General features: G+C 35.7%; 2 protein-coding genes across 4 annotated transcripts; one reads left to right on the top strand and one right to left on the bottom strand.

Annotated features, from left to right (window-relative positions):
- Positions 1 to 14,980: 14,980 nt before the first annotated feature.
- On the bottom strand, positions 14,981 to 17,638 carry LOC105049107 (two-component response regulator ORR9). The gene is made up of 5 exons (XM_010928667.4): positions 17,150 to 17,638; positions 16,949 to 17,040; positions 16,771 to 16,848; positions 16,542 to 16,612; positions 14,981 to 15,408 (listed from the first exon to the last, which is right to left on the bottom strand). Exons 1-5 carry the CDS (start codon positions 17,250 to 17,252, stop codon positions 15,126 to 15,128), a joined length of 627 nt encoding a protein of 208 aa, XP_010926969.1. The 5' UTR covers positions 17,253 to 17,638; the 3' UTR covers positions 14,981 to 15,125.
- A 34,105-nt stretch (positions 17,639 to 51,743) lies between these two features.
- On the top strand, positions 51,744 to 68,013 carry LOC105049106 (homeobox-DDT domain protein RLT1). 3 transcript variants are annotated; one of them, XM_073260871.1, is made up of 7 exons: positions 51,749 to 51,992; positions 59,476 to 59,571; positions 59,662 to 60,339; positions 62,640 to 62,710; positions 65,592 to 66,062; positions 66,320 to 66,408; positions 67,258 to 68,013. In XM_073260871.1, the coding sequence occupies exons 1-7, from the start codon at positions 51,986 to 51,988 to the stop codon at positions 67,325 to 67,327; spliced, it is 1,482 nt and encodes a 493-aa protein (XP_073116972.1). In that variant the 5' UTR covers positions 51,749 to 51,985; the 3' UTR covers positions 67,328 to 68,013. The 3 variants fall into 3 exon arrangements, with proteins under 3 accessions (XP_073116973.1, XP_073116972.1, XP_010926967.1); XM_010928665.4 differs by having other exon boundaries at positions 51,753 to 51,992; positions 59,662 to 60,318; XM_073260872.1 differs by lacking the exon at positions 65,592 to 66,062 and having other exon boundaries at positions 51,744 to 51,992.
- The last annotated feature ends 4,076 nt before the right edge of the window (positions 68,014 to 72,089 follow it).

The following is a 72,089-nucleotide window of genomic DNA, read 5'->3' as shown; positions in this document are numbered from 1 at the left end:
AAAAATCAAATCAAAGGATAAGTTTGGAGATAAAATCTCCTGGCCAATAAAAATCGAGCCAAAAAGAAAGTACGGAGATAAGATCTTCTGATCGATAAAAATCGGATCAAAAGATAAGTATAGAGATAAGATCTCTTGATCGATGAAAATCAGACCCAAAGATAAGTATGGAGATAAAATCTCCTAACCAAAGAAGATTCAGATCAAAAGGCAAGTATGGAAATAAGATCTCTTAGTCGGTAAAAGCCGAGTCAAAAGGCAAGAATAGAGAGAAGATTTTCTGACCAATAAAATTCGATCTTGATGGCAAAAATCTCGTAAACCGACGAAGATCCAATCTATGGAAGGTAGATGTGAAGATACTTCTACTTTCTAGTTCAATCTGAAAGTTATCACCTCAGACATAGGAAGTGGGGGCAAAGTATCGGTGCACTAAACCAATCCCAAGCCACGTGGCATCATCATGTAAGGTCAAGAAACTATCAATCTTGAAGCACCAAATGCGGTGTGCTAATTTGCTGATAAGCAGACTCAAATTAGTATTTTACCGACCTGAATTAAGATCCCCTAATATTCTATGTATCCGAGATGGCAGGTCTTAACTGATAATAACTGATCTCTATTTTATCTCGATCTTTTATCGAGGTGAACCACAACATTAGTGACAGTAGTCATCCTACAAGAGCCTACCACAATCTCTACAACTAAGTTCAGCTGGCCATGATCTCATGTACGGTTGGTAAATACAATCAGGTATGACCTCACCCCCAGCAAATACTTACGTACTTACAATTATTTTCAGCTCATTTACAGATAGCTCTAACCACCTAACAAACTTCTCTAACGGTCTAACAAACTCTGTAACAGCCTCAACAGTCCCTCTATAAATAAAGGATCAGAGATCCTCCATTGGTAAGTTCACAATTCTAGGATTAGGGGAGATGCTATCGGTGGGAACTCTGCCAATTTTTGAAGAAGAACTCTAAGTTCTCACTCAGTCTGATCTCTCCAGTTCCATTTAAAACTTTTTCTTGTGCTCTTTTACTCTTTCCACCCTTTGTTCTCGAGGCTTGAACCAACTTAGGCATCGGAGGGTTAAGAACCAGAAGATTCTCACTAGATTTTTGACTAATTTTGTAGGATTCCTCGAAGAAGAGTCGGATCAGATCGCTATAGCTACTTCAGTCCATTTTTATCTGATCTTCCTCCATTCTAGATTTTGAGCCTCGCAGCAACGTGACCTATTAAGGTCTGTAATTAAGATCTCAACAGTCAAAAACTAAAAATATAGTAATGAAGAGATTAATGGCACCATAAAAATTTAAATGATAAAATTGAAAGATAAGGTTAAAATGCTTAGAGAAAAATTTTAGAAAAATTTTGAACTTTTCTTTTTGAATTTCCTCCAACAGTTGTATTTGATGATGTCCTAGAACGTGAAAGTATGTTTCTCTGATCTAAATGTGGTAAAAAATAATAATAATAATTATAATACTAAAAATAGAAAAGAAATCTAATTTGGCAGATCATTTTTAGACAAGGTTGACTAATTACATTGTATACCAGGCGAGGACGCATAGAATTGAGAAGGTGCAAATTATTAAAAAAAAATAAGATATGTATCTTCCATATTGCGAAGGTCTCTCCACTAGAACATCTGCTAGCTCCAAGACATGTAGTTGAAGCTCCCTACTAAGTGATTTTAATTTCTTTCTAAAATCTGAATCAAAAATAAATGTTCCACCAAAAAAGCAAAAGTCATAATTCACAAGAACTCAATGTTAGTAGATGAGACATATTATTCCACTAATAGATTTGAATCAAAAATTAATGTTCCACCAAAAACTCGAGTTCAAAGTTAGTATATGAGACATAATATTCCACTAATAAATCTGAAATGTGTCATTCTGACTAAAATAAATAGCAGGATACAAACAAAGAGACAAGGAAAGGTGAAGGTGTTGGTGATATCTCTCATTGGACCACCACATTAAAGACAAAGGCTTCAGAAAGAATGGGAAGGGGAACCAATGGAAATGACTTGAGAAGAAAGTGGCTTAATTAAAGAGATCTTTATGAATCCTTGGTTACAGATCATTCCTATTAAGGAGATCTTAGAGTCTTGAAGTCAAAACAAAATAAAGAAATAAAAAAAAAAAAAAAGAGCATAGAAAAATTAAACCAAAGAATTGCCATATCCACACTAGACGTTCAATAAACAATATTGATGCCACTCTTTTAATAATTCCCCTCACATAATACGTGAAAGGTATGGTAGCGCAAAACCGGCAACAAGTCTTCTATACTCTGCATTGCTTGCATCAAAAAATTACTCTCCACAGTGACAAATATATGCTTTAGCAGAGGCAAAATTTTACACATTCCTTGTAGTAAAAGAGAAGGATGACTTCCACTTTCTTACATTGGTCATTTTATTGAGCCCCCAACCTCCACCCAAGAAAAAGTTGTTCCCAGTTTGTATAGGTCCAAAAATAGTTTTCCATATTTTTTGAATATTGGAAGATTTATCTAGGTTTCAGGCCATGCTTTCCCAAAAGCATATAAACAGTATGGTACAACTCAGGTACTGGAAGGATATAAACAGTATGGTACATTTTGCCTCCACATTGGAACTAGTATGAACTTTTCTGACTCCTCTAAATTACCTTAGAAAGTTCATGAAGAGAAGGTGTCGCCTCCTTAGTTTCCTCTTTATTCAACTCCATCCAAAGGAAAGCACTCCCAACCCTCTCTCCAATCCACTATTCACCTTTACATTGCCTTTAGATGCTATACCATAAAATATAAGGAGCCTATGAGAAAATATGGGCTTCTACTTTTTGTTCTACAACCTTGCCTTGGTGCATCCTTCCAATGGTTCACAGAGACCTATTTGAGTCTCACCTTAGCTTAAATGCCTCGGGACTCATCGGCAAGCTTATATAAAAGTGAGCCTGTGATAACCCAACCATGTAATTAACTGGACCTGGTTCGCTTGAATGGCCAAGCAGTTTGGTTCAAGCCCAGAACAGAATAAAAAAATGAAAGCAAAGAAGATAGACTCTCAATGGAAGTCGTCTTCTGCATTGAGTCCAGCTAAAATCCATCGTTGAGATTCGAGAAGGATTAGAGGGCTAGATTTTAGCTCTATGTAAACCATCATAGCTTCCTTTCAACCCCAATCAACAAAGCCTGGTTTTGGATTGGGTGTTGGTGGCCGGTTTGTTCATCTTCACCAAGTATTGTCACATGCCGATTGAACAACCTCAAAATATCATCGAAAACAATGGTAAAGACCCTGTAACCTCCTAGTTGATCTTACTTTCCATCTTTTCAAGCTCCAAGGACATATTTTCTAGCTAGCAAACATCGGAGTTCTTTTTGAAAATTCAAACCGTATTATTCTCCTATTTTTTTTAGAATTTCGAACCCTTTTCTTTCTTCTTGGGCCACCCTATCACCAACTGCGGTCATTGCCTTGTGGCCTTCTACTATCCACCATAAGAAAGTTGATTTTTAGTAGTGATCGAGATCGCCACTAAAAATTTCAAAAACTGCTACTAAACCTATTAGGTGGTGATCAATAGTGGCCACAACACTGGTCGCTCAAAGTTCCATCACTAAAATAATTAGTAATTCAAAATATAGCCGCCACTAAAAGATCTCTTTAGTGGCGGCCTATCAGAAGGGAACTTTATAGTGGTAGTGATGATGTGGTCATAAAAAGATATTTTTTATAGCTTCTGTAATTGATCGTCACTAAAAGTTGCATTATTAGTGGCAACCAAGTAATGGTCACTAAAGAGTGATATTTTAATGGTGGCTATATTTTGATCACTAAAAGACTATATTTTTTGCAACGATCGCTAGTGGCTGCTATTAAAAAAATTTTTAGTAGCAGCCTGCTGTTGTCACTTAAAGAGCCACATGTTATGACAATTAGTGATGGCCATCACTAATATATCTATAGTGGTGGTTCAATGTGATCTCTAAAAATCATATATTCTATGATAAAGTGACAGTCACTAAAAGTATTCTTAAGTGGCAGGAGTTACGAAATCATATAATAATACATCTAGAATAATAATAATTTATTTTTACATTCAAAGCCTTCAAACTTATCTCAAGCAAAGATAATAAGCATTTTATTCTCACTCCAATAATATTTCAATATCATAAAAATAAAGAACTCAAAAACAACAATAAAATAATCATAAAAAATTATCCATACATCCTACTTAATGATTATTAAAACTCATACTGTACTTGCTAAAACTTCAAGTTTAAAATAGCTCAAACTATGCACAACATCCAAATATACTTGCCAAAATTTCATGACTTCCATCTTTTAAATCTATAGCACTCTATGATCTTATCCTTTATCTAACTACTTTCCTGATTCAAAACTAAATTAGATAATAAACAAATATCATATAACTAGAATAAAAGATAAAAAGTAATATACATGACATACCACACAAAAAAAATAGAAAAAACTAAAATATATTCCATACAATCTTTTAATGATACAAGTAATATTTTGATGTTATTGTTCTATATATATATAAATTTATTTAGCTATATTTTAAAAAAAATAATCAAAGAAGTAAAACTTATCATATTAGAAGTCCTTTGAGATATCCAGCTTCTCCTCATCTCCTCCATAAAAGTGGTGAACTTCAATCTACCCTCTTTAATATTTCTCTTTTCCTCTTCAATCATCTTCTTCAATTGTTCTATTTCATCTTTCATTTCCTCATTATGCTTGTTTAATTCTTTCAATTCACTAATAACTTTTACATGAGTTGGAGCTTTTCTATGCCTTAGGTGTTGGATCTAACCCATATCCACGTACACATCCATGCCTCTCAGATCTCATAAGTTATGAAAAAAATCTCATCTATTGCAATTGAACCAAAAGATTGTTCCACAATTTGGTTTGACAATTTCTCAAAACACTCCTAATTACATGCATACATGCATTTATAAAATCAATAAAAAAAATAAATAATAATTACATAATTATATTTAAAATTTGGCATGCCACATATAGAGAAAGTTCAATATGAATACAATTGAACTTAAAATTTAACTGTTTATCATTATATCTTGTGATGCTGTATTGATCATAGTCCCATCTTTTCACTTATGTGTCAAGCAAAATATCTCTCATTGAGTAGGCTCACAGCTTTCTTCACAATCTACATACATGATCAGTAATTTATTATTTTTGATTTAATATAAAAAATTTTATATATGTCAACAAGAAAAAGAGAAAGAGATATAAAAAAAATAGAATGAAACTAAACATATTCGCCATTATTATTATAAATTTATACCTCCTCGGCTCTTATACGAGCATAATTGTTTATGCCTGTAGTGTGATCTAAATTTTATTTTTATTAATTATACTCATTTAAATTATATTTTATTTATATAAGAAAATGAGTAATTTAGCATCGTTGTCAATATAAATATTATTCTTTTAATAAAATATTAATTTATCTAAAATTTTAGTATGCCTACTCAATGAATAGATTCAATCCATTGATATCATAATATAATGCTCAATCCTCTCCTCATCAGTGCTATATTTATCATAATAGTCCATCTTCAATTTATACTTATAGCTTGAAAATTTTCTCTCCATTTTCTATATAATCCAATCATTTATACGTTGAATTTTCATAAATTTAAATTTATCTTAAAAAATTAAATATAAAATAAAAATATAAATTATAATTATTAATCTAAGACATAAAGGATATAAGAATATTAAGATTATATAATATTTATTTACATTATCAATGCATATTTATATATCTTTTCTCTTTTCACTTGTAAAATTTTATCCCATCGTTTATAAGTGATTGGTGCATCTTCACAATTTCTAATAATCTTTTTAAGATAGTTTGTGAAAGTATTTATATTTATATCTATTATCTATCCAAAATCATTAAATTTCAAAGATAATTTTTCATCAAGTCTCAATTCTATTAACTTAAGATCTCATGTTGTCCCCCAAGTTCTTTTTTTTTATCACTAGATAGACCTATTAAAAAATAAAATTAATTATGTACAAAGAAGTATATAAAATATATTCAAAATATGGGTACAAATCAACTCAACCACTACAACATCTGTAATAATTCATACATTATTCAAAAGCTATATAAAGAAGGAATAATATTGACATTAGACATCTACATCAATATAAATTAAGTATTGGATATAATCTCTTTTTTTAAAAGATAAATAATTTTAAATCTCACCAACACTGTTAAGTTGAGTAGATAGTAAATATGATCATAAAGGTTGTGACCTAGTAAGCTATACAAAAGTATTTTGATTGTTACTTGAACCTATAGCTATAGCTAAATAATACCCTACAAAAATAATTTCTTGTATGTCAATAATAATTTATAATAAATAAAAAAATAAGATGAATTATACATATTATAAAAAATAAGATATCAAATGCTTATCTTAAAAAATAAATGTATAAGAATATTATGATGACTAATTGCAAAATATATAAATGGGACATAAATGAAGGCAAATATACTATGATTAAAAAAAATTATTGAGGGACCAACCTTTAAGTATATGTTCATTGATTAAAAATATAAAAATATACAATCAATCAAGCAAAATTATGATATCATCATCATCATCATTTTTTCTTCCTTTTTCTTTTGTTTGTTGTGATACTTCATTTGGACCCACATGTTAATTATCATAGAATATTAGTTTTATGCCAACTCAATATATCTTCTTTAGACTCTCCAATATGTGCTAAATATCGAGCACCACATGTTTCATTTTATTGATAAGCATCATTATTGAGCACTTCCTCTTCCATATGCATGTTATAAAATTTACAAGATTGAAACTTTTGAATAATATATCAATCAAAATCCACCGTATCTTTTACAGAAAAATTTATTCTGCTTGATATAGAATAAAGGGTTCATTAGTATGCAAAGACTAAGTAAAATTTAAATAAGTAAACCCATGAAGATGAACTTTGATTCCCCTTCCTTAGCTATAAACATCTCTTTAATCACATTTGAATAAATAATCTAACTTTTGTCAAGATAATATAACTCAACAATATCTATCAAAATACCATAATAGTCCACATTGTCAACAATTAGATTGTTGTCTCTTGCACTTGCATAGATATTTGTCTCTCATATTACAAAAATTCTACTACTTTGAGTCTTCTTTTTTTTTTCGATCTTTGGTGTCAAACCTAAAATCATTAATTACACATCCATTATAACACACCACTTGCTGGATAGAACCATGAGCAAGTGATAATAAGTGTTTATACACTTCTTTACTTTTAGAATTATACAATTATGTCACCTATTCAATTCAAAAAAAATAAAAATATATTCAAGTCAATAATCAGTTAATAGAAATAAGAGATAAATACACACATACACACACACATATATGTATGTGTGTGCATATATGTAAATACAAATATTTATAACACTCACTCGACTTTTGAACCAATTTTGAAAATTTCTATCATGAATATTGTCTACCTCCTCCGCATGTGTATTTATCAAACTTTTAGCAACTAATTATTTATATTTTCTACTTCAAAAAAAATCAAGAGGATAAGAAAGAAAATCAGTGACTAACATTATTTAAACTATAAATTAAATTAATGCAAGGATTACACTTACTCGATGAATAGATGAATTTCATCATAATTTTTTAAAACATAAAGATAAGCCTGTAGCCATTCCTCTCTAGTGAGTTCATGTGGGGTCCCCTTTCTTAAAGTATGATCAATTTTTTTAAATACGAACAATCCTTCACTTGATTCCCCAATATAACCATCATCATTTCTTTCTACTTAATTGAATACACTTTCAACCTCTTGTAGATACCTTAAATAAAATGTTAAATATTTTTCTACGAGATATCCTTCCATAATTGAACCCTTTGGATGACTCTTATTTTGAACGTGAGATTTTAATATCTACAAATACCTAAAATACATATAACTTAGATTAAATAGACAAGATAATATATATTTTTTTAAGATATAATGATAAATTTAATTAAATAGTGAGGACATGGGATGCTGATTTTTTTGTATAATAAGAGTCCCAACACTAGTAAGAAATATTGGAGATAAATCTTAACTTCTTTGTATATGAATATCAAAAGATAGCGTGATGGTTTTTTTCTTCTAAAAATAAGTCCAAATAATAAGAGAACTCCTTACTCCACATGAATAATAGGAGAGTGGCTAATTTAGTTAGTCTTTTTAAGTAAATTAAGTCACCTATTTTGAATAATAGGAGAGTGATAAGTGTCCCAACATGAAAAAAATTACAGTAAAAATCCCTATGTGAGGGTGTGAAAATTGCAATGCATGAGGGCACTAGGGCAAGGGGTTTTTATTTGAAAAGAGATAAAAACATGAGCAGAATGAGGGATTCTACACTTGAAAAGGCAAAAAAAAAAAAAAAACATGAATTGACTTATTTTGAGCGATGCTATTTTGAAGGCTTTAGCACTTAATATCTTGACCGTATGTGGTGTCTTGGGGATCAATTAAGCTCTTTAAGGGACTTACAATCGAGTCTAATAATATTTTTCATGATATATATTTATATATGAATTATTGTCTACTATATTCTCACAACTTTAGTTTCTACATACTAGCAAAATAAAGTATACTCAAATTAAGTACATCTTTGATTATAGTGATCTTGTATTCTTAACTCAAATAATGTTAATATTCTATAACCTAAGTCCACTTATCTTATACAACTTGGCATGACAAAATTCTTAATAGTCTAATGCTAGATGGATCAAAAAGAGATGAAGCCCAAACCAACCTTTTTACTCTCATGAGTCGTGTTTAACTTGCAAGGGTATCTATAGGTCGATAAGGCCAAGAATCAAATCCACTGTAAGATTATAAATCTCGTCTAAGTTAAATAAGGCCTAAATATTTGTGCTCAATCTAAAATTACTCAAACTACCCAAGTTTGTCAAGATAATATTCTGAACTAAGTTGGATTCAAGAATGTCTCATTTTAGAATTAATCGAGCTTTATGATTTAGAAGGACAATTAGACTCGATATGGACTACTTTGAACCACTTTTACCACCACATTAGTAGAGTTGGATTGGATCTAGAAGCGAGATCTACCATATAGAAAAATCGAATTGCAGACTAAATTTTAGGAGATCGATCATCCAACATCCAATTGAGATGATCTTATTAAAAAAAAAATCTGATGATTTTTTAAGATCTATGACATAACATCATATTTTTTAGAGAGTGGTGCCTTAGCAATCGAGCCTAAATACCATTTTTTGGACCCAAAATGAACCGGTCAAACTAAAAATTTTCTTTTTTGTAAGACTTTGACCAAACATATTTTCAAATGCGAGAAGAATCAGATGGAGCGATAGAATGCAAAGTTGATATACAAGTTGAGATTTATCTTTTGAAGAATTTTAGCTTTTTCGAATTTATGTTTACTATCATATCTTTTTTAGAAAAGAAATTTCTATTAGAATGGAGTCATGTTGTATCCTTTACACAAAAGAATAATTGATCTTCTTTTATGATCTTAACCGTTAGATTCTACTTTGCACAGCTTTCAAAGCATAATGAACCACTTCCATAATAGCACAGATCATGAAGCTGACGTCATGCTTTGAGAGCTATACAAAGCGTGATCTAATAATTAAGGTTGCAAAAGAAGATCAATCATTCTTTCATGTGAAGGATATATCCTGAACCCTAGTAGAACTACAAAAAAGAATCCAATCCAAATTGTGCAATAGCGGATCTCACTATTATAAATAGAAGCTATATATTTTGGTTCGAAAATCATTAATAAAAGAAAAAGAGATTTAAACCCTATTTTTATAATTTAGGTAGCTTAAAATTTTTCATTGTTTGATGCTCACTTTGTAATAGTCATCACTCAAAAACTATCATTTAGCTATCGTATTTTTTGGCCACTGAGAGTGCTATTATTTTCAACTACTAATTGTGACCACCACTAAAAAGCCAATGTTAATGGCCAACTATTTGTGAACACTACTAAAATTTTTCTTTAGTGGCTACCTTCTTATGGTTGCCACTAAATATTTGACTTTTTATGAGGGCCTATTACAGTCGCCATTAAAAAGGATCATTTAGTAGTCACTATTCTTTGACCGCCACTAATAGTCTATTATTTAGTATCTATCACTTTAAAGTTATCACTAAAAATATCATCTTTTGTGGGGTTCACTAATGACCACTACTAAAGAGAATCGTTAGTGGTGACTATGTTGTGGCCGCTTTTAAATGTTAAAGCTTTTGTAAAGGTTGAAAGTGGCCGCTATCACATGTCAACATTTAGTGATAACTTTCTTTGTGGCCACCACAATAATGACCCTTTTAGTATCCACATATTACTGTTGCCACTAAAATTATAACTTTTTGCATGGGACATAATTGATTGCCACAAAAATATTATATTTAGTGACCACATGGTATGGCCACCATTAAATATAGAAGTTTATGTGACAGTCAATTGTGGTTGCCACACATATCTTTATTTGATGACCAATATTTTTTGACCACCGCTAAAAGGCTTTTTGTGTGGAGAATGCCCCAAGTTGTCTCTAGAAATACTATGTATTGACTAAATTTTTATGGCCACCACTAAAAATGGGTCACTGAAACTCAATTTTATTGCAGTGGTTGGTCTTCTGGCCAAGGCCACCATTGGTTGGGAAGTCTCCCCTACTTCAAGAAAAAGGTGAACATAAAGTCCTCTATTTTGCTAAGGACCAAATCAAGAATACAAAAAAAAGAGAAGAAAAAGAAAGAAAAGGAGAAAAAGGAAAGAAAAAAAAAGAGAGAAAAAAATATAGAGACATAGTTTGTCTTTCTTCCCACAGTCTCTTTCTCCCTCATTTTCTCTCTAATTTCTCTTTCTACAAGTTTCTCTCCTTAGATTGTTTTTCTCTCCACTCTCTTTAGGATCATTTGATCCGATAAAGACCTTCTCTCAATGATTTTAGTTGACCTTAGTGAAGACGATCTAAACCATGACTGTCGGACGGCATATCGATCCTTAGCTGATCAAATCAGGCACCATTAGATTTTACTGTCAATTGCATCCTAGCATTTGAGCATGACTTTTGATTTGTAGTCAATCCATTAGATGCACCCTAAATCAAATCGACCATGATGTCAGACACTATTGCTTGGCCTACTCTGTGAGAATATTGAAATTTAGTAATTTTATTTTAAAAATAATTATGATTCAATTTTAATAAAAATTTAATTTTCATTATTAGATTCTGAAGGTGAATCTTAAGATTAGTTAGATTTGTCTGCTTATTCTTCATGCAAGATAAGTAATAATCTGCCTTTCTCTGAATTTTTTTATTTATATAATAATATTTTTAATATCAAATAAATTATTAATCGATTTGTGTGTGATTTATGAATCTAATGAAATTATGTTTTGAATAAAAAATTGATATGAAATTTGACAATAATATTTCTCAGACTATTACTTTAATTATCTGTCGATTTTATATCATATATACATATTTGGATTGGATTATGGAATATATATTATTTTATAACAAGTACTTTGATATGTATCGGATGTACTCTCAACCTAATTATACTCTAGATCTTACATTGGGGCTATGCATTGACACTCTAACTATTATTAAGCTCACTATTTTTTTGGCCCTGCCATAAGGTATAAATGTGGTATTTTGATCTATGCCACAGGATATAAGTATAATATTCTGACCCACTCCGCAGGATGTAAGTATGATATTCTAGCCCACTCCATCGGTATAAGTGCTATTCTATTTCTAACCTAGCCATAGGGTATAAGTATGGTATAGTTAAAGACTGTTGAGTTAAATATAATTTATTCTGTATTGGATTTATTATTATGTATATAAATATTTCAAAGATATATATTGGTTTTACTGGATTTTTTATTTTGAAATAGAATTGATTATATATTTATTCTGATTCATAGAAATTTATATATGACTATTGTAACTTATGTTATTATATGAATTATCTAATTAAAGCATTCATTACCTATTGGGCCATCGAGCTCATTATCTCTTCCTCCTTTTCATATTCAGATAGTTTTGCATAAGAGTATTGCTTTGGAAGTGATATTAGAAGTAACAGTATCAACACAGTTAAGATTAGATTTATTATTATATTTTATAGAATTATTAAATGACATTAAGTGATGTAAAGTATTTAAAATTATATTTATCAGTTGGGTTTGTTAAATAATTGAATTTTGGATTTTAGTTATTAAAATTATCTCTGATGTGATGCATTTGATATCATATTGGAATGCGTTGGATGCTTGCAGGGGTAGTTTTCCATGAATATATGATGGTTGCCGTGACCCCTAGCTCATGATATCGCGCTGAGAGTATAATAGAGCCCAATTGTCATGTCATGTTGTTGAGCTACATATAGAGCTATACAAACATGAAGAGCATGAAAAACTAAACATTTACATTTAGTCAATCAAAGAACATAATAGCTATTTATTTTTTATATTTTTTGGGGGCTCCAATATTATGTGTTAGGAGATTGTGTTTCATTTGGATATCTGGCTATGGTACATAATGTGTAAACTACAAATTCTAATGTCAAACATTTCATTCCCTTCCCGCTCATCATTTTTTCTTTCAAATTTGAGGGGAACTTTAGGGGCACTCCCTCATCCCATGATATTAATATTTGAGCCCATTAATCAAGAATATAGGTTCATCTCCATATTATATATCCAATCACCTGAATTTTTGAAAAACACCTATCACAAGATGCCCTGTCAACAAAGCTAATGGATCTTTACCAAAAAAAAAAAAAAAAAGCGAGTGGATGACTCTGGCTTACAGAAGTCGATATTAGGTCAAGTGTTGCAGTAAGATCTCAAACTTCATCAGACCCTACTTGATTAAGTTTTTTGGAATTTGGAAATAGCTCCAAAGACATAATACTGCCAGGGTTATAGTGTTTCCTGTAAATCATCTTTATCTTGGTAAATGGTATTGTTTCTTCATGGATGGCTACTAAACCCAAAATGTGGAAAAAAAGGAAAATCTTCATTAGCAAGCATTAGTAAACTAAAAAAACCATGAAGTTTTGGTTTATCTTAGTCAAGTTGAAACCAAATTTCAACCAATTCTTGACCCATGGGCCTCAACTATGGCAATCTATGTTATCTGGTAGCATAAAAATAAAAATATATGTTCAGACCCTCCCAACTGTTGTAGCACAAAGTTGAGCTGCCACAGAGAAAGTGTGGATGTGTGTGGGATTTGATTAGCAGAACAAACCAATGTATGGAGTTTAATAGCATAGATGATAATGATTCATACGAAATGAATGGCTCATGGAATCTAGTTGAAGGGGAGCCAGTCTTACTGTGTAGCATACTAAGGGGCCATTCTTTTGAGGATAAAAGACTTATCCAGAAATTCAAATTTTTCTAAATAAGTATTTTTCAAATAATATTTAAATAAGAAAATAATTTATTCATGCTCTTTTATGTATTATAAAATAGTTCAAGATCTATTACAATTACTAAGATCTACCAATTTTTCCATAATATCCTTTATTATATAAATATTCTTATATCTAATATTATATTATATTATATAATGTATATTCATAAATATAGATAATATATGTTATATATATAATATCGTACATTATATTATATAATTAAATAAAAATATATATTATAATATAGTGTATAATATTCATATATATTAAAATAATACATTATTGCATTATATTTTATTTTATTTATAATAGTAATATAATATATTAATATTAATAAAATACTATTATCTGATAATAATATAATATTATATTATATATAAGATAGTATTTTATATTATTATGTTATTATTATAGGGTTAGGGTATATTAGGGATAAAATAAAAATATTATTTTTTAGTTGATGGAAAAATGACTTATCCATCTCCTAGATAGATAAGACTTTCTCCACATTTCATAGATAAATATTATCTATAAAAAACTAACTTACCCTCCCAGAGAAGTACGAAAATATGAATAAGTTTGTCAACAGAAAAGTTGTCCAATTATTTTATGATATTTATCCACTAAAGAATGGGTCCTAAAGGTGCAAGGGTTGATATACAAAAATATAGAAATTTAATCCACTGGTCAAGTAGCATGGAGTATGAGACAAGTTACCTAGGAAAATAATCTTAAATTAGGTGTATAAATAAATGTCCAAACATATAAAGGGAAGAATTCTTATGGTGTCATCACTTTAGCCATATAGGCTCCTCCTTTTTTTTTTTTTTTTTGGGTGTGGGGGGGTGGGGAAGACCCATGGTCCCATCATAAGAAGCCTTACAAGTCACTGCAAGCCAAGCTGCTATGACTTTATACTAACAGCCATCCTTATTGATGAGTTCAGATTCTCAAATGAGTCAAGCTGCTATGACTTTATACTAACAGCCATCCTTATTGATGCTCCCATTTCTTTCTGCTTTTCCTCTCTACTTTACTCGGGTGTTCCAAAGATTAAAAGGTTAAATCCATCTGAAAACCACTTGCCTTTGGACACGTGTGTTGGTCCAGCAAAAGAAAGGCTGTGGACAAAACAGTGTTGAGCATTCTCCAAAGCCTTGACACAAGAATTAGAGTGAGAATCTTGGTAAGTGTACCAAAATTTTGGGCCAGAGATCCAAGATACCCTTCTTTTCTCTAGAAAGAATTGAGTATAATTTCTAATCAGCAGTCCAGAAGTAATCAGCTTTGATCAAACTAGCTATACAAAACACCAGTATTGAAATCTAGAACTGAAGCACCTAACACCTCAAAATTTCCAGCCTAACCATGCACAACCATCCAACTTGCCTTCTCCATTATTTACATTTGGGTATACTTCTAACCACTGCAAAATTGGAACAGAATAGGTGTTATGTATAAAGACTTCCCAATCCAAAAAAATAAGAAGACAAAAGGGCTACATGATGAAAGAAATAAAAAATTGAGAAATTTGGAGAGTCTATCATTCTAGGTGAAGCAACAATTAGATTTCTTCACATCACACAACTGTCAGGCTGTCACTGGAGAATCTTGGCCTTGTCCTCTCAGGTGAAAGCCCCTCATCCATGGCATCCATGGCCTTCCTTTTGTTGCTTTGGTTGTTGCTGCTGCCGCTGCTGATGCTGCTGCTGTCATTATTGTTATTGTTTTCCTGTTGTTGCTGCTCCGGTTTTTGCTCTTTGCCATTGGATTTTCCTTTAAGTATATGGGGCCTGAGCCTTTTCAAGTCTGAGAGTTGTACTGGTTTGAGAAAGAACTCCTCAGCTCCTCCTTCCAAGCACCTGTTATCAGTACACATCAAGGCATTCCATCTTAGGAGGAGGAATAAGAGAAACCTCTGGGGGCCTTTCCATCCCCTCTTCTGAGATCACATCAAGTCAGTACATCAAACAAAATCTAACAAGAACAAAGAAGAGATTTTGGGATGTTTGACTAGTTTGACAGAAAAAGCTGCTTTTTCCAATGATTCCTTTTCAGATTTGACTAGAGAAAAAGTTGCAACTTTTCACCGCAGAGCTTCATGAAAACAGATCTTGGAGAAATTTTAGATAAATCTACCATGTAGTGTATTAATTGGCAGCAGTGAAGCAGGGTAGGTTTGAATTTAACTGAGAACAATTATTTGCTCTCCTTCTGTTTCCTTCCAGAGAATGATATGAGCTGGTATTAAAAATAAATAAAGGATTCCATCCATTTGTTGTGGTACCCAAAAAGTAGTGAATAGCTTGAAGTTTGGGGAATTTTTGCACCAAGTGGTCCTTTCAGGTCAGAAATATAATTCCTTCATTTATTGGCAGCAAAAAAGGACCCTCTTGGACAGAAATCCATCCACCCATTTTTAATTCATCTCCTTAGCCTCCTATCCTAGCTATACTTGCACAAAACCAACCAGGTTTTTTCAACTCTAGTCTCAACTTTTTTCTTGTTAATGGAACATATCAAAGATCTTTTGAAATTTTGAGATCAATTAAAAATATTTTATTGCAAATATAAAAGAGAAAAATTCCATGCATTTCTTGCAGTACACATCCAGAATTAACTAACTTCTATCAACATTTTGAGAATTTTGTATGGTTCTATCACACAACATTTATGATAACAGACCCCCAAGTTGGCGCAAGGTCCATCTCCACAAAATTCCCAACCAAAAAAATAAAACATTAAAAAATTGGAAAAAGAATCCTGCAACCATCTGTGTTTCTTTTAATCTCATCTGATTCTTCTTTTTTTTTTTTTTTTATCTGCAAATTGTATCATGGTAAATAGAGAATTGCATTTGTATGTCTACAAAAGAATTGCATTATATTGAAAACAAATCTCTATGAAATTATATTTTTTCAAAAAAAAAGAGTCAGTGTTTTTGTCTAGATTAATCAAGCAATGCCATAAAGAGGAGACTTATTAATGGTCTCACCTGCTGATCCTGGAAGGCACATTCTCAGATGACATGATTACAACTGGGATATCTTTAAGAGAAGAAGACCCCTGGTTCAACAATAAAACCACTCCATAATAAATCTCTTGAAGCAAAAATAAAAGAAAGCAACCATCAGCCAAATAATGTCAATAAAATCAACAACAATCGAAACAAAGCACCCAGCAACCAAGAATGTTAAAAAGAAAAATGCAGAAATCAAACTTACCTTAATCTTCTTCAGCAGATCATACCCTGTCATTCCTGGCATACAGTAATCAGTGATAACCAAATTCACCTCAATCTCCTGAAATAAAAACCCATCAAAAATATTAATCATCCAAATTAATATTTCAAAACAAAAGAAACAACGCAGCCATGCAGCAACTTAAGATGAGATAAAATACATGCTGATTTGGCGACACAGAAGGTGTGCTGGACTGGTCCTCCCTGAATCCCAACAATTCCAAAGCCTTGCTCCCAGACTCCACTGTGGTAACTGAGACACCAGAAACATGGGAAAACTACTAAGAAAATAAAAGATGGAGATTTCTTTGTTTTTCTTTTTTTCTTTTTAAATTTTGTCACACCACCTCCAGTGAGAGTACCTTGGTAGGAGGAGGTCTTGAGGAGCCTCTCAATGAGCTTCCTGTCAATGAGGCTGTCATCCACAGCCAGAACATGGAACTGTGCTTCTGCCTCCACTGTCATACCTTCTTCTTCTACTTTTTGTGGGTGTTGTATTTCTTTCCACCACCACAGCAGTAATCAAGAAATGATGATAAGAGAAGGGTGGGAGAGATGGAGAAAGAGTAGAAGAAGAGGTGGTGGAGGTTGGGATGGGTTGGGTTGGTGTTCGTTTGGTTCTCTTTTACTTTCTGATGATTGGATTCTCTGTGGGGGGAGGAAGGATATAAGAGAGGAGATATAAAAGCCAACCCACCAAAAATCTCACCGCATGGAAAGCAAGATCCGACCAGATTTTCGCCCAAATCTTCCCAAGAATTCACCCCATTTTTGAATTGGAGAGCAAGCAATCCACACGCACCCTCCTGCTCCCCTATTCTATTCTCTCCTCTCTCCCGTTGTAGCCATGCGTTGTTTTATTACAGGGCTTTGCCTTAAAGTGCCCCTGTGGACCCAGTTGTAGATTAGATTGGAGTCCCCCCCCCCTCCACTTCCTCCACAAGCCTCAGTTTAACGTTAATGGCCGTTGTAACGGCCGTTGACATAGTTTTTTAGGCCCGTTTTATTACTAATTATCATTCAAAATTAGCAGCATTATCTCATGATAATGCTTGTTATTCAACATAAATTATTATTACATTTTGCTTTATTTGTTCTTGACGTGATGAATTTGTGCTCTCAAATTTTAGTTCTCATATCGATAAAAAAACACTTCTTCAATTTCCAATCACATTCTTTCGAGCAAACAATTTATAATAATGTACATGATGAAATTCTGATATTATAATTTGTTCATGACAAGCAAATAAATTCAATAATTATAGAATTGGGTAAAAAAAAAATCAAAACTAATAGTGACTATTCTCATTATAACAATAATATCAGTTTTTAAATAAATAATATTTCTAGATAATAGATCCTATCGAACATCAATGCCTATCGCTACAATAATAAAAAACATTATATATTTGCAATTCCATTTATGATGAAATAATATTATTAGATCTATTATTATTTACTATAATAATTGAAAATAAATGATAATAACTTAAAACTAACATCATTAATTGCTCAACGAATAAAATAATTATTCTCATCTTATATAAAAAATATTAATTTTATTCTATAAATTATTATCATGAGATAACAGCAAGATGAGAGATCCACTGTAAAAGTATCTTAGTGCATGAGATTTCATCTACCATAAAATATAAAAATAAAAAAAATAATCATATCTATCCGCTCATATATATAAAAAAAATATTTTTATATTATAAATTTATAAATATATAAAAATATATTGTATAAAAAATAATTAAAATTTTAGCTAAAATATAATTTTTTTTAAAAAAAAAAAATACCAAGAGCCGTTGGAGCGAGGGGAGCTGGGGTCCCCCGGAGCGGCAGTGCAGGGGATCTCATTACGTTTTTGTGATGGGTTGAGTTGAAAGCAAAATGGTGGAGGTGGTGGTGGCCCGTCCAATCCCCGCCCGAGATCCGCTGACGTCACCCTTGTCCCCCCCCTTCCTTTTCCAGTTGTGTGAAATCGTGTGGTCTTTTTTTTTTTTTTCTTTTTTCAGGTACAAATGAAATCATGCGGTCTTTACCGTATCTTCCCCACACCCACTCTGGAGGCATTTCCATGTGAATCCCCCCTGATTGCCCCTCTCCCTCTTTCTCTCTCTAAACTCTCTCTTCTTCCATCTCTGCTCTCTCTCTCTCTTGGACCGTGATGGGTCCAATATATAATTCCAAACCAAATCCTAAGCACCACCCTCCATATCTTCCACACCAAATTAATAATGGATTAAATATTTGTGAGACCAAAGGAACACATAGTATCATGAATGATATGAGCATTAGGACACCTCATTAGTTCTCTAAACTAGCCAACAATTAACAATAAGAATGAGAGGGGCTCTGTGGTATGATGGTAAGAAGTCTTTCTTATCTTGGGAGTTAGGTGACATTTGGCCATTAGCATCCTCTAAGGCCAGTGACTTAGAATGGAATCATTAAATTATTTGAAAACTATTTTAAATTGTTTTGTGTACCAGTGTCGTACAAGTCTTCTTCTGTACCGAAAGGTCTTTTTGGAGGTGAAGTTAAAGAGACCTTGATCTCAAGGAAGCAACCCATTGTTCATTTAGTACATGCCAGCTATTTCAAATCTTCCTTGATTGTTTCAAATCTTCCTTGATTTTTATAAAACTCCATTGGCTTCTCTCCAGCACTAATTGTATTAAAATAAAGTTGAAAGTTATATTTAGTATCTCTTATCTTTAGATGACAACTCTGGGTGTAGATTAGATTTTGATTTGAAGGAAGTAATCTCCAGTTATCTCTCATAATCTTTCTTTGACATACCAAATCTCAAACGCCCTTTTTATTCAGATATCTTTGGTGTAATTATTGGTTAATAAAAAAAGTGAAGTATAAACTTTTTGCTTCAATTTTGGAGCTGTAAAGACCACTAAGCATTGTCTTCTAATCATTTCCAAATGGTGCAATTGAATTATATTAAAACTTCTCCAGTCACTTCTTTAATGACCAATTAGAATCTAGTTGAGATATTGAGCTTATCAAAACAATCTTTTGCGCTTATAAAACATGCCACCTCAAACGGTTGTTTTAAATTGCATATTATTTATAAGTCTTCTCTAACATACTAAATTTATGACTCTTCTTATACGAAAAAATATTCATTGCAATGGTGATGTCATATCATATACGTCACAAATCAATAAAAACTTTTATATTTTATGATTCTAATATATTTTATTGATTCTCGTGAATGATACCCATATTATTCTCTTGTATTTCACTGATTTTTGATTTCTCCTTGATTTGTTGTAAATATGGCATGATATCACCGTTGCAACAAATATTTCCTCCTTCCTGTACCCTCTCATTTTAAATTTTAGTTTTAACATTTCATTTTTACTTTATTTTATTGTGCATCAACGTCCTTTTATGACCATAGTTACTGTTTAGTGACCAACATTTTGATACATTGAGAAAAAAATAACTTTTCCTACTAAGCCTCGGTGGTATCTTAAACAGCACAACATCTCTCTCTGTCTCTCTCTCGCTTCCCAAAGTGGCTGAAACTTTTTGACGGTAGGATTAAAGGACAACTTGCTCAAGCCTACAAATCCCAATTTGGTGGGGGATGTTGAAACTGCTGAAAATCCCAATCAATCCGGATAAAAAGTTATTTGCCATGTAAGTTTTCACTCTACCGATGTGTGGTCCATCAGCAATTCAATACTAATATATCTTTTTAGAAGTAGAGAATAAAACTATTCTTCTTTTTCCCCCAGTAAATGGTAAAAAAGTGTCACTTTTAACCATTCCAAAAGTCAGTTGGGCACAGAACACCAACATAAAGCACAGATAACCCTGTTCTAATCTCAATTACATTGACGCAAATTGTTTTGGATGGCTTATTCAAGCGCCCAAGATGGTCATTTGGCATTTCTTCACCAAACCCCTAAAAAAAAAAAAAAAAAAAGAAAGCTGTTTAGCAGAGTTAATCCCTTATTGCAGCCTAATCAACCCTTATATAAGTACCCTGGTGAGACAAAGAGGCTACTTTAATTTGCAACAAGTTTTATCACAAATCCAGATGGGCTAGCTTAACATGCTAGTGAAGTCTCTTAGCTGTTCCATTATACTTGGGTTCAAATACTTTGTGTCAAGAGGTTTAGCAACAGAGATATCGCTTAGCTTTACTTTTCAACCAATCTATATATGTAGTGATTGATTTGTCTACACTAAAGTACTCATATCTAGTTAGATTTAGATTGGATAATGAGGATATCACATCGATGATCCGAACTATTAGATATGATCTAGTATCTTTTAGCTCTTTATACATTAAAAATTATGTGATTTGAGAACCCAAGTCCATGCATCAGATGGTTAAAAAATTGAAGAATTCAAACAATATGAAAGAATACAAATTTTTTTTTGACTATTTCATATATCATGCTGGAGGTTTCCAAACTATATTTTTTAGCATAGGAGCGATTTAGAGATAATAAATTATATCCAATGGTTTAAATTATTGATACGCGGACCTCATTGTCATCTAATCTGAGCCTGATTATATTGTAATAGCGCCATTAGCTTCGAACAAGAGACCTCTCTTTTATAGAAGGTGGCGCCACCTAGCTAACCTAACTCCTATTGGCAAAAATGAATCTAAAATTAAACATCCTTTCTTATTTGGGTGCTGACAAAGTCTCGCAAATACAGCATTTTACCTTGCTATACAAGCTAAAACACATATCAAATGTTTGTGGAGTTTCTAAGCAAGTCTGGTAGAACTTCCATCAATTTTGTCCATAATCAACCCAACAGATGGATTCTTTGCTTGAATTTCTAATCAGATTTAGATGATACTCTCACATCAGTGGAACAACCTAATTCATAAGCAGATATTTGCACTAAATTAGTCTTGGGTAGTCGTGACATGATAAACATATCTTACATCATCTTGGGGTTCTTTGTTTGCAATTCCTCGACTATTAATTTATTTTATGATTTATATGGTTTATACTCGTATGGTGATACGTCCCATACACGATTAGATAATTTGTTAAGTCTCGATATACGTTGTTGACCTATTCTCTAACAACTCAAGTTTTTGCACTCTAATGGTTAATTAAAAGAAGTTGAGCTCCCATCTCAACAATTAAAATCTTGCAAGAAACATTTTAAAAAATATATATATATATCAGTACTAACTGCAAAATTGAGAGAACTAAAAATCTATGTACATAATGAAAAAAATGTGATTTGTTTTTTGAATCAATGAATTCAAATAAGATCTACTCAAGATATGCTCATAGCAGTGGAACCAAAAGATTGCAGGTCGCAATCAAATAGTTATCACGACAATACCAAGAGAATCAAGGCATCTGATTTGGTCCTCACTTGAAAAAGAAAGGCTTTGGTACAAAGACATATCATTTATCATACAAAGGATCCCAAGCCTCCAATTTTTAATTTTCCACCTAACTTGCAGATAAGCTTAGTAAGTCTATTCCTATAACCAAGAACGGTATAGGTTGGATGCTTGCCATTGCTTGAAACAGGAACCATTTTGTTGCCTTTATGGCAACATCTTTTTGAAAGTAGCCTTCATGGCACCATCAAACTTTGATATCATTCCAAGACAAACCCAGATTACGTTTTCCCACAATCTATATTCCATCCTCCACTTCTACCCTTCCCTTATGTAATAATATAAAACATAGTTTAACCATAAGTTAATTATTACAGCCGTCAAAGTTGTTTCATAGGCCCCATTACATCATAAGTATATATTATAGAGATTTGAATAAAGATTATTATTTTGATATTATCTTATTATATATGCTAAATTGGGCAAATGACATCTATCATATAACAGCCATAAACAAGACTATTAATTAATAAGATAACAAGTCATTGAATCCTTGCTAGTGACTTTAGTATGTGGGGATTTACTCAAAAGCCATTACATTGTGTCTAGGAGATGGTGGTTGAGAGCCCCTGGCCACCAAATCACGAGGCAACAGAGAAGCAGGGAGTGATTCATGGGATATGATGGCCTTGGGGTAGAATCTAGCAATAATAGTAGTCTGATTCTCTTTTGTTTAATTGCTCCCGGAAAAAAAAAAGAAAAAAAAACTTTTTTGTTGAGAAAATGAAGTCCTTAGGCAATTTCATTTAACTAATCTCCTTCATGTAATTTAATTATTTGTTCTCTTTATTTTCTTTAAAAAATTAATTTTTCTCCTTAATCTCATGATCTGGTCTAAGATTGGAGGATTCTATGATTGTTAGAGACTACTCCTCTTACCCACAACCTTGAGTCCCAGTGGGTCCTTCTCTTTTTCAGCTCATGCTATGGAATAATAATTTCATGCAGGACCCCATAAGTTTGGGACTGCTCATTTTAAACTGAACCAGAAGCTAGACCAGATTTAATTTTTATTTTTCAATAAAATGAATGGTCAAGGTACTGGTTTTGACCAGATTTTAGCTTTTAACATGTTAACACTTGGGTTTATGATGCTGTATGTAACCCTAAAGCTAGATATAAATCGGATAAATCTGGTCATTGTAGCGATTTGAAGAATAGAAATAGCATCATGATCTAAATAAGGGATTAGAGATAATAATCTAAGACAAGATTATATAAATTGGGTTACTTGGTTACAGGAATAGAATGACTGAATTGCCACTCTTGGTTACTTCTATGATGGGATTTCATGTGTTCTGTTCCGGTGTTCATTTGAAAATTTTGCACAAACTAGCTCAAAATAGCACTATCTATTACTTAATTTCCTTATATTCCACCGGGATAAGGATCATGTTCCCATATCTTATTTACAATTTAAAAATAAAAACAATAATGCTGCTAGAAAGCTAGTCCATGAAATTCTTGATAATGTTTTTTTTAACCATTTTCATTACAATTAATGATGTTAAATAGGTTTGGAAAATCCATAGAAAGAATAAAAGATTATTATGTAATGGATAGGTTCATAGTTCCTATTCCATGGACTCACCATTCAAGCATTATTTGCAGCTGACTCTAAGGCATTCACAGTTTTTCTGTCATATTTATATTAGTTAATAGTTTGTGATATATGTGATCATACTAGTACACCACGTCTCATTAGATCTCCTTATTTAATTTTTTTTGGATAAGAATAGTACTGAGATAGGTAACCCTCTAGAAAGTTCTCATGTTACACTCTAACGATAATGCTGTGGATTCAAATCCTAATGCAACTACTTTATATAAAAATTTGCCATCGATTAGATTTGCCAGAAGTCCACCCTCCGTTAATGGCTTTTTTGAAAACAAGCCTGAGTGCAACGGTAAGATTGATCTATTGTGACCTAAATATTATATGCTCAAAGAAGGAATTAATCTCTCTACTGGAAAGAGCAAGCCTACATATATTTGACTCTCTCAGGACCTACGGAGGCGGAAATATTGTGCATGGAGACACCTAATTTTGTATTAGTTTATATTTATATTTTTTTGTTTATTACTTTGCTAGTTAAAAAATTGACGTTTCAAAATCCCAAGTAGATTCATGACTCTTTAGACCTGACCCAGTCCTAGGTCTATTAGACCCAACTTATCCCATATTTGAAAACTAATAGATGAGGTTGGGGTCAAAAATTGGACCTGATTGAAATTCTAAATTGAGTTTGGGCATTGTTTTTTCGATTCAACCGAACTGATATATCATCCGGGTTTAATTTGGGTGATCAAAATGTACATCCTATCTGACCAGCACTTAATCTAACTGAATTCAAAGATTCGAATCATATAAACTTGCTTCTCCTTCGCTCTAAACTGATCGAAAGAGCTCTTATTTAAACTACTTCATCTTTTTCATCGGAACAATTACATCACATCTCATTTATTTTCTCTTGAGTATATTTAAACACTAATATTTTATTATAGGCTTCTTGTTTATCATGCCTCAAGCAGATCAATGCATCCTTTCAAAAAAAAAAAAAGAAGAAAGAAATCATAGTATTTAAATCCAAGAATAATCAATTAATTAGATGAAATTAAAATTTTTTGAATGAACATTGAAGTTTAAGATGGTATTTTTAGTCTTATTTAATTTTTAATAATTCGATATTTAATTATTGATTATTATATTTTAGCTATAAAATAATAACTACATGCTTGACTCGAGCTACAAACCAGATTCAACCCATACTGATCAACTAATGCACTAGGTTCGATCAAAATTATGACCCAAATATGAAATTGGATTTGGTGAGGATCCTCAAGCATGTGTCAATCCGACCCTACCCATTTGCCGCCCTAGCTCGAAGCTAATGTTTGTTTTTATTTCTACAAAAGACTCCATCGATGAATAGGTCAAATTCTAGCAAGCCACGCATAGTGAGCAGCAAGCCATAGTCAATTTCAAGGGCCTATCGCAAGAAAAACGGTACATAAGCTTAATTGAAGGGCATCCCTCTTCTATCATTTTTTCTAGAACTTGTCAGGCCTGAAATGAACGTCACCAACCCTGATACGAAAGCACTGGCACATAGGTAGTCATGAATTCATAGAAACATATGGCACTAAAATTCATTGATGCAATTAAAACTAGTTGGTGACCAACCAAACTAAAATAATTTCCATCGGTAAATGAGAGCTGTAAGTGCCGTGCACATCCGTTAGACAAAACGACAATGCAATTAGGGAAAGGAGAAAAGCAGGATGCTGCTGCCTGAAGATTTCCCAAACTTAGGTGGTCCAAATTACCACACAGAGAGTTTCCTCTCAAGCATGATTCCATCCATTGAAGACTATCTTTATGATCACTTTCTCCAATTCCATGCGAATCTGGCAATTCTCAAGATAACTTGAGATCCAGTTAATTACCATGGTAATTAATCAGATAGTAGTGTTACAGCAAGGGGTAGTTTGATTAACGGGCCCCATTTTGAAACTTTAGCTCTCTCATTTAGCAAAGGACCCAAGATGTCCCCATTGGAGACCAGCAGATCCCTGAGACATTAGATTCTGTCTTAATATATCTGTTCATATATCTTCCAAATATCTCAGAAAGTCAAGGAGGGGGATATATATCTTCCAGCGGTCCCCTCTTATTTTCCTCTGGGAAACCAATCACGAAACAAGGAGGATATCTATGGAAAATTCCTTCAGAATCTTTTTGTCGTGGCAAAGTTCATGCATGCGCTGTCACGCTTACCTTCCCCGGACGTAAAGGGGGGCCATGCAGCAATGAAAGGGATTCATGTGATCGTGTTCCCACGTCCTTATAAATTTGTCTGAACAAAACAACATATATAATAGAGAATATATATAATAAGGCCACCCCAAAAGAATAGTTTAGCTTTAGGCAATTTGTGTTGTAATTTTACATGGCTTCTTATACTAGCAGCTAGGTTGTTTGGTTGTATATATGATCATTGGTTTTGACTCACCTCTCTATGGTCTTTTATGGTCATTGCCTTTATTATCAAAATTTTTGTTATTTTACATTTGGGAGATTTTGATAGTGATTCCAGCTCATGAAATAAATGATCAAAGTTATTATAAATTCCAATCCTTTCACCATAGAGCTGTTTTCTAACATGCTAGTATGTGCTCTAATTGAGAATGTGCCAGTTTAAAGCAAAATCATAGGAAAGGTATAATTTAGAATAGAATTGAAAATAAGGGATAATTAATGAGGCTGGGAACTCATTCATCCAAAGATGATCATGGAAAAATCTGCTTATCGATTGTGGTCTGTTGTAATTAATCGTTATAGTGGTCTATGATGTCTTGCTTTATCTTTATTTTTATCTTTTTGAGAGGAAAGAAGAGAGACCCACCTACACTATAATTATCTAGGTCAAGATTTTATTATCTATGTTATATACCAAAAAGTATTTGTGAATGATTGATTAGTATCCATCAAAGTTGTTGGTAAGTCAAAAAAAAAATTCATAAACTATAATCATAACCTTTTGTGTTATGCTATTGCTTAATAATTATTCTCACATGTTCTTTTGGTAGTTTCAAAAAGTTTGCAGTGATCTTCAAAGATAATTGTTATAAGCGCTACTTTAATTGAAAATAAAGTATATAGCTGGCAAAGGCATGCTAGATATGCTCTTTTTCTAGTTCAATCCCATCATAAAGACTTCAACGACTGACTATACTTGCATTAAAAGAGGAAAAAAAAAAAAAAAAAAAGATATAGCATGCCCCTACCAGATGGGTATTTTCAATAAAATGGTACTTTGTAACAAAGATTAATTTCCAAGGATTAATGCTGTGAATGTTTCTGAATAATATTCCATCATTAAGCCAAGAAACTTAAATCTGTCATGTTTTTTGAAAAGAATATAAGTGACAATTATTATCAAGAACAATAAGGTTTTTTTTTTTTTTTTCTTTTAATGAACATTTCTCAACTTATAACACAGTTAGTCTTGACCAGTCGATGGACATGCTAGATATACACGTCGGTTAAAGAGAACCCACAAAGATTTTTGTGTACCAGACAGCCCCATCCAACCAAATTATGAAGGTCCTACATCAATTATATATAGTTTGTGTGATATACAATTGGGGATAGTGTGGTGTCCAACATTTGTGCGTGTCAATTATATAAATCTACTCACTCTATCAACAAAGATGTGTTCTTTTTGTAACCAACCTAAAAGATAGAGATTCCAATTTCTTTCATGTACTTTAAAATTTCCATGCATTTCAACCACCTTGTTTCCTGCCTCTTGTGTCTTAATGGCTGTTGTTTTATTTGAACAATTCCGCTGTTAATTAAAGCACACATGATGCAAGAGGTACAAAAATAATTGAAGAAAAAGAATTGAGTACACTTAAATTAATCTTCCATAAAAGGTGGATTGAGACTTGAGTACAACTCAGTTTTACAATCTTTCGGTTGTCATTGATTCTGATTTTTTCAATCCTCATAACGTAGTTCGGCCATTCATGTGATGTTCCATTTTCCTGCAGCTGTGTATAAAATTTATCTTCCCTTGTAATGCAGTTTAGATAACGCTCTCACTAGTAGTATCATTGTGCCTATGAGGACTTCCATTAATCTGTACTTGTTTTTGTAAAATATTTTTTAAAGCTCATAGTTTAACACATCATTCACATCTCAACACCTTGCCACACTTCTCCATCCATTCAACCAGTCAGATTTGAACATAATATAACCTTTGATATCTTTTTTTTGAGAAATAACAATATATTAGATATCTAATATATTGTATATATGCAAATTCTTCTTAAAAGGATTTGTATTTAGACTTGTTATTGGCTCTGATAACGTAAAATTTTGCTCCATGCCAGCAAACAACTAGTAACACAATTGAAAGCTTTTACTGGCTTGTTTCGCAATTTTGTAGTAATGATTGCTACACTAAAAAGAAGTCAAAAAACTTCAAAGCATCAAGTCAATAACTTTTTATCTCTGAGACATTTTATCTTGCATGGTGGAACACTTCTCATTTTGGAACCATATATCATGATAACATACATCATTATGGCTGCTGGGGTATATTTTTATTATTGGAACATCCAACTGGGCATTGAGAATTTATTGTTAAGGATTACGGATCACATTGAATCCTACATTTCAGCTCCATTGAAATCTTCTATATCATTAATCTCTGTCGAGTTGATTTTTATTCTCTCTTTTTCATGCATTGCAAGATCCACATGAAGAGGCAAGCACTCCTTGTAATTGACAATATCAAAAGGCTAGATGGAAACAAAAAAAATAATAATATTGTTCTTTTGTTACTTGACATCAAGTCTTTGTTTCATTGCCATTTTATATCCAATTTCTTGACTGAAAATTTAATTCTTGTCTCTCAATTTCAATGATCATTTTAGTTCAGAAATGGTTGCAAGCGTGTGCAAAACATGATATAACAAACCAAGCATCACTGGTTTGAGTATGTGCAAAAGTTCGATATAAAATGGCTGTCAAACAGAAATCAGGGACCAAATTCTCCTTTTCTTTCCCCCCCCCCCCACTTCTAGCCAGAATTTTCTGTTGCCTATAAATCTCACACAGATAGATATCCTACTGACAGTTCATAGTGGTCCCTCCCCTCATGCTGAAAAATTAATAACATTAAATTTAGCCATAAACAGCCAAGCATAATGGACAAAAACCATAATAAAATCATAATAAAACCTGAAGGATAGGGATGGAAATCCGTCCCATTCTAAACCCAAAAAAATTCATTTAACGAAACCCTATAGCATTTGAGATTTGCCCTTCAGGTATCCACTATCCGAATATATGTTATAAGAGAAGTTAAACTACAAACCTCAACAATATGTAACCTCCATTATTACCATTAAGGTACAAAAGTTATGCATATTTAGTTTATTTGCTAAATTACTTATACATATTTTTACTTGATATCATTTTTTTTTCTTTTTTGTTTTTGTAATTTCGGATTAGGTACCCAACCCGATTCAACTCAAATAAAGATTAATCGGGTATGTTTGGGCATCCGACTGATTCACCATTTTCTAATTGGATAGGTTAAGAATTTTTGGACAAATTTTGAATCGGGTTTGGAATGGATTCGGCTAGTAGGATTTTAAATGGGTTTGGATATGGATAGATCAAATTTTGTGGGTACCCTACCCATTGCCATTCTTATAAAATGGTAGGTGAAGGAAGGAAAGGTGAGATCGGGCATGGTGGAGTGGGCCAAAGATGCCCTGCGACTGTAGTTCTGTGAGGAGACCAAGATGATGGCTGAGATGGGAGGTGCACATGGTCCCAAAATGGCGTTGGCTCGGCCAGATCAAAGCCGTGTTTCTAGGGGGTGCCAAATTTTTGTTGGTTGGGTCCAGTGGACTAACTGCGGCTCATATGGAACAGTTTCTTGCTTGGAATTTTTCATTCATGCAATCTCTTCATTCGAAATAAATGATGGGATCACCGATTTGGCATACCCTAGAGGGCAGATGGAACATGGGATGTCTCCTATCCGTGATCTTATTTTCTCCTTTACAGGCTGCTCACTGTGTTGGTTGGGTCCAGAGGGATGATGCCATGAAGAGAGAAGGGTTGGCCACTTTGGAGACATGACACTGATGACCGAGGGGTATAAAATGAGTGCATGGATCCAATGTCCAGTCTTTTGATGATGTATGATGGCATGTCGAGGGGTCCTAATCTCAAGATGCCCCAGAGACTTGGGCATGCCAGCATGGCCATAAAATGATCGCTTATTTTCTATTTTTTTTCCTTTTTAAGAAAAAAAGAAGAGTTTTATCGATCACCTGCTAGATCATTGCTTAGGTTACCAGGCTTATGTGGTAGTTTAAAGAAGAGTTCCACCAATCATCTATTATAGTCTATTAGATCGATATAGGCATTTAAGATGTAACAACTCAAAACTTCATCAAATAAGACTAGTTAGAAGGTATTACTTTTATTCCTTGATCCGATATAAATATTCAAGATCCATTCTTTGCATAACTAAATTTATATCCTCACACAGTCAAAAAAGTAGATACACGAAAGTTTCTCACATGTTCTCTCTCTATCTAAGTCCCGACAAAGATGCTAGACTAAGGATTTGAATCCCTTTACAATCCAACCGTAATATTATGATCAATGTATATTCAACTTAAATAAGTCATTGACTACGGCTGTTTCAATACCATATACAATAATCAAATAAGATTTCACATAAAAAAAGCTCGCAAGAAGATATTATTTAAATTTCTTAATTTTGTATAAGTACACAATCCAGCGAAAAATAAAAACAAACACTCACTGATTCTTGTGGTACAAAAATAGATCCAATAGTGCCCGTCAGGCTTCATCTATCACTCAACTAATTACTGTCTTTTATATTAGATCGATAGATTAAGTAATAATTTGATGGACGGTCTCTAGCTTTTTTTCCTCCCCAAGATTGAGGACAATTCTTGATCAAAATTACTTAGGTCAAAAATTGGAATAACATTGTGACCAAAATTCAAAACCAAATCGTCCTTACATATGGAACAGAGGTGCAACCACCGAGCTGTAACCTTGTTCTCATGTCAACTTTGGTTTCTAACTAGGTCGTGTGAATTATATCCATTTGGATAATATGGGATGGCTTTCAATGTTGTTTAATTGTATGTTGGGTCCTAATTGATCTATGAGATTGAGACCCTCAAGAAGTCAGCATCAAGTCCAGTCCATCTACCTTGATTCTTTTCTTGGTCAGCTGAGATGGCTCGGAATCCCCATAACCTGAACCACATAAAGCTTAACACCCTAGCAAGGATGAAGATTTTGCCTGTGAAGTAGCAATTAGTATGCAGACTTACTAACAAAATAATAACTAAGGGTTCCGTTAAGAGTGGGGCTATGATTTGGACTCGGTCTTCCTCTTAATCTCAGTGATGTGGCTTTTCTTGGTTGGAGGTTCTATAGTGTGTTCTAGAGTGGAAAGGCTGTAACTTCACCATTTGTAATTAAAAGAAAAAAGAGTTAGGGCTCCATTCCATGAATTCTTTTAGAAAGGCTGGTGGATGGATCTAGGGATGCAAATTGGATGGATTAAACTCGAAATCAGGTAAATTTGTCGAATCCGGTCCACACCGCAAGCCTATCTTTCCCAGCTAAATGTATTCATGCACAAAAAATTTAGCAAAGACTTATTTGGATGCTTTTTTTTGACCTACTTAAATAATCAAGAAAAGAAAAGTAGAAAAATCTAGGAAAGAACTTGCACTCTACCATGCTTCTAAGAAAAAAACAGAGATATACACCGAGTCTTTGGTGCAAATAAGGTGTGTGATGGTACATTACAAAGCAATCCTTGAGTGCTACATGAATCTCAATATCATTGTATTACACTGAAGGATGTCATGTTATTGAAGTCTTCTTAGAACACCAAATGTTAGACATATAACTGGCATCCCTCAGCAGACAAGCTGCCATCTCACAACTATTTAGATTGGATCTGTTTGCACAAAGTGCTCAGTTTCAAGTTTGTGATGATTCAATAAAATCCTTAGCCTTTCTTATGGAATTTTATTCTTGTCCACCCTCTACACAGCCCATGTCATCAAATACCAATACAACTTAATGTAATGCTCTTCTAGCTAGGTTGACTATATAGAGAATATAAATAGGTTCCTTCCAACAACAGGGCCCAAACAAACACAGATTAGCCCATCACCTGGCCCTTATACTTGCGTGCTTAAGAATCAACCCCCATGTGCCAGCCACTTTTAAAGCTTAGCACACAAATGTACACCTAGCCTGGATTCCACTTCATTCTGTCTTGAAAGATCCAAATGCAAAGCTTGGAAAGTTGTCCAAGTGGCCAAGTATACCAAGTTTTGAAGCTCCCTCAGCTAGCTATACAATAAAGTATAAACCAGCAGACTCTGAAGAAATTGGAGCCAGGTTGATGTGAATCATACACTAACTTGAGCTGCAATTATTATTTTTTTCGTTTTACCAAACTTGACTCCTATTAAGAAGCTTTTGAGAGATAAAGAATCCATCCAGCTTCTATTACAATGAGTGACTGTGTCTGAAGCAGCAGCTCCTGTGAGAGGGCCATGTCACAAGAAAAGAGATCCGAACAATTACAATGACAAAGTCTCAAGTCAACAAAGAGATCTCCCAACTAAGGAGTTCGCTGCTAAAAGATATAAGATATTGCGAATCCAAAACGCTGCCACCGTACGCAAGACAAGCGGTCATGGCCATGGATTTCAATAAAGCAGTCCATTCTGAGACTTTCAGGACCAAAGCTGCGCATGGCTAGTCTTGGGCTTGTTCTCCCACGTCCATTACATGATCAATTGGGCCCTGACCACCGGAGCCTGGTTTAATGGCTAATCTTTTACATCCGGTGGATGGCCCATGGCAGTTTGAGGCCCTAAAACATGCCATAAAATTGAGAAATGATGCAGCTCTGCTTGCACCATCTGTGGTGATTGGCTCTCGCATGGGACCGGTGAAAAAAAAAAAAATTATCCTGGACCTCACTGTGGGCTTAGTGTGAATCAAATCTTGAGGCATATTTCCTAACAATCTCCATCTCGACTCGATATTTGACTTCCACCTATCTCTGAGAGCCTGTGATCCATCTCACCCTCACGTCCTGGGGCATGCCTGCTGTCTTATAGATGGGCAAATATGGGAATCAAGCTAGGCCGCTCGATCCCATCTCCGTCATGGGCTGTGTCTGCTCTGACCAAAGACCTACTCGAAAAAGTCTCCTACGACAATAAGAACTTCACTCTGCGACGTCGCCTCTCGTCCTTCCGAGTCTCCCATCTAGTGCCCGATCTACCTTCACCTGGAGCTCCATCTCGCTCTAGGCTCTTCTTAACTCCTGAAGCTCCACCTCACACTAGGTTCCCCGCCAAGTAGTAATGTCCTTCCATCCTCTTCTTTCCCTCCAGAATAATCCTATCGCCGCCCAACACCTTCATGATTCCTCTACCAGCTACCGTCCTGTAGCCTCTCGAATCCAGTCTGCTTAGTGCGATAAGATTTTCTTGAAATCAAGTATGTATCAGACCTCCCACAATCTCCTTATTGCATCATCATGTGTCCTCCAGCTGACCGTCTCGATGCCTTTGATCACACAGCTCGATCCATCCGGTAGATAAACAGTGCCCTCACTATCTTTTAGGGAGTCAAACTGCTCCTCTCTGCAATATATATAATAGGTGCATGCGGAATTTAAAATCCACTGCTGAAAAGAAGTAGATATCTCATCAAATATCTCCAAGACATCATCTTCTGACTCGCTACTGACCGTCGCTAAGTAGCCTTCGTCCGATCCTTGAGTTGCGGGCAATCTCTGGCTAGATGCTCCAACTCTAGATGCCTCAACTCGTCACATTGGTAACATCTGGTCTTGTTCAAGTCTCTCATCTTGGACTTAGACCGCCCTCGTCATGATTTTCTGTCACTCTGTCTGCCACCTACTGCTCCTCTAGAAACCACCAAAACTGAGCTGCTGCCTAAGCTTGAAGCTGGGTTCTCCCTCTTGAGAATCTCGTTTTGGAGAATCACCGCGATGACCTCATCCATCTTGATGGTGCTCTTCCGCACTAAAAGAGCAGTCACCAAAGACTCATGCGAAGGGAGAAGCGATGCTAGCAAGACCAACATCCTAGTCTTCTCCTTAACTTTCTCGCCAATACTGAGGAGGTCGATGAGGATCTTCTGAAAGTGACTGAGATACTTCTGCATACTCTATCCCTCAGTCATCCGCAGCTGGTAGAACTGCCTCCAGAGGAAGAGGATGTTGGTGAGAGCCTTCGCCATGTATAACTCCTCGAGCTTCGACCACAGTACCATCGGAGAAGTCTCATCAAGCACATGAATCACCATCTCATCTGTTAGGTACAAGCGGATCGTACACACCACCTGTATCTGGAGCCGCCTCCAATCCCATATCTCTATGATAATCGGCTTCTCCTCGCACAAGAGAGCATCAATCAATCCCTACTAGATGAGCACGTTCTTCACCCTCGCCTATCACAAGCAGAAATCATTTTTTCCATCAAACCTATTGATCATCATTTTGATTGTGCTTGATCCAAACAAACTGCCATCTCACAACTATTTAGATTGGATCTGTTTGCACAAAGCGCTCAATTTCAAGTTTGTGATGATTCAATAAAATCCTTAGCCTTTCTTATGGAATTTTATTCTTGTCCACCCTCTAAACAGCCCATGTCATCAAATACCAATATAACTTAATGTAATGCTCTTCTAGCTAGGTTGACTATATGGACAATATCAATAGGTTCCTTCCAACAACTGGGCCCAAACAAACACAGCTTAGCCCATCACCTGGCCCTTGTACTTGTGTGCTTAAGAAGCAACCCCCATGTGCCAGCCACTTTTAAAGCTTAGCACACAGATGTACACCTAGCCTGGATTCCACTTCATTGTGTCTTGAAAGATCCAAATGCAAAGCTTGGAAAGTTGTCCAAGCGGCCAAGTACCAAGTTTTGAAGCTCCCTCAGCTAGCTATACAATAAAGTATAAACCAGCAGACTCTGAAGAAATTGGAGCCAGGTTGATGTGAATCATATACTAACTTGAGCTGAAATTATTATTTTTTTCGTTTTACCAAACTTGACTCCTATTAAGAAGCTTTTGAGAGAAAAAGAATCCATCCAGCTTCTATTACAATGAGTGACTGTGTCTGAAGCAGCAGCTCCTGTGAGAGGGCCATGTCACAAGAAAAGAGATCCGAACAATTACAATGACAAAGTCTCAAGTCAACAAAGAGATCTCCCAACTAAGGAGTTCGCTGCTAAAAGATATAAGATATTGCGAATCCAAAACACTGCCACCGTACTGCAAGACAAGCGGTCATGGCCATGGATTTCAATAAAGCAGTCCATTCTGAGACTTTCAGGACCAAAGCTGCGCATGGCTAGTCTTGGGCTTGTTCTCCCACGTCCATTACATGATCAATTGGGCCTGACCACCGGAGCCTGGTTTAATGGCTAATCTTTTACATCCGGTGGATGGCCCATGGCAGTTTGAGGCCCTAAAACATGCCATAAAATTGAGAAACGATGCAGCTCCGCTTGCACTGCCTGTGATGATTGGCTCTCGCATGGGGCCAGCAAAAAAGAAAAAAATTATCCTGGACCTCGCTGTGGGCTTAGTGTGAATCAAATCTTGAGGTATATTTCCTAACAATCTCCATCTCGACTCGATATTTGACTTCCACCTATCTCTGAGAGCCTGTGATCCATCTCACCCTCACGTCTTGGGGCATGCCTGTTATCTTATAGATGGGTAAATATGGGAATCAAGCTAGACCGCTCGATCCCATCTCCGTCATGGGCTGTGTCCGCTCTGACCAAAGACCTACTCGAAAAAGTCTCCTACGACAATAAGAACTTCACTCTGCAACGTCGCTTCTCATCCTTTCGAGTCTCCCGTCTAGTGCCCGACTACCTCCACCGGGAGCTCCATCTCGCTCTAGGCTCTTCTTGGCTCCTGAAGCTCCACCTCACACTAGGCTCCCCGCCAAGTAGTAATGTCCTTCCATCCTCTTCTTTCTCTCCAGAATAATCCTATCGCCGCACAACATCTTTATGATTCCTCTGCCAGCTACCGTCTTGTAACCTCTCGAATCCAGTCTGCTCAATGCGATAAGATTCTCTTGAAATCAAGTATATATCAGACCTCCCACAATCTCCTTACTGCATCATCATGTGTCCTCCAGCTAACCGTCTCGATGTCTTTGATCACACAACTCGATCCATCCGGCAGATAAACAGTGCCCTCACTGCTTTCTAGGGAGTTAAACTGCTCCTCTCTGCAATATATATAATAGGTGCATGAGGAATCTAAAATCCATTGCTGGAAAGAAGTAGATATCTCGTAAATATCTTCAGAACATCATCCTCTGACTCGCTACTGACCGTCGCTACAGTAGCCCTTGTCCAATCCTTGAGTTGCAGACAATCTCTGGCTAGATGCTCCAACTCTAGATGCCTCAACTCATCACATTGGTAACATTTGGTCTTATTCAGGTCTCTCATCTTGGACTTAGACCGCCCTCATCATGATTTCCTGTCACTCTGTCTGCCACCTCCTGCTCCTCTAGAAACTACCAAAATTGAGCTGCTGTCTGAGCTTGAAGCTGGGTTCTCCCTTCTGAGAACCTCGTTTTAGAGAATCACTGCGATGACCTCATCCATCTTGATGGTGTTATTCCGCACTAAAACAGCAGTCACCAAAGACTCATGCGAAGGGAAAAGTGATGCTAACAAGATCAGCGTCCTGGTCTTCTCCTTAACTTTCTCGCCAATGCTGAGGAGGTCGGTGAGGATCTTCTGAAAGTGACTGAGATGCTCCTGCATGCTCTATCCCTCAGTCATTCGCAGCTGGTAGAACCGCTTTCAGAGGAAGAAGATGTTGATGAGAGCCTTCGTCATGTACAACTCCTAGAGCTTCGATCACAATACCGTCGGAGAAGTCTCATCAAGCACATGAATCACCATCTCATATGTTAGGTACAAGCGAATTGTACTCACCATCTGTATCTGAAGCCGCCTCCAATCCTACACCTCTATGGTAGTCGGCTTCTCCTCGCACAAGAGAGCATCAATCAACCTTTACTGGATGAGCACATTTTTCACCTTCGCCTACCACAAGAAGAAATCGCTCTTTCCATCAAACCTGTTGATCACCATCTTGATTGTGCTTGATTCAGACAAGCTGCCATCTCACAACTATTTAGATTGGATCTGTTTGCACAAAGTGCTCAGTTTCAAGTTTGTGATGATTCAATAAAATCCTTAGCCTTTCTTATGGAATTTTATTCTTGTCCACCCTCTAGACAGCCCATGTCATCAAATACCAATATAACTTGATGTAATGCTCTTCTAGCTAGGTTGACTATATAGAGAATATCAATAGGTTCCTTCCAACAACAGGGCCCAAACAAACACAGCTTAGCCCATCACCTGGCCCTTATACTTGCGTGCTTAAGAATCAACCCCCATGTGCCAGCCACTTTTAAAGCTTAGCACACAAATGTACACCTAGCCTGGATTCCACTTCATTCTGTCTTGAAAGATCCAAATGCAAAGCTTGGAAAGTTGTCCAAGTGGCCAAGTACCAAGTTTTGAAGCTCCCTCAGCTAGCTATACAATAAAGTATAAACCAGCAGACTCTGAAGAAATTGGAGCCAGGTTGATGTGAATCATACACTAACTTCTTCTGCAATTATTATTTTTTTCGTTTTACCAAACTTGACTCCTATTAAGAAGCTTTTGAGAGATAAAGAATCCATCCAGCTTCTATTACAATGAGTGACTGTGTCTGAAGCAGCAGCTCCTGTGAGAGGGCCATGTCACAAGAAAAGAGATCCAAACAATTACAATGACAAAGTCTCAAGTCAACAAAGAGATCTCCCAACTAAGGAGTTCGCTGCTAAAGGATATAAGATATTGGGAATCCAAAACACTGCCATCGTACTGCAAGACAAGCGGTCATGGCCATGGATTTCAATAAAGCAGCCCATTCTGAGACTTTCAGGACCAAAGCTGCGCATGGCTAGTCTTGGGCTTGTTCTCCCACGTCCATTACATGATCAATTGGGCCTGACCACCGGAGCCTGGTTTAATGGCTAATCTTTTACATCCGGTGGATGGCCCATGGCAGTTTGAGGCCCTAAAACATGCTATAAAATTGAGAAATGATGCAGCTCCGCTTGCACCGCTTGTGGTGATTGACTCTCGTATGGGGTTGGTGAAAAAAAAAAATTTATCCTGGACCTCGCTGTGGGCTTAGTGTGAATCAAATCTTGAGGCGTATTTCCTAACAATCTCCATCTCGACTCGACATTTGACTTTCACCTATCTTTGAGAGCCTGTGATCCATCTTACCCTCACATCCTGGGACATGCCTGCTGTCTTATAGATGGGCAAATATGGGAATCAAGCTAGGCCGCTCGATCCCATCTCCGTCATAGGCTGTGTCTGCTCTGACCAAAGACCTACTCGAAAAAGTCTCCTACGACAATAAGAACTTCACTCTGCGACGTCGCCTCTCGTCCTTCCGAGTCTCCCATCTAGTGCCCGATCTACCTTCACCTGGAGCTCCATCTCGCTCTAGGCTCTTCTTAACTCCTGAAGCTCCACCTCACACTAGGTTCCCCGCCAAGTAGTAATGTCCTTCCATCCTCTTCTTTCCCTCCAGAATAATCCTATCGCCGCCCAACACCTTCATGATTCCTCTACCAGCTACCGTCCTGTAGCCTCTCGAATCCAGTCTGCTTAGTGCGATAAGATTTTCTTGAAATCAAGTATGTATCAGACCTCCCACAATCTCCTTATTGCATCATCATGTGTCCTCCAGCTGACCGTCTCGATGCCTTTGATCACACAGCTCGATCCATCCGGTAGATAAACAGTGCCCTCACTATCTTTTAGGGAGTCAAACTGCTCCCCTCTGCAATATATATAATAGGTGCATGCGGAATTTAAAATCCACTGCTGAAAAGAAGTAGATATCTCATCAAATATCTCCAAGACATCATCTTCTGACTCGCTACTGACCGTCGCTAAGTAGCCTTCGTCCGATCCTTGAGTTGCGGGCAATCTCTGGCTAGATGCTCCAACTCTAGATGCCTCAACTCGTCACATTGGTAACATCTGGTCTTGTTCAAGTCTCTCATCTTGGACTTAGACCGCCCTCGTCATGATTTTCTGTCACTCTGTCTGCCACCTACTGCTCCTCTAGAAACCACCAAAACTGAGCTGCTGCCTAAGCTTGAAGCTGGGTTCTCCCTCTTGAGAATCTCGTTTTGGAGAATCACCGCGATGACCTCATCCATCTTGATGGTGCTCTTCCGCACTAAAAGAGCAGTCACCAAAGACTCATGCGAAGGGAGAAGCGATGCTAGCAAGACCAACATCCTAGTCTTCTCCTTAACTTTCTCGCCAATACTGAGGAGGTCGATGAGGATCTTCTGAAAGTGACTGAGATACTCCTGCATACTCTATCCCTCAGTCATCCGCAGCTGGTAGAACTGCCTCCAGAGGAAGAGGATGTTGGTGAGAGCCTTCGCCATGTATAACTCCTCGAGCTTCGACCACAGTACCATCGGAGAAGTCTCATCAAGCACATGAATCACCATCTCATCTGTTAGGTACAAGCGGATCGTACACACCACCTGTATCTGGAGCCGTCTCCAATCCCATATCTCTATGATAATCGGCTTCTCCTCGCACAAGAGAGCATCAATCAATCCCTACTAGATGAGCACGTTCTTCACCCTCGCCTATCACAAGCAGAAATCATTTTTTCCATCAAACCTATTGATCATCATTTTGATTGTGCTTGATCCAAACAAACTGCCATCTCACAACTATTTAGATTGGATCTGTTTGCACAAAGCGCTCAATTTCAAGTTTGTGATGATTCAATAAAATCCTTAGCCTTTCTTATGGAATTTTATTCTTGTCCACCCTCTAAACAGCCCATGTCATCAAATACCAATATAACTTAATGTAATGCTCTTCTAGCTAGGTTGACTATATGGACAATATCAATAGGTTCCTTCCAACAACTGGGCCCAAACAAACACAGCTTAGCCCATCACCTGGCCCTTGTACTTGTGTGCTTAAGAAGCAACCCCCATGTGCCAGCCACTTTTAAAGCTTAGCACACAGATGTACACCTAACCTGGATTCCACTTCATTGTGTCTTGAAAGATCCAAATGCAAAGCTTGGAAAGTTGTCCAAGCGGCCAAGTACCAAGTTTTGAAGCTCCCTCAGCTAGCTATACAATAAAGTATAGACCAGCAGACTCTGAAGAAATTGGAGCCAGGTTGATGTGAATCATATACTAACTTGAGCTGAAATTATTATTTTTTTCGTTTTACCAAACTTGACTCCTATTAAGAAGCTTTTGAGAGATAAAGAATCCATCCAGCTTCTATTACAATGAGTGACTGTGTCTGAAGCAGCAGCTCCTGTGAGAGGGCCATGTCACAAGAAAAGAGATCCAAACAATTACAATGACAAAGTCTCAAGTCAACAAAGAGATCTCCCAACTAAGGAGTTCGCTGCTAAAGGATATAAGATATTGGGAATCCAAAACACTGCCATCGTACTGCAAGACAAGCGGTCATGGCCATGGATTTCAATAAAGCAGCCCATTCTGAGACTTTCAGGACGAAAGCTGCGCATGGCTAGTCTTGGGCTTGTTCTCCCACGTCCATTACGTGATCAATTGCGCCTGACCACCAGAGCCTGGTTTAATGGCTAATCTTTTACATCCGGTGGATGGCCCATGGCAGTTTGAGGCCCTAAAACATGTCATAAAATTGAGATATACTTTGTGCACGGCAGGCGGTGCAGCTCCGCTCGCACCACTTATGATGATTGGCTCTTGTATAGGGCTGGCAAAAAAAAAATTTTTTTTTCGATGATACGTCCGACTCAATGCATGAGCCAAACATCGCAGATGGTGCGCGCAAGCTACACCGCCAGTGGTGCACAAAGTATTTCTACATAAAATTTATGCAGCATAACTTTATTTATTGTGGCATCACTATTAATGATGCAAAAGTCATTAATTTTTTTCTTAAGCAATCTAAATGTTTAGTTTTATAATCAGTTGTTCCATGGTTGCTCTTGTATTTCATGAAAAGAAAAGGAATTGACCTTATATCTATAGACCCACATTGAAGAACACTTGTTATGTTTGTGCAAACACTTGTAAGGTATAAGGAATTGACCTTATGCCTTACATTCATGACTAGTTCTAGTTCTCTGCTAGCGACCAAAAATGTGCAAAAGGATCTTAATATTTGTAAGCTTATGATACTTAAATATCATCCCACTTTGAAGACAAAAGAACCTAGAATATTGCTCTCAACTATGGAGATATTTGAGCATTTAATATAGTTTCACATACACCATATACGGTTAGAATAGCTCTCTTTAATGAAGATTTACTTTAAAATCCATGATAATCTTAATAAACTTGGTAGATTCATATGTTTAACTTGATCATTTTAATATAGTCTAGATTACGTACAAATATTACAGTATCCATTTCTTGGTTAAGAAACTTAATCTCTCTCTATCACTGCATAACACAAACTCTTGTGAGTGCCTGCGCTTCTATGTCTCTCAGTGGAACTTATCAATATTTAAGGCATTTGTTGTTGTAATACAAATTGCAAAACCTCTAATTCCATTTTCCAACCTAGTCTCTATAAATCTTTCTATCTTTGATTAATATATTGCTATTTATTGAGTCCTTGCTCTAACTTTATGGGAGGAATAAGATAATTATATCTATCAAAAGTAGGAGTATATTTGTCGATCTATATAAATAAATAAAAATATATTCTTTGAGATGGCTTTTGGGCAAATTTTACTTCCTCTCATCAGTATTGCCTAATACTATCCGTTGAATGTTGAATTATGAATAATTATATAATCAAATTATAATATATATTTTTTTTTATTTTTAAAGTGTGACAGAAGTTATGTGCAGCAAAGTCCCATACCTAAATTAAAAACAAGAGTTTTCCTCTTATGGTTGCTTCGACAAGCACATCATTTTATCAAGAAAAAATAACAAAATTAACATATTTTATTTTTTATTTTAGTTTATGTTTATTATACTTACTATAAGATAACATATGTTTGGGTGTTCAATCTATTATTAACTGGTCGAAGACCCACGCATTGCGTAGGACTGAATATACGAAAATAATTTTTCTTCTAAATCTGATTAGATTGAAAAAAATTATATATAAATAATAAAATAATATTCATTCAAATTTTTAGGATCACTTTATATTCTCAACTATCTATATAAGTAGGCTTTAATGGTAAGAATATAATAACACCATACATTAATAACATAATTTAATGTGAAGAAGTATTCTTTCCAAGTGACACAACAAAATTTATTTGAGAAGCTGAGTTGGCAACACTCTAATACTCCTTCATAGAGTATTGTTTTATATATATACTAATCGAAGATTCGTGCATTACGTGGGACCGGATGTACGAAAATAATTTTTCTTCTAAATTTGATTAGATTGAAAAAAATATATATATAAATAATAAAATAATATACATTCAAATTCTTATAATTACTTCATATTTCTAACTACTTATATAAATAGACTTTAATTGTAAGAATATAATAATACCATACATTAATAACATAATTTAATGTGAAGAAGTATTCTTTTCAGATGGCACAACAAAACTCATTTGAGAAGTTGAGTTGACAACACTTCAATACTCCTTCACAGAGTATTGTTTTATATATATATATATATATATTACTAGTTAAAGAGCCGTGCATTGTGCAAGGCCGGATGTATGAAAATAATTTTTTTTCTACATTTGATCAGATTGAAAAAAATTATATATAAATAATAAAATAATATTCATTCAAATTCTTAGAATCATTTCATATTCTTAACTACCTATATAAATAGACTTTAATTGTAAGAATATAGTAATACCATATATTAATAGTATAATTTAATATGAAGAAGTGTTCTTTTCAAATGGCATAATAAAACTTATTTAAGAAGTTGAGTTGGCAACACTCCAATACTCCTTCATAGAATATTATTTTATGTGTGTGTGAGTGTGTATATATATATAATTTCTTTGGATATTAAGTTATTCTTAGAATACTTCTTGCCGTATGTAAAAGGTAGCAATTCACATGCTCTCCTTTCCTTATTGCTTTTCTTTTGCTTCCCTTTCTATCAAATATAATCTGTTTAAATAGCTCAAGTTTGATCCTATCCAATTAACATCGACTAGATTGCCTAGTAGACTGAAGTTTCTTTTAGATGGCTAGAAAATCTCTCTCTCTCTTCTAAGTGAGTAATAAAATTTATTTATTAAAAGGTAATGCTAGATATACACTCATATGTAGTTGAGGTTTTTCAGAATATAATCTACCCATACATATTAGAGGCAACAACCATTTATATATAGCAGAAATCACAAATATACCTCTCACTGTCCGATTAAAGCAAGATCCAAGAATTAGTAGGGATAGAGCATGGTTTATGCTTCCTATATGTGTTTGTGTGTTTAGATTCTTCTTTTTATAGGTGGCTTGTTTTCAAGTGTCCTATTTTGATGATCAAGTTTTGATGTAGAGTCCAACAAGTCTTTTCTTGCTCATCCTAGATATAAAAGCTAGAATTATTATATGCTAAAGCATTGCCCAAATAGCTACATGTGTCATGCCCCAAATCAGGGACATAACACAGCCATGCTACCGAAGGATGGACCCACGATAATATGAAGCCAAAATTTATCTTCTTTAACATAATAACAGATATATCATAAATAAATATAATAATAAAGTTCAATTCAAATATTTAATTAAACCAAAACTGGTTCAGAGCATCTAAATCCAAAGATGAAATAATCCAAGCCTTAAAATTCATAATGACTACAATCCATAAAAATAAACTGAATTTCTAGTGCAAAATTTTCAAGCTTGCTTTGCTGATCCCCAAGCCTGGATTCTCTTTCCATCAGTCCTAGCCTTATTTCTTTGTACATGAAAAAGAAAACAAAAAGAATATGAGCTACACCAGCTCAGTAAGTAGACTTCCGCTTCCTTACCGGATCAAGCATAAGTTTTCTATGATAATGCATCATTTAGCAAATAACAATTATTATAAAAATAAATATTTCATAGAGCATGTAATAAAATAAGTTATAAGCTCATCATGCATGCATAAATCATGTATATTTCACAATCATGAATCGTAAATCATTTTCATCATGGATTCATATCATGTTTCAAAACATTGCTCACAGATATTCGTGCTAAGGTCACTATTATACCCGTGACAGGGCCATGTTTCTTAATCGACAGAGTTCTTAATTCATGTACCAACTTTATACCCGCTAGTAGGGCCATGTTTCATGTGGATGCTAGCTCCGGATATCGACCTTCCCGAAGGGATTCATTTATAGCCATCTGAGAGCCTTTGAAATCATTATATCTTTTTCTTAAAACATACGTATACATAGATGAAAAAATAATGAAATTCATGCTTCATAATCATGCTATTTTCATAAGACATATTCATGAAATCAATGCTCATAATAAAATATGCTTTTTCATATCACATATGTCGATCTTTATTTTATGAAAAATTATGATTTCATCAATAGCAATTCTTTGCATAAAAATATGATCATTTAAAAATAAATAAGGAGCATAAGATCTACTTACCTCATTCATCTTAGATCTTCAGACTTCGTTAAAAGAATCAGCTAATCCTATTTAAAATATCAAATCATCATCAATTTCTATTCTATAAATATAATAAAATTAAATTATAAGGAAAGAGGACTGTTGTCCGGATGTGTCGGACCATCCAGATACCAGGGTAATTCAGGGTCTCTGATTTGAGGGTCAGATTTAAGTGACTTGATCAAGAAATCGTGAAGCACAGATCGAATTAAGGTCAAGATCAATCAATAGGATTCTTTAATAATGGATTTGAAAAATACTTGATATGGCCAAATGAGGTCGACATACAGCACGGATATCAAAGTAACTTTGGATCATCTTATTAGAGTCAATATGAGCCTCTAAAAGATGAAGACATGACTCGATACAGAATTCATAAACCTTCTTAGAGAGAGAAAGTCCATCATGAGAGAGAAAATAGAGAGAGAAAGTGGAGAGAGAATCTTCGTATCTTTCAAAAGTGGCAATCATGATCGAGATCATTAGAGATTATATCAGGATGACTTAATATGAATTAACCATGATTGATGTTATCAATTTCGAATAAGGATCGGATCGGGATCCAATCTACTGCATGAATTTCGGAGCAGTCTCAGATCATCATATTTTCATCTCAAGTTTATCCTAGGGTCTGTGATGCAATTAGAGAGAGAGAATGATCCTAGAGAAACAAAATTCATAAAAAGAGATAAAAGGATCTAGAGAGAGAAAATAGAAAAAAAATCTAGAGAGAAAAAATGGAGAGAGAATATAGAGAGAGAAAGTCTAATTCTAGAGAGAGAAAGACTTAAGAGAGAGATGAGAGAAACTTTCTCTCACATATATTTTATTATTATTATTATTATTATTATTTTCTTTTTTCTTTTCTTTTTTTTCTTTTTTTTTCTTTTTCTTTTTTCTTTTCTTTTTCTTTTTCCTTCTTCCCGCGGCCTTCTTGGGCCGAAACAGGGGAAGACCGTGAGGTCCCCCCCCTCGGTGGCTCGGGCTCCGATGGGGTGGCGGCTTGGCTGGAGGTCTGGCAACGATGGCCGACCATGCGAAGTCAGTCGGCGACGGGGTTCGGTTGGCAAGCTTTCCTTCCTTTTTTTTTTTCAAAAAAACAGAGGATCCGTCCCCTTCTTCATGATTTCCGACCATGGGTCGGTTGCCGGCAGCCAAACACTCAAGGAAAGAGAGAGAGATGGATGGGGGTCCGATCTCAGGGATGAGACGTCAAAATCGACGGTGTCGGTGGCCGAAAAAGAGAGAAACGTGGTCGATCGAACAGGGCTTCCCTTTTTTGACAAAATCTGGTGACTCCTGTCACCGACAGTCATGCCCACCGGCACGAAAAAGAAGGGAGAGAAGGGAGGAAGAGGAGGAAGGACTTACCACAGCCTCCGATGATCCCCACTGGCATGAAATCGCGGTGAGCACGAGTCGAGGGGCCACGGCTTCAATCGGGAAAATCGGAGAAGAACTCCAGCGATCTCGGTGATTATTGTGTCTTCTCTTAGAGGAGAGGAGGGGGGTTCTTATAGGGCTAATCCTAGGATCTTTTAATGGCCCTAGGACTCCGATTCTTGATCGAAATCGAAGAAGGGGAAGACTCCGATCGAGAGTCTTCTTCCCTATTTTTTTTTTCTAGGTGGCTTCGTGGCTTTAGGCCCAGTGGGCCGGATTATCACATTCTACCTCCCTAAAAAAAAATTTATCCTCGAAATTTAACATACCTTCATTTTCAAATAAGTATGGATATCTCATCTTCATATCATCTTCAAGCTCCTATGTAACCTCTCTCTCTTCATGATTACTCCAATGAATCTTTACATACGGAATGATACGCCGTTTTAGAACTTGCTCTTTTCGATCAATAATTCGGAGGAAAAATTCTTCATAGGTTAGATCTTCATGAACTTGCAATGGCTCATACTTTATCACACTATTTGGATCAGGTACAAACTTTCTCATTAGTGAAACATGAAAGACATTGTGCACTTTGGATAAATTTGATGGTAAGGCTAGTTCGTAAGCAACATCTCCTACTCGATTTAAAATTTCAAAAGGTCCAATATATCGCGGACTCAGCTTGCTATGTCTCCCAAACCTCATGACACCCTTAGTAGGTGATACTTTTAGAAAAATATGATCACCGATCTGAAATTCTAATTCTCTTCTTTTTCTATCTGCCTAACTCTTCTGTCTATCCTGTGCTGCCTTGAGTCTTCTCTTGATTAGATAGATTTTCTCTCTAGCATCCATTTATTATCAGTAAAATTTTTCCTTATTTATAACTAATGTATTTCATAATATCTTTTGATTTAAAGGATTAATATTTCTAATCAATTCAGACCATCATGCTTTTGCTGCGCACTCTGATCTCAACTTACCAATTTATCTAAGTCTATCAAAAATAAAAATATCTTTGTATATTAAATCAATCAAAGATAGATCCAACTTTCAGATTTCATATATAATTTAGGGTAAAATTTAAGGTTTTCTTGTCATTACAATCTCTTAAGCATAGCACATCAAAATTAAATCTTCATCCACCTTCTATGTTTGAACTTATTACATAAGCTTCACCACTCCTTAAGAATCTAATATGTCTAGAATTAATTTGAGTTAACCTTCGATTTACCTTACAATCATTTAGACAACTTTCAAACAAACTTTTCTTTGCAAAGAAATTAACATAAAAAATCAGCAAAGTTATCATGTCCTTTATTCGTATAGGTTTAGTATTTCAATGTCATTAAATATACCTAACATAATATATCAATACCTCCCACTTCATTCTAAGGTCAACACTTCTTGTACTCAGGTCAACCTTGCTGATTGAAATCTAAGACATAACTCGTCAATTCTATTATAGACACATATGCCATTTATGCATAAATTTCATCATAATACCTATTGATTCGAAATCAAATTATTGAATCCTTTCTTTTATATCTATCGTGTTCCTCGTGATCTTAGCCTCAAGTTCAAATATCACTAAAGTCACAATCCCGAATAATGATAACCTTAAGTTCAAATACCACTTAAGTCATATTCTCTAGTGATCATAATCTAAACTTTATATCATTCTATCATGTCCTTAATGATCATAATCTTAAGCTCAGATATTATCCATTATACTCCACTCGGTCACATCCTATTGATTATACATAAAATTTTGATATCACTTTATAATCTCAATGATCTTAAACCTAAGCTCTGATATTATTCTATTATATCCTAATTATTTATATCATTTATATCATAATCTTCAATGATTATAACCTAAGTTCTGATACCATACAATGTCACGCCCCAAATCCAGGACATAACACGGCTATGCTACCGAGGGATGGACCCACGATAACATGAAGCCAAAATTCATCTTCTTTAACATAATAACAGATATATCATAAATAAATATAATAATAAAGTTTAATTCAAATATTTAATTAAACCAAAACTGGTTCAGAGCATCTAAATCCAAAGATGAAATAATCCAAGCCTTAAAATTCATAATGACTACAATCCATAAACATAAACTGAATTTCTAGTGTAAAATTTCCAAGCTTGCTTTGCTGATCCCCAAGCCTGGATTCTCTTTCCATCAGTCCTAGCCTTATTTCTCTGTACATGAAAAAGAAAACAAAAAGAATATGAGCTACACCAGCTCAGTAAGTAGACTTCCGCTTCCTTATCGGATCAAGCATAAGTTTTCTATGATAATGCATCATTTAGCAAATAACAATTATTGTAAAAATAAATATTTCATAGAGCATGTAATAAAACAAGTTATAAGCTCATCATGCATGCATAAATCATGTATATTTCACAATCATGAATCATAAATCATTTTCATCATGGATTCATGTCATGTTTCAAAACATTGCTCACAGATATTCGTGCTAAGGTCACTATTATACCTGTGAGAGGGTCATATTTCTTAATCGACAGAGTTCTTAATTCATGTACCAACTTTATACCCACTGGTAGGGTCATGTTTCATGTGGATGCTAGCTCCGGATGTCGATCTTCCCGAAGGAATTCATTCATAGCCATCTGAGAGCCTTTGAAATCATTATATCTTTTTCTTAAAACATACATATACATAGATGAAAAAAACAATAAAATTCATGCTTCATAATCATGCTATTTTCATAAGACATATTCATGAAATCAATGCTTATAATAAAACATGCTTTTTCATATCACATATGTCGATCCTTATTTTATGAAAAATTATGATTTTATCAATAGCAATTCTTTACATAAAAATATGATCATTTAAAAATAAATAAGGAGCATAAGATCTACTTACCTCATTCATCTTAGATCTTCAGACTTCATTAAAAGAATCAGCTAATCCTATTTAAAATATCAAATCATCATCAATTTCTATTCTATAAATATAATAAAATTAAATTATAAGGAAAGAAGACTGTTGTCCGGATGTGTCGGACCATCCAGATACCAGGGCAATTCAGAGTCTCTGATTTGAGGGTCAGATTTAAGTGACTTGATCAAGAAATCGTGAAGCACAGATCGAATTAAGGTCAAGATCAATCAATAGGGTTCTTTAATAATGGGTTTGAAAAATACTTGATATGGCCAAATGAGGTCGACATACAGCACGGATATCAAAGCAACTTTGGATCATCTTATTAGAGTCAATATGAGCCTCTAAAAGATGAAGACATGACTCGATACAGGATTCATAGACCTTCTTAGAGAGAGAAAGTTCATCATGAGAGAGAAAATAGAGAGAGAAAGTGGAGAGAGAATCTTCGTATCTTTCAAAAGTGACAATCATGATCGAGATCATTAGAGGTTATATCAGGATGACTTAATATGAATTAACCATGATTGATGTTATCAATTTTGAATAAGGATTGGATCGGGATCCAATCTACTGCATGAATTTCGGAGCAGTCTCAGATCATCATATTTTCATCTCAAGTTTATCCTAGGGACTGTGATGCAATTAGAGAGAGAGAATGATCCTAGAGAGATAAAATTTATAAAAAAAGATAAAAGGGTCTAGAGAGAGAAAATAGGAAGAAAATCTAGAGAGAGAAAATGGAGAGAGAATGTAGAGAGAGGAAGTCCAATTCTAAAGAGAGAAAGACTTAAGAGAGAGAGATGAGAGAAACTTTCTCTCACATATATTTTATTATTATTATTATTATTATTATTATTATTATTATTTTTTTTTTCTTTTTCTTTTTCTTTTTTCTTTTCTTTTTCTTTTTCCTTCTTCCCGCGGTCTTCTTGGGCCGAAACAGGGGAAGACCGTGAGGTCCCCCCCCTCGGTGGCTTGGGCTCCGATGGGGTGGCGGCTTGGCTGGAGGTCTGGCAACGATGGTCGACCATGCGAAGTCGGTCGGCGACGGGGTTCGGCCGGCAAGCTTTTCTTCCTCTTTTTTTTTTCAAAAAAACAGAGGATCCGTCCCCTTCTTCATGATTTCCGACCATGGGTCGGTCGCCGGCAGCCAAACACTCAAGGAAAGAGAGGGAGATGGATGGGGGTCCGATCTCGGGGATGAGACGTCGAAATCGACGGTGTCAGTGGCCGAAAAAGAGAGAAACGTGGTCGATCGAACAGGACTTTCCTTTTCTGACGAAATCTGGCGACTCCTGTCGCCGACAGTCATGCCCACCGACACGAAAAAGAAGGGAGAGAAGGGAGGAAGAGGAGGAAGGACTTACCACAGCCTCCGATGATCCCCACTGGCGTGAAATCGCGGCGAGCACGAGTCGAGGGACCGCGGTTTCAATCGGGAAAATCGAAGAAGAACTCCGACGATCGTCAGTGATTATTGTGTCCTCTCTTAGAGGAGAGGAGGGAGATTCTTATAGGGCTCATCCTAGGATCTTTTAATGGCCCTAGGACTCTGATTCTTGATCGGAATCGGAGAAGGGGAAGACTCCGATAGAGAGTCTTCTTCCTTATTTTTTTTTTCTGGGTGGGCTTTGTAGCTTTAGGCCCAGTGGGCCGGATTATCACAACATGAACTTTCTTATATTGCATGTCTTATTATAAATTCATGATCACTTTTAATAATCTAAAATCATAGCTCAACAAGACTCATCTTTCTCTCATCATCAAATAATAAATAATTAATACAATAGTTGCAATAAATGATTAGGCGCTTGATACTTATAACCTTTTATTGCTGTAAGTTTCATTCATTTGCTTTAAAATTTATTTGGTGAAAAATTTTTTCAAATCAAAATATCTCTTTGAGGCAACTGATGCTTGGATTTATGATACCTGGATATATGATATTTGAGAAAGTAATTTTTATATATTTGATTGACTATAAAAAATAGTATATTATAAAGTAATTTATGTTTGATTGAATATCTATTTTGTTAAAAAAAATATGCAAAATATTTGTTATGCCCTTGATAATGAGAAAAACTTTTATCCTATTTTATCTAAAAATTTAAGGATATATTTGCAAAAAAAAAGTTATCGCAATTCCGAACCAGTAGCGGTTGGCATATTCCATATGATTTTTTTTTTATAAAATATAAAAATTTTATTCTTTCATACAGTAGATCAAATCAAAAATTTTGTATGCATATAAATATAAAAGAATAGCCACCATAATAAAAATCAGATTAAAAAAATTATATATAAATAATAAGATGAATTTATTTTAAATTTTTAGAATCACTTCATATTTTCAACTACCTATATAAATAGGTTTTAATTATAAAAATATAATAATATCATAATTTGAAGAGATGTTCTTTTCAGATGGCATAACAAAACTTATTTAAAAAATTAAATTGACATACTTTAATACTCTCTCACAGAATATATATATATATATATATATATATATATATATATATATATATATATATATATATTACTATTTTGCCCCATCCACCTTCTCCACTGTTATTAAAAAGATCAATTAAATATTCTAAAATATATATATATATATACCTTCCATATTTGCTATTTTGCTCCATCCCCTTCACCCCGACACCTTCCACCTTTCCCACTGTTATTAAAGAGGCCAATTAAATATTCCCACAAACAGGCAAGTATGGCAATATCAGCTCCCTAGTCCATACAAATAATAGTATAAAAAATATATGGGATTAATTAGAATAAAAAATTATAAAACCAGTACATCGTACCAAAAAAACTAAAAAATAGTAAAAGAAGAAAGCATCTCTGCAAAACGGCAAAGGAGCCCCCCTCCGTTCCCCATCTCAAATTACAAAGCGCCAGAAACTTAAAAATAATAAACAAAACACGCCAACAACGCATTCACGCCTCTTTCCATTCCCCTTCTCTTTTATTTTTTTCCTCTCCCTCTCTCTATCTCTCGTCCTCGTCAACAGATGGCGTTGCTTTCTCGAGAAGTATAGATTGCCTTCGGGACGAGAGAAAGAATTCCTCGAAGCCCTTCTCCTCTCCCCTTCATCCTTCCGCCATGGAAGGTAAGCGAAGCCCTCTGCCCACCCACCCCAAGATCGATTCTTTTCTGAAAATTTTCTCTTGTTTCGATTTAGACGTATTTCGCCGAGATGTTTCGATTCGTTGTTGGTAAAGCAACTCCTTTTTCTTCGATTAATCTGGATTGATTGTTCAATTTATGTGCAAGTTTGGATTTTGATGGCGATTGGGGTTTGTTTTGAAATGTGATTATTTTAGTGATGTTGCAATTGAATGTTCTTCTTTTATTTTTCTGTTTTGATAAAATTGCTTCTCATTGCAAGACATGAGCTGTTTGACATTAGTTTTGGATTGTTGTATGGCAAATTGGCAATACAGCATGCCTTGTTTCTCGGAGAGGAAAGAAATACCGAATGCATTGTGAAGATGTTGATCCTAAATGAAGGTTGTCATTATGGCTGGCTAGCATATTGGCTGATAATACGTTATGTAATGCTACTAAGATAAAAATGGATGCTTGAATGGTTCTGAATTGATTTGGAATGAATGAAGTCACTGTCGGGATTCGAAGTCTCGTGATTGGGGGTGGTACTTTTATGAATATATGTTGTTTCAAGTAAAGAAGTATTGACGATCTTTTGGACTCATGAGATCACTACATATATAATTGATCACTATGGATAATTGTTACTTGTGCTTGAGAGTCTAGAAGAAGATGTTCAAGCCTTAATATATATTTAGGGGCATGATATAAGATGCAACAGGCAGAGCTCAATATTGGTATTGTTTTATTAGCATGTTTCCATATTCATATAATGGATTTATTTTCTTCATCTTTTTCACCATCTTCAATTATCAGCCAATAAGTGGCCATTCTTTTATTGTAAAATTGTGAATCATACTCTTCTCATTTTCAAGAGTTGACAAAGAAGCAAATTTATCTAGAAGCTATATCACATTTGTCTCTTTATTTGATTCCTTTGTTATAAAATCTTATAACGACTTTGATGACAAAGAAGTTAAAAGGTACAATGCAAGTTTATGGTCCATAATGTATATCTCAACTGGCCATTTCAATATATTACTAGAATCTCGCACATATGATGCTCATGAGAGTTTGTATGGATAGTTGTGATCCTCCAAAAAGATCCATTCTTTTTTCATCAAGTCTTCTCCTAGTTTGGGATGTTACACTTTTTTTTTCTCTCCCTTAAACTCGATCAATCTTCAGAGTTCTTATGTTTCCATACGTATATGTACTTATATAAACTTATAGTGATTGTACGAACTCTGGCCTTGGTTCCCCTTCCCACTGTGAAAAAACAAAGCTAGGAAGAATATTTGGTTAGATGATTGCTTTGTGCTTAATCTAAGGCTTGAGGCACATAGAATAATGCCTGATTGATGAGTAGATTCACATTGTGTTGCAGGGGACGCACTAGAAATTAGTTGGTGTGTGCTCACAAGGCAATCACTTGAGATTTTGCAACTAAGAGAGGAATACAAAGCGTGCTTTATTATGAGAGAAGTGGACTTAAATATTGGTATAACCTATATTATTTAAGTTCTCAATCTACTCATTTGCGAGCAGTTTTAGATAATTAATGGGTTATCATTGTACTGCAGGGAAACCTTAAAAATTAGTTGGGGTGTTTTCACAAGGCAATAACTTGAGATTTTGCAACTAAGACGAGAATGCTAAGAGCGCTTTGTTGTGCAAGATCCGATACCACACGGTGCAGCAGGAAGAAAGAAGAAACAAAACAAGAAACACAATACACATATGTGGATCGGCTTCAAGCCTACCTCCACGGGGCGTGCAAGCTTCACTATGAGAGAATAAAACACAATCAATACAAGAGAAACCATTCAATCCTTGTACAAGAATCTCTCAACAAGAAGTTTCAAAATCCTCATGAAAGCTTTCTGAAATCTCTCTTGAAATCTTTCTGTACCTCCAAAACGTCACCAGCTATCCAACACAACAAATAGCTCGTCAATTGGAACTATATAGGCTCCAGAATCTCAAAAACATTGTTATACTAGGAATACTGAGTCCCAATCAACTCTAGAACTATCCGTGACCGTCCAATCATGATTGGCTCGCACTAGAGCCGTTTGATCGCGCACTACAGCCTCAGATCAAGCCTGATCACGCTCGGAGTCATCCTTAGCCGTCCGATCGCGAACGGCTCGCTCCAGAGCTGTAAAATCATGCAAAAACGCCCGTGGACCGCACGTGGACCATGTGATCTGTCCATGGGGCCTTCATGGACCACCCAGCACTCTGCGGTCCATAGTGGATTGCATAGGGCGCTGGGCCTGGGCGCTTGTGCGTGCCGGGTCTGCCCGTGCGCGCGCTCGTATTGGGCCCGCTCGTATGTTGGGCTGCACGCACCTGCACACACGCGTTCGTCAGGCCCGACTGCATCACTGTCGGCCTCCACCACCTCGTGCGTCGTGCCACCTGCTTCGAGCTTCTTTCGTGCATATCTTCATCATCTGGACTCCGTTTGGGCTGTTCTTGGGCTCGTTGAATTCTGTTTGTCATCCTGTACCTCGCTGTAGACTCAGTGTGGATCAAATCTTGAGGCATATTTTATAACAATCTTCATCTAGATTCGATATTTGGCCTTCACCTATCTCTGAGAGCCTGTGATCCGTCTCACCCTCACGTCCTGGGGCATGCTTGCTGTTTCATGGATGGACAAATATGAAAATCAAGTTAGGTCGCTCGATCTCATTTCCATCATGGGCTGTATCCACTCTGATCAAAGACCTGCTCGGAGAAGTCTCCTACGGCAATAGGAACTTCACTCTGCGACGTCGTCTCTTGTCCTCCCGAGTTTCCCGTCTAGTGCCCGATCCACCTCTACCTGGAGCTCCATTTCGCTCTGGACTCCTCCTGGCTCCTGAAGCTCCATCTCGTACTGGACTTTCCGTCAAATAGTAATATCTTTCCGTCCTCTTCTTTTCCTCCAGAATAATCCTATCGCCGTGTAACACCTTCAGGATTTCTCTACCAGCTACCGTCCTGTAGCCTCTCGAATCTAATCTGCTCAGTGCGATAAGATTTTGTCTGAAATCAAGTATGTATCAGACCTCTCACAATCTCCTTTCTGCATCATCATGTGTCCTCCAGCTGACCATCTCGATGCCTCTAATTGTACAGTTCGATCCATCCGACAGATAAACAGTGCTCTCACTGCTCTCTAGGGAGTCAAACTGTTCCTCTTTGCAACATACATGATTGGTGCATGCAGAATCTAAAATCCACTGCTGGAAAGAAGTAGATATCTCGTCAAATATCTTCAGGACATCATCTTCTGACTCGCTACTGGCCGTCACTGTAGTAGCTCTCATCTGATCCCTGAGTTGAGGGTAATCTCTGGCTAGATATCCTAACTCGTTACATCGGTAACATCGGGTCTTGCTCAAGTCTCTCATCTTGGACTTGGACCGCTCTCGTCGTGATCTCTTGTCGTTTTGTCTACCGTCCCTGCTCCTCCAGAAACCACCAAAACTTAGCTGCTATCTGAGCTTGAAGCTGGGTTCTCCCTCCTGAGAACCTTGTTTTGAAGAATCGCCACGATGACCTCGTCTATCTTGATGGTGCTTTTTTCTATAAGAAGAGCAGTCACTAAAGACTCATACGAAGGGAGAAGTGATGCTAGCAAGACCAGCGTTCTGATCTTCTCAACTTTCTCGTCATACGCTGAAGAGGTCGGTGAGGATCTTTTGGAAGTGACTGAGATGCTCCTGCACACTCTATCTCTCAGTCATTCGCAGCTGGTAGAACTGCCTCCAGAGGAAGAGGGTGTTGGTGAGAGCCTTCGCCATAGACAACTCCTAGAGCTTCAACTACAGCATCGTCAGAGAAGTCTCGTCAAGCAAATGGATTACCACTTCATCCATTAGATACAAACGGATCGTACTCACCGCTTGCATCTGGAGCCGTCTCCAATCCTGTACCTCCATGGTAGTCGGCTTCTCCTCGCACAAGAGAGCATTAATCAACCTTTGTTGGATGAGCACGTCCTTCACCCTCGCCTGCCACAAGGAGAAATTGTTCTTTCCATCAAATCTGTTGATCTTCACCTTGATTGTACTTGTTTTCTCCATCTTTTATCTCAATCACCACCACCGCAATCTATGCTCTGGTACCACCTTGCTCTGATACCAATTGTTGTGCAGGATTCGATATCACACGGTGCAGTGGGAAGAAAGAAGAAACAAAACAAGAAATACAATACAAATACGTGGATCGACCTCAAGCCTATCTCCACAGGACGTGCAAGTTTCACTGTGAGAGAATAAAACACAATCAAGACAAGAGAAACTCACCACTCAATCTTTGTATAAGAGTTTCTCAACAAAAAGCTCCAAAATCTTCATAAAAGCTCTCTAAAACTTCTCTTGAAGCCTTTCTGTACCTTCAGGATGTCACCAGCTATCCAACGCAATAAACAGCTCGTCAATCGGAGCTATATAGGCTCTAAAATCTCAAAAATACTGTTACATTAGAAATATTGAATCTCAATCAACCCTAGAACCATCCACGGCTGTCCGATCGTGATCGGCTCACACCAGAGCCGTCCGATTGCACACTACAGCCTCAAATCAAGCTTGATCATGCTCGGAGTCATCCTCAGCTGTCCGATCGCGAACGGCTCGCTCCAGAGCCGTCGGATCGCATAAAAATGTTTGTGGACCACGTGTGGACTGCATGATCAATCCATACGGACTCCATGGACCGCCCAGCACTCTATGGTCCACGATGGACTGTGCAGGGCGTTGGACCTGGACGCCCGCGCGCATGCCTTTGTTGGGCCCGCCCGCGCGCTGGGCTGCGCGTGCAGTCTTCGCCGGGCCCGGTTGAGCCGCCGCCGGCCTCCGCCATCTCGTGTGCTGTGCCACCTGCTTCGAGCTTTTTTCGTGCGTATTTTCGCCGTCTGGACTCCGTTTGGACCATTCTTAGGCTCGTAGGACTCCGTTCGTCGTTCTGGACCTCATTGTGGGTTCAGTATGGATCGAATTTTGAGGCGTATTTTCTAACACGCTTTACTATGGGTGATGGAAATGGATTTAGATTTTGGTATAATCTATGATATTTAAGTTCTAGATCTACTTATGGTAAGAAGATTTAGATAATTAATTGGTCATTATTTTGTTTGTGGATTGATCATGGGTTGGATAACTAAAGAACAACATAAGATAGTATGTTTCCATTAAGGACACTAAGGCTTTCTTACTCATATGATTGCGGCCTTTGGCATTATGAATAGAAATCTATAATTATGTTGAATCTCATGTATTTCTTTGCTTGCAACTAAGATTGAATGATGATGATTGCTAAAGAGGACTTTGGCTTCACCTTAGTAAGTTGAGCAGCATGATGAAAGAACAAGGTATCAAGGCTCCATGTGAAGTTGCTTATAAGCATGACTTGTTTCAATGTCTGCCTATGATTGACTTAAGGGAATATTAGGTTGCTTGCATCTGAGCCTTGGTTGCTGCATTCATCCTAGTTGCAAGTGGACAAATGCTGGTATTTGGTTGCATGCAACTACGCCAGATATAGGCAATTGTCTGGAGGCCCTTTTGCTGCATCTAGAAGTGTAGCCAAAAATGGTTGATTCCTTGAATGTAGGCTCTAGGTGCAGCCTTAAAGGCTATAATCGTTTCCCATTCTCTCCAATAATCATAAGATAATAATTTTATGATATGACTACAGCAATAAAATATTAGCATAGTATGATCATAATTCATATTAAAATAATGTTTAGATATTAAGATAATAATTCATATCAAAATATTATAGTAATGTATTACAATATAATAATATAATATAATTATGATGTGAAGATTTAACAATTCAGGACCTCATCTAAAAATACTAGTTAGAATATAATATTTGGATCCTTAGGCCCTGTATTAGTATCCAATATCTACCCAATGCATAGCCGATGTAGGATGAGGCACACCCTATATGAGTCTTCATGTACTCCCTCTATTTAAGCAAGTATCACAAAACCAATCACAAACACTATGATTAGCTTATGTCAACCCACATAGGTCTATGCTGCAATGCCCCTTAAATCTATATGGGCTGTGGACCAGGTCTGCTATGATACTATTTATAATGATCGAGAATCTCACGCAAAAATACTAGCCAGAAAGTATTATTTTGGTTCTTTGGTCCCAAATAAGTATCCAAGATCTATCCAATGCATGGTTAATGTAGGACTAAATGCATGCTTGGACAAATCCTCCAAGGAGATATGCAAATATAATAATTTATATTACAATAGTATGGTAATAATTATTATAATATATCATATCAGCACTATTCATTAATTATTAAAGCTAGACAAAAGAATTATACCGTATTATATTATGTGTATGATTATTATATTATACTATAATATAGGATAATATAGTACCATATTACATTATATTGCCTTTTATTATAATATTATATTATGTTATGTTATATTATATTATATATTTTGTTATAATATTTAATTACAATGACTTATATTGTATTGTAACATGTAAGAAAATATTACATTATGCTAATTAGATCATATAAAATAATTTATGGTTTTATGTTATGTTATATTTTATCTTATAGTGTAATATAACATTATCTTATAATATGATATTACGAGATAATATTGTATTATATAATAATAAAATAACATTATGATTATATAATATTATAATAATTATATAAACATGATAAGATGATACTAATATCATAATATCAACGGAGGTAATCTTATCATGTCAACTGTAGGGTGATTAAACTTGAACTCTCTAGATCAAGCAACCAAATATAGAAATTGCAGATGGGATTTGCAGGTGCAAGCAAAACAACACTTTAAACTGCCATTGCGTATTGCCCTATACCGAGCAGACCATATCATACCAATACTAAACTGAGATTTGGTATGGGGAGGGGGGAGGGGGGGTGCATTTTGAGTCTCAACACTAGGTGTACTAACACTATAACAGTATGATACAAGTATGGGTTCTGGTTCCGAGATGGGAAATGTTGATCTAACTATGATTAACACATTTCTTTGTTAAGTTTAGCTTGTTATCTTTTCTTTTTTGCCTTGTAAGTTTTTGACATGGAGTACCACATACTATTCTTCTTCTTACATATGTAAAGTAACAAAAAGGTTGAAAAATCACTAATAATTGCTATTGTGCTTGCGTCTCCCTTTCAAAAAGCCAATTCCATGTAATGCTTGTATATATATGCTCATGTATACATGTACACAAAGTTTAAATAGAGAAAGAGAATTTTCACCAATTGTTAAAACTCTTTTTGAGATAATGTATAATATGATGATTTTTTTTTTGTTGCATTTACCACTCATTTCTTTGTTTCTTAGGTGCATAATCTGCTCATCTTTTATGTCTATCTGACCAGTCACAGCATTGTGTTTCAAATTACAATCGCAATTTGTCTTTGGGGTATTACATAATAACTCATTGGTTATCTATCAAATTTCTCAGGGTCGTATTACAAAGAGAAGACAGTCTCTCCTGAGAAAACCAAGAGAAAGATGAAGACTCAAGCACAGGTTGAGGCATTAGAGAAATTCTATAATGGTATCGTTTCTGCTCCTCTAATATGTAAAGATGCCATTTTTTGTTTTGTCAGAAAATAAATCATTAAGAATGAATATTTACATTTCTCAGAGCACAAATACCCTAGTGAACCAATGAAGTTGCAGTTTGCAAAGCAAATAGGGTTGTCAGAGAAGCAGGTGTCTGGATGGTTCTGCCACAGAAGATTGAAAGACAAGAAACTAATGCAAGGTGAAGTTTATGCAAATGGAAAATATAACGGTCTGGTGCATGATCGCACTAGTGGACTTAGACAGGAATCATGTAGCAGCACTAAACAAGGGGATAGGTATTTTGATCTGAAAGAAGTAGAAAGCAAAAGGTCTTATGGCCAGAGTTCTTCATCTGCTGTTCTTGCTCTTGAGCAGAGGGCTCGGCAGTTCACTGTTGGATGTCATGCTAGTGCAGATGATAGATCTTCAGGAAGTAGCTCAGCATCACAAGGAAGGTTGCTGCAACAGGTTGAGGATCCTTCTTCTTTGGTGTCCTCGGGGTATCCATACCAAGGTGACAATTACATGTTGATGAACACCATGGGTGTAAAGAGCAGAGGACTTATGATGCATTCCAGATACTCATATTTTCAGGTTGAGAATGAGCATCCAGCTATCTCTTCTGTTAAGCGGAAATTAGGAAGACATTACTGTGAAGATGGTCCACCTCTTGGTGTCAATTTTGACCCACTTCCACCTGGTGCATTCGATTCACCAATTCGAGATTCAAATTTTGGTAATGCATGGATCCGTTTTGGTAATTAAAGTTTTATTTTGTTGGTGTTCCTTTGCTTATATTTGTAAGCTTATATTTGGCTCTGTATTCAGTTTATCATGGTTATGGTCAACGTCATCATCACAATCATGCTACAGATATTGTAATCAGTTTTTTTGATCCATATTTCATGTTTCATAGTCAAGATGCTGAGAATTAAGCTACTTGAGTTTTCCATTATTTATACAGGAGTTGCATTCTACACATACCACGCGAAGGGCTAGTTCATGGTCAAAGGTGTTCATGCATCTTTACATTTTTTACATTATATTATAAGTTTGTTTATGATGGATAAAATAATAAATACAACCTCAGAAATTGCTGTAATAATTAACTGTCATTCACAGTTGGTCTTCTTTCACTATTGGCTGATTCTGGTGTTACATGTGCAGCTTATAATGTATAGGATCATCAAAATTGATAACTTCTAATTTTAACTTTTGCAATTCTGATACAGTGAAAAGATACGTCCTCCACATTTAGTTGCCATTCTTTGACCCTAGTATTGCTTTCCTTTGTTTTAAGGTGCAGCTAACTTGATTTATTCATCTTAGATGTGATCAGTAAGTCTCTAATGGTGTTGTACTTGTACACTTTTTTTTTTTTTTTGCAAAGAAAATGTCGAAGTCATTTCTTAGTATTGTAATATCTAATGGTAGAATCTTTTCTGTTGTATTTTTAGCTTTGAGCCTATTTTGCGAGTCTCTTAATGTTAATGAGAATATTGCCATGGTTGTTGCTGTACGTGGGGCATGAAATCCTCAAATAGAATCGGCCGCTTTCCTTGATACTTTTCTTGCATATAGAAAGTCAAGGTTTTACATTCCATGGAACGGACGAGTCTCAGTATTTCCGTAGAATAGGATGCACCGCTGTCCCGTCCCATCCCGACCAGCTGTCTGATCATGCATCCCAGTAGATATCCTCCTTCTCTCTCCCCCTTCTTCTTTCCTTTCTTTCTTTCTTTTCTTCCCTTCTTTCTTTTTCTTCTATCTTCTTTCTTTCCTTTCCTTTTTCTTTCTTTTTCTTATCTCATTCTTTCTTTCTTTCTCTCATTTCTCTTTATCTTTCTCTTTTCTTTCTTCCTTCGTTCCTTCCTTTCTTTTTCTTCTCCCTTCCTTTCATTTTTCATCTTCTTTCATTAGATTTTTTACCTATCGTCTTCTTTTCTTTCTTTCCTCTTTCTTCTCATCTTCCAACATTGATGGATTTCGGAGTCCCAATCTTGTTCTGATCCCATTTTCTTATAAGTATGGGATGGGATGGCCGGGACACCTCCTGTCTTGCCGGGACATAAGACCTTGCAGAAAGGCATTATATAGGTCTGCCATTTCAATTGTTTTCCATTTATTTCAAGATAATCCTGCTGCATGGTACCATTTAAGCTTATCGCCACTTGTGTGGGCCTTTTATGAGTAGAGAACATCACCATTGTAATCACTTGTCCCAATGCACAAAGGGAAGGATTTCTGAAAAGATTTTCTCAGCAGCTTCCCTTGATATTCTTGCCATCATATTTGTATAAATACTATGCTCTGTGACTACATGTTCTGGTTGTTTGTTCCCCTCTTATGCAAGAAAATACTGGTGAGGGCTATTCAGATTGATTTTACCATATGGTCCCTTATGGGGCTGCTTAATTGTCATTTGTACAGATGTTTCACCATGTGGTTTAAATACATCAAGATTTTATGAAAATGTCGGTCATTTGTCCTTGTTTGCTTTTAATGTCATAACATTATTTTCTTACCAAAAACAAAATGCCATACAATTTTCTAGTTGGGCTGCATGGAAAATTTGTTTATTATGTGAAACTGTGAGTGCATAATCAATTGATTAAGGAGAGCAACTTAGTTGATCTGCAAAGTGGAGATTAACTTGCCTGATGTTGGCTGAGGCTCACATTCAATATATCCAGCCTAAGTACCTCATAGTGCTAGCATAGGAGGTTCCTGCTTAATCCTATTCCTGTCATTTTGCTGGAGTACCTTAAAGTTTTTTCAATCTTGTTTTTCTATTCATCAGCCTGAAGGGAATGTATACAGTCGTATACTAGCTCTGACTGCTCTGTGCTTATGCTCTAAGAATGATGCCGATTGTATATGATCAGTTAGCCAAGTAGACTACGATGATTTATTGCAATGTCATGCTTTTAAATTATGTTAGTTGTATGTGGTCATTTTTCTTTTCTGCGTTGTCATTCTCTCATGTTAGGATGTAGCTTATTTTTAATTGGTTGTTTAATTTAGATTATCTTATTTCTTTTCCAATTTATTTGGCAGAACCATATTATGTGGGAGATTCTATGCTGCATGGTGCTAGTTGCATCCCTAGGATTACAAAGGAAACTAAGGTAGATTCTCCACTTCTCTAATTTTGCTCTATTATTTTGCTGCTGCATATAGAAAAAGGGATCCTCTACCAAATCAAAATTTGATCGTTCTTTTGTGATATTAACAAATGGTTACTTCTAAGACTTAACGTCATCCATGTGGTAAAGAAGGGGGTTACTGTAGTTTCATTTTGATATTTGTAGGCCAATAAGGTACTTATTTCCATTTTGCATAAATTTATTCTAAGCTATCCTATTAATTAGATTCCTTTTTTTAGGAGGCAACTTGGGAGAGCTTTAGTGTATCTAATGGGTGACTTTTTTTCAACAATGAAGGTCGTGTTAATCCTAGGAGTGGAATATGAGACATTTGTTATAAAAGACGATGATTAAGAGAAAAGAGCCTCTATTTCCTTGAGTGTATTATCATATTGGTGAAATATTTTCTGGCCTAGGAGCAAGCTTGTTTATCTAGATATGAGCACACATAGTAATGGTATATGTCTAAACAAGTGACAAATTTTTCTCAAATATAAGTTGACATAGAGCAGTTCTAAATAATTGTTTCTGCATCCAATCAGGATCTGAAATTTATTACACATGTGCTTTAACTACAGAAATCTGGATAAAAAACACAGATATATCATAGATCTATACAAAAATCCACTGCAGGGATAATTCCATGTTCCTGGAGTAACTCCTCAAGTTCAAAAGAAAGAGAAGTGGGTAGAAGAGGTAAAAGGTAAATTAAAAATGGCTAAAATCTTTCTTTTCTTATTTCACTAAATTCAGTACATTTTTTTAAAAGAAGAAAATTGTGTTGCTCCCCTTCATAGGATTTCAATGACTTTTAGTTCTCTCACAAGTGAATAGGACTCTAAATGTTCTTTATTTTTTCTATTTCTTTTTTTTTTAATTATTCAGGATGAGCTAATCCTCACCTTTCTTCCTGATACTAACCCTTCTCTCAAGGGTCGACTTCATCGGGAATCAAATCTCTGTCCCTTTGCCCACATGGCAAGGGGCGATACCATCCGACCAAGTGCACGGTGGTAATACAACTCTAAATTTTCTAAATCTTTTGAAGTAAAATAGTGTTCTTGTGCTTATTACTTAAAACAAAAAAATGGCATAAACCAAATAACTAATGAGATAGGCATGGTCTGGCTGGCCACCTAAGTGGATTTCCTAATAGGGCCAGCCACTTATTATATCTCATTCTATTTCTCTGAGTTTCTTCCCTATCCTCTTTCTTTTTTCCCTCTTTTGTTGTTACATATTTTCTTTGTTTCTCCTCCTTTTGGTTCTTCTTATCTTTTCTCTTATTCTTTACCTCTTCCTTCCAAGGTTGTCAAATTTCCATGTGGTCTTGGTGAAGCCTTAGCTGGTACAAGTGGCCAAGCAAGACCTGGATAACAAAGATCCTAAAAATTAATTGTTTCTACTAGACAGATCTTGAATAATTATCATTCGACATTTCATCATCTATTTGATGGCATACAATGATGAATTTGAAAAATCATCAAGAAACAGTTAATAGAGCATTTAGAGCACCATCCTCTAAAGGTATGCTTTTTCCTGTGATTGGATCCTATAGATGCTTTCATGCTTGCTCAACAATGATTGATATTGGTGTTTTGTGATGTAGTTACATATATACATATGCATATACACATATGTGTATACATATATACGTGTGTGTGTGTGTGTGTATTTGTATATATGTATATGTATGTATGTACACATATGCATCCCCATCCCAGTACCGTACCATTTTAGGAAGAAAAGAGTACCCCAGACGGGTGTGAGACACCCTGAATTGGGAGAATTCGGAAGTCCCAACTGTCCCAATTATGTCTTGACATGTGGGACGAACCAAGATGGTCAAGACAGACTGTGATGCAATTTTTATTTTTTCCTTTCCTTAATGTCTGTTAAAGATTGTTTGAGTCTCGATTGTAGCATGCTATCTGAGGAGCAAACTGAGATGGCCCAATACCAAGACTTAAACCCTTGGCTTGTGGGTATTTAAGACCTTAGAAATCATATCTAACTGTTTAGGTATTCATTTGGAATCCCCATCTTTGAATTGAACAATGAATGTAAAATCCTCTCACTTACGGATACTTGCGAAGCATTCTTAGAATATTAAACTTCAGATTTGTTATTCTCATGATCTCTAACTAATAAAATATCTTTGGTATTCCCACTACTACTATTTAGAAGCAAATAACCTCACACACAATGTCATATTTCTTTTATCAACTTGATCTCATATAGTCATGCCACCTGGATTCACCATCATACCCAATAAATCAATGCTTCTACCTATTAAACTGACCACATTTCTAGTGGTACCATGGGGTTCCCCTATCTGGAGTATGAGTTCATTTTCTGATCATATTTTATTTAAGATGCCTTCCTTATTAATCAGCATAACTAGGTGTCTTTGCCCTTCTAGAGCTTTCTGCTTTTATGGGGCACTCTAGGCAATGCTTCAGTTCATCATAGTTCAATTTAAGTTGCAGAGCATCTCTTAATGGAAGGCATTGCTCAAACATTATAGTTGCTGAGTGCGGTTCTGGGGCAGGTGCTAATAGTATTGTTGTTTTCCTTAAATAGGCTAATTTATTCTTATGTACTACATTTTTATTTACCAGAAGCTCAGTTAATTAGTTAAAAGCATAACAGCTGCTGCTATTCATCTGTTCTGATTCCTGGCCATTGGTTTGCCTTTTCCATATTTATTTGGAAATGCCTGAATTACGTTTTAGCCCATATTTGTGTGTATGTAGATGATCGATAATTTTCTGGAGGATCATATTGCTCTCAACTCACTAATCCTTCTTTCATTAGTGATGCGACCTATATAATTTTAATTTTCTATTTTCATTTTGTCTAGGTGTACAATAAATATAGGCATGAGGAACGTTCAAATGACTCATGTCTAGAAGCAACTGGCTTTAGAAAAAGAATGCAGCGATTTGTTGATCAAGATGGCTTGCTTGGCTGTCAACTAAACTCAAAGGCTTCACTGACCAAGCAGAGTGGTTCTGTTCCAAAGCAGACCTGTCTTGTAGAAAAAATTGAAGCTTTTTCAGGCAAATATTCTGACTATAACAGCCAGAGCAATGAAAGACGTGCTAAGTACAGAACTAAGGAGGGTGAAAACAGTGTTGGGCATCTCTTTCATATAAATGGTCAAAAAGCTTATACCAACACACCATTTCCTTATCCTCATAATCATTATAACTACAATTCTCAAGTGTCTCAGAGCGAAGAATTCAAGGAATCTAAGTTTTCAAAATCAGCATGTAAAAGCAACAATTTTCTTGATACTGAGGATGTAGTGATGCCCAGGAGACCACCGAAGGTATTCGTAACACCCATGTCAGCAGAAACTTAGGGTTTTGCAGTACTGACTGTCTGAATACAATTTTCTTTTTATCCTTTTTTCCTCGAAAAAATTCTCCCTAGAGCCTAACTTATTTATGCACAGAATTGTCCTAATCCCACTTAATCCAACATGCTTATGACTGGTTCTCTTTTTCTTTTTTTTTTAAACTCAGAGTCCTCTAATTACCATTTACTCATTTTAATTTCATAATGTTTCATATCATCTTCATGCAGTTGGGCAGGAAGGTGAGCAGCATGCAATTTCAACAGCAGGGTTATGTAACAAAATCTGAGAAATACTCACGGAAAAAACCAGTCCTAAGGTTTGTGTCACTAACATAGCTAACATTGCAGGATCATTTTTTTAATTTTTGCATATAGATTTAAAGGTGGGTTATGTTTCTTTTCTAGAAGAAAAATAACCTATACTAAATATCCATTTCTTGCACCTTCCTTTGCAACAATGTTCACATAGCTTAATTTTGTGGTTTTTTCTGAATTTATCATCTTTGGTATGCAATCCTATGCGATAAATGATACACATCAATATTTCTGATTGTGATATATCGTCGATCCAACATCTGAGATTCTTGCAAGGTATTATGCTGAGATAAGCATGGGTCTCCTAATTTGTTAGGAAAGGTGAGTGGGATTTCACAATTAAGGTAGCTTACTTAACAGTACTGCACTTGGCCGCAGAGAGCCAAATATGGGTGGACATGGTCCAAGGTTCAAGTTGGGCCACCAAGCTGGACTGTTTGGGGTTAGCCTCAGCTTCAGATTGGATTTTTTCAGCTGGGTGCTCTCCCAGTTGACATTTTGCATAGGAGCAACCCTACTCTCTCTCTCTTCTGGCAGGGTAGGGAGAGAGTGAGATGTGACATATGGTGGATGTGGAAGCTGCATGAGTGAGATAATTCAGAAAACAGAGTCTTGAATGTGAAATACTGAAAATCTTTCAGATACCTTGTAACTTGCACAAGTCGATAATCTCTATCTTCTTTAAAGAATTCTTTTAGAGAGACTTGCAAATATTCAAATGAATATGATGCTCTACCAATTATTCCAATGCATAGAAGGAGATTGCCGTGAACCTAAAAGTATTAGCAGCAGCTAATAATACCATGGAATTTTTGTGAGTATGCTGACATTATATTTTGCTTGTCTGATAGGAATAATGGAAACATGGCAACTACTTTAAGTGAGGATGAAACTGGTGGCACTGCTTCTTCCATAGAGTAAGAAGAGTGTCAGTTGAAATTGGATGCATGTTGCTGTGAAAGATTTCTCAAGCAAGAAGATGAAACTTGTGAGATGTAGAATCAAAGGAACAGCCATATTTCATGGCATTAGAAATGTGCTGCATGGATAGCCATGGTACCCCAGCAAGCTGCATCTAATTTTCAAGTGTTGGACATGGTTATGTTGCCCATTTCAAGAAAATTGTTGTACATAAATATAGTCCCATAACTCAGAAAAAAGCTGTTATGAGAGGAACGTTGAGCCAAAATTATGTGACTTGATCTATGCTCTCCTCCTCTGGTTCCATAACTTTTTCTATGCACAGCGAATGACTCTGGACTCGAACCTGGTGGAGGATCTATGTTGGCTTTTTGTTGTAAAAAGATTCCATAGTCCTTTGGGATACTCTATAATTTTGTATACTTCTCTGGTAGACGCTGGCAACTTTATCTTGTAACTAAAAAAAGGGGGTTAGAATTTGCATTTGTTAGTAGCATCTTGGATATGGAGTCTTTTCAGGTTGACTTGGAGGATGAAAATAGGCCTAGTAGTCTTGATTTCTGTAGTTGTGACTCATGCTACTTGGGTGCATCTTGTAAAAGGTCCTGTTTTTGGTTGGTGATGACAATGGAGATGATATGTATACTTTCTCAATGGGATTGGAAAATGCATGATTGGATGTGTAATTTGGAAATCACATACAAAGAAAAAGGAAAAAAAATCAAAACAACAGCTAGCCCACAAAAAAGTGGAAAAAAGAAAACAAAAAATAAAAGAAAACGGAAAAAAGAAACAAAAGAAAATGTTCTATGTTTAAGGTGGGAGAACGGTAATCCTAAACTAAACCACCTTGACATGTCAATCTAATTCAATATTAATGATCAAGAACAATGTAATGATCCAGGATCTCATTCAAAAAGGATAATTTGAAGGTTTGAGTTATTTAGTCTCGTGTAAATATCCAAAATCTATCTAATGCGTAGTCGATGTAAGATTAAATACATGTTTGTATGCATGCTTAGATGCTTTTTTGTTGAAGTCGTGGCATCTTCGTGAAGATAAGGATTCAATTCTACATTCAAATCTATTTAAATTTAATTATAAATATCATAAATTCAATTATAAACACCACAATAGTCTGTGATCAATTTAAGTGGATCCGTATTGCGGTATTTCCTAGTTCATATAAGCCACAAGCCAAGTCTGCTCTAATAGCATCATCAGTAATAATCTAGGATCGCATTTAAAAAGATCAGTTAGAAAGTATTATTTGGATTCTTTAGCCCTATATAAATATCTAAGATCTGTTTAATATAATTGATGTGGGACTAAACACATATTCGCACAAGTTTTGACATATTTCTTCCATTTAAGCCTTAGCGTCTTTGCCATCCTAAAAGTTCAAGTCTATTCAAATCCAATTACAATTATCAAAAAATTAATTATAAATATCACAATCAGCCTGTGGTCTACTTTTATGAGTCTGTACTGCAATGTCCTCTAGTTCATATGAGATATAGATCGATTTCACTTAGATACGATTTATAACAATCCAAGATTTCATCCAAAAAAATTGGTTTGAATGTATTATTTAGGTTTTTTATCCTTATATAAGTATTAAAGATCTATCCAATATATAGTCAATGTAGAATTAAACACATCACTGTACAAGTCCTTAAATACTTCTTCCATTTAAGCCTTGACATCCTTGTTAGGCTATGGGTCTAATGACTCGGGATTTCATTTAAAAGGTTGATCAGAAGATATTTATATAAGTATCCAAGATCTATCCAGTGTATAGCGAATGTCTGACTAAACACATGCCCGGACCTATCCAGGTTGGACTCGATGCAACAAGTTTACTTGACCCCTTGTTTCAATATCCTGGTCATGCCCACCAAAGTTTGGGATCTGATTTTTCAAATCCAACATGTGTTTCTACAAGTTTAAGCATTCCAAATTGTGTGCAATTCCAGCATCTATTTTGCAAATCTCTATCTAATCGAGACAAGAAGCAACAAGAGCTATCATTCTTTTAATTCTTTATATATATACACTTGGCTTATATGACCGTCTGGTTAAAATTTTGTGATCGTTAATGCTTCAAGCCCTAACATAGTAGGATTGGTAATAACTCAAGCATCTCGGGATCGGAAAACACAAGGTTAGGAATCACACAAGGAATTATCATCCATTTTGGTCTCTATTATTAGCGAGTTGCTGTAAATTTCTATATGATGGCTTCAGCCATTGTGCTGTAAACTTATTTTTTAGCACAGAAGAATGGAATGCATGATTGTTTTTGTAAATTAAGTTGGACCCCTTCACCTAAAACTTTTGGATATTCCTAGCCATGATTCATAAATTGTCTCTTGCGAAGTTTTGAAGTGAACTATTGGCAAATTGTTAAGCCAAGCAAGGGTGTCCTCTCTACAGAGGAAGGTCAGGGGTTTCAATCCCATCAATTTAGGATATGTTGGCATGCGATGGAAAAACTTGCAACATGATCACTATCCTTGAAAAAAAGATTGTAATAGAACAAGCTTTATGTGGAGGCTATTGGAGAACACGTGGCATCAATTCATTTGCCAAAGGAAACAAATACATGTTGTGGGAAATATGAGATAATATCCTACACAGAATTCATTATAGAATTTTTGGCTTGCAGTGTTTTATTTGGTAAAGAATGCTGGTGTTAAAAAGTAATGGTTACTGCATTTGCAGCTTTTATCCTAAGTATTTGTTTTTAGGAGTTGTTGATATTGAACTTGGCCAGGAGTTGTAGCTTGATGAGAGAACATCCCATCGCCATCGCCGTCACCATCACCATCACCATCATCATAATGATATTTGAAGATGAAGCTTCTTTAAGAATGCGACATCTCAGCCATGAGTTTCAATGCCTTTGCATGAAGTTGTGTTTCGCTTTTACATTGCAATCTAATCTACTGCTTTGTTTCTCAGCTGCCATTTTCTCATTCAAATTGCCAAAAAGAGGAATAAGTAGGCACAGGCCTTGTTTGTCATACAAATAACAGAGTAAACCTGAATACAATTCATTTACCTAATTTATTTCAGAAAAAAAATATATTTTTTTCGATAACAAAAAATAGGAGTTGCGGGGGGGTGTTCTGGTATAGCTACTTCCCCTAGGCATGACTATAGGGTCCAACTTCCATTGGAGAATATTCAATTCGAGGTCGAGTTTGGAGAATAGACGATCTTTTCCCCACCATATAGATGAACCCAATGGGTGAGCATATCACCCCGGCACCACCGCAGGCTAGTGAGCCAAATACCTCTTCCAAACCCTGCATCCAGGCCACCAAGATCAGATCTTTGGCACTAGAACAAATACAAGCTAGAGTGGATCGCAAAAAATTTCATTTAACTATTAATGTTGCAAGGAAAAAAAATCAGATGGTTGCAGCAGCTGTTGTTGGCTTCGTAAAATGTTACATATGTAGAAATTTTTGGATAATTTTACCCTTGGATCTAAATATTAGATATGCAGTAATATGAACAAGAATTTTGCTATGGTGCGCCAATAAATATTTTAATTTTTTTATTATTTATCTATTTTTAACAGTCGAATTAAGTATGATTATTCGGATTTCAATTAGTTGAAGTACCTATGTTGCGATAAATATTTTAAAAATTAAAATTATTTCATATCACAATTATATTGATTTTTTTTTTCAAAAAGTCGACCATTAAGATGGAGGAGCTATGGGTGGGGCGGTGGTGGCACGGAGAAGCCGTTGGTGCATGCTGAGCGGGAGGCCGTAGAAGTCGCTGGCGGGGGGGGGGGGGGGAGCACGGGCACATGAGGCAGGATTGAGGGAGGGGGGCAGGGTGGTGCGCGGCATGTGTAAAAGCTATAGGCATCTGGTGTTGGGCATAAAAGCCATGGGCATCTTGGAGAGGGGGGTGTGGCAGTGGTAGCTGTGGGCACATGCGAGGTAGGGTTGGGGGGAGGCACGATACCCACTGGCGCAATGTAGGGGAGGTGTGGGGCTTGGGGGGGTGGGGCAGTGTGTAGAAACCATCAGCGTCTTATGGTGGGAAGCGTAGACGCACGCAAGATAGGGGAGTGTGGTGGGAACTCCGAGCGAATGCAGGGCGGGGATGGGGGGAGGCCGACAGTGGAGGAGCCATAGGCACCGAAGGAGGGACGTGAGGGTGGAGGAGATACGGGTAGGTGGGGCAGGTGGGGCATGGAGGTGCCGCTAGTGGTGCCGAATGAGAAGATATGAAAAAGCCACAGGCAGAAAAAAAAATAATAATAATAATATATTTTTTTAAAAAAATAAAATATATAAAATAATAATATAGAATATCTTAAATATTTTTTATAATAAAATATTATAAAAAAATATCATAGCAAAATTTTATAAACAAATATATTTTGAAGATTTTAATATGTACAATATTAGATATCAACTATGCACGTGTTTACACATGCATATATACATACGTGCATGCATGCATGCTTACATTCATAAACGCAAGCATACATTCATAAACATACATACACACACATACACACGTGTGTGTTGTTTATATGTATATGCATATCAATATATGTATATGCATATGTATGTATGTATGTATATGTGCATACATAGAGGTGAGTAAATGTGTATTGCCCGTCTCATTTTTAAGCCAAGGAGCAAAATATATAGGATCTGTGTCGATATTTTTGCAAGACACTCAATAAGAAATCTACTAACCACAGTAAGAATAACTTGTTCGGGTGTGG

Source organism: Elaeis guineensis, chromosome 7, assembly GCF_000442705.2.
Source record: "Elaeis guineensis isolate ETL-2024a chromosome 7, EG11, whole genome shotgun sequence".
Classification (NCBI taxonomy): Eukaryota; Viridiplantae; Streptophyta; class Magnoliopsida; order Arecales; family Arecaceae; genus Elaeis; species Elaeis guineensis.
Note: the sequence above shows the minus strand (reverse complement) of the source record. Positions and strands in the feature narration are given on the sequence as shown.

Bases quoted from the DNA above. Each gene is read 5' to 3' on its own strand.
- LOC105049107 (XM_010928667.4), bottom strand. From the start codon at position 17,252: ATGACAGTGGAGGCAGAAGCACAGTTCCATGTTCTGGCTGTGGATGAC. The intron at 16,613-16,770 runs GTAAGTTTGATT...TTGTTGAACCAG, and splicing joins ATCTGCTGAAGAAGATTAAG to GGGTCTTCTTCTCTTAAAGA. The intron at 15,409-16,541 runs GTGAGACCATTA...TACTGATAACAG, and splicing joins GTGCCTTCCAGGATCAGCAG to GTGCTTGGAAGGAGGAGCTG.
- LOC105049106 (XM_073260871.1), top strand. The intron at 60,340-62,639 runs GTAATTAAAGTT...TTTATTTGGCAG, and splicing joins TAATGCATGGATCCGTTTTG to AACCATATTATGTGGGAGAT. The intron at 66,063-66,319 runs GTATTCGTAACA...ATCTTCATGCAG, and splicing joins TGCCCAGGAGACCACCGAAG to TTGGGCAGGAAGGTGAGCAG.